At 47.2% G+C, this 70,671-nt stretch overlaps 2 protein-coding genes across 3 annotated transcripts in view; one reads left to right on the top strand and one right to left on the bottom strand.

Moving 5' to 3' along the window:
• Positions 1-9,986: 9,986 nt before the first annotated feature.
• Positions 9,987-43,166, top strand: Glb1l2 (galactosidase beta 1 like 2). Its single transcript, XM_051156098.1, has 19 exons — positions 9,987-10,123; positions 10,288-10,485; positions 12,249-12,317; positions 12,940-13,035; positions 15,023-15,131; positions 25,877-25,969; positions 28,569-28,650; positions 32,976-33,046; positions 35,908-35,992; positions 37,226-37,363; positions 37,924-38,004; positions 38,536-38,642; positions 39,218-39,358; positions 39,634-39,705; positions 39,929-40,007; positions 41,620-41,707; positions 42,023-42,134; positions 42,489-42,605; positions 42,868-43,166. The coding sequence occupies exons 1-19, from the start codon at positions 10,017-10,019 to the stop codon at positions 42,952-42,954; spliced, it is 1,932 nt and encodes a 643-aa protein (XP_051012055.1). The 5' UTR covers positions 9,987-10,016; the 3' UTR covers positions 42,955-43,166.
• A 6,320-nt stretch (positions 43,167-49,486) lies between these two features.
• The window catches only part of B3gat1 (beta-1,3-glucuronyltransferase 1), a 24,394-nt gene continuing 3,209 nt past the window's right edge, over positions 49,487-70,671 (bottom strand). The window contains exons 2-6 of one of the 2 annotated variants that reach the window (XM_051156097.1): positions 55,885-55,999; positions 55,606-55,752; positions 51,419-51,927; positions 50,274-50,570; positions 49,487-49,599 (exon numbers count right to left, since the gene is read on the bottom strand). In XM_051156097.1, coding sequence (XP_051012054.1) covers positions 49,513-49,599; positions 50,274-50,570; positions 51,419-51,927; positions 55,606-55,717 — 1,005 coding nt within the window. In that variant the 5' untranslated portion in view covers positions 55,718-55,752; positions 55,885-55,999 and the 3' untranslated portion in view covers positions 49,487-49,512. The remainder of the gene's footprint in view (positions 49,600-50,273; positions 50,571-51,418; positions 51,928-55,605; positions 55,753-55,884; positions 56,000-70,671) is intronic. The other variant, XM_051156096.1, reaches the window with a different exon arrangement.

Here is a 70,671-nt window from a genome sequence, read left to right as displayed (position 1 = left end):
CTCTTCAGACGCCCCCCTCTGCTTCATTTAGTCCCCCACACTTCCTCCCAAGCTGGAAATCTCTATTCTGCAAAGCTAGTATTCTGATGCCCCCGGTTAAGGTGGATTTAGAATCCTAAGGACACTGCCCGTGGGCCTCTCCCAGACCCTCAGTCCTGATGTACTTGCACCACGCTGCTGTTTAAAAGTATGTCTTTCCACGTTCCCTCTTCACTGTGGTAGCCCCCTTTTTATAAGCTACTGGCTTGTGGCAGGCGGCGGTGTTCTTTGAAGGAAAGATTTACCGACTGCCCATGAATAAGTTTTCTGGTGATCCACTCCAGAAGTCTCCCAAAGTATATCTATTTATAGGAGTCTACAGGCCTGCTGATCTTCCAGGTCAATGCCTGGCACTTTACATATTCAAAATCTCCAGTGTTGCTGGGAGGCGCAGCAGCAACATGTAATGTTTTGGCAGCAGAATTGAGGTTGAAGGCGCAGTCCTGGGAACTGGTGGTGGCCATCACCTTTAGTGTTGTCTTTGGTTCCTTTTTCATTCCTTCCCTCACTTACCTGAACTTCTTCTGGAAGATTAGGCCTTTTTTTTTTTTTTTAAAGTTCCGAGTGCGTTTTGCTTCCAGGAGAAAACACATTTGGAAACTTTAAATTGACACCTTTTCAAGACTTACACCTCTGTTTCTGAGAGGATGCCACTATATTGTTTGGGTGAAGAAAATGGATGTTTTCTCATTCTGGGGCCCAGGAAATTCATTTTATTTCCTTATTTTGTTCCACTTTCCCCACCTTGTCTATTCTAACCTCTTTTTCTTTGAAGTTTGGTCTTGGCTTCTGTTAAATGCTGGGCTTTCCCCAGGTGCAAGGTTGATGTAACTCAGAGGCATCCCTGGGGCTGAGGTAACAGGAGCTCTTGCATGGAGCAGGGGATCTTGGAGCTCAGACTCCAGAGATGTATTTGTTTTTGATCATCAGTACACCTGTGCTTGCAGGTTACCGAGACAGGTGACTGTGAGGGCAACTCTTGAAGGGTTGAGCCACGTCAGGTAGCATTTTTTGCCAGTCCCCAGGAAAATATGTGGGAAGGAGGCAGGGTGTTTGTCACCTGGCAGGACACTGATGAGGTGTCAGGCAAGTGACTTGGACTGTGAGGAAGCTGCCTGACTGTCTCATAGGTGACTAACCTGTTCCCCACCCAGGCAAGGTGGCCGCAGCAGCAATCAGGCTGGGGCTGTAGAGTGGCTCAGGAGGAGCAGCAGAGGACCCGTAGCTAGCTGTGACTCAAGCCTGAAAACAGGCTGAAGTGCTAATTTGCCTCACGACCCCTTCCTTTTCAGCAGGTAGGGAAGGCTAGAGAGGTTCCGACCTAATGTCTTTTGGGATCCCTCCGGAACACAAGTCTCTTTGGCGTCATTTTGACTGTGTCCCCATAGGTGACTCCTGCTCAGTTCTTTCTGTCATACTTGTGCTGGACACCAGTGACTACTTTAATAGCTATGGAGCAAAGGAAAACAAACTGGCTCTCTCTTCCTGGCTCACCCCAGCTTTGACTAGGTCATTAACTGAGTGGGTGGCAGGGGCCTGCCCCAGCTGTTGGTGGGGAATGTTGGTGTGGCTAATGGGATATAGGTCACATGGAAACTGGCTGCTCTGCTCAGAGTGCTCTGGAGCCCAGCTCTGAGGACCTGCTCTGCTCTTTTCTCAGATCCTGGCAGCAGGTATTTGGAGGTTGCTGGGGGTAAGGTGTTTGTTTGGCTTAAAAACATTGCTTTTACCCTGATAGACTTTTTCTTGGGTTGATTCACAGTCAATTATAGTTGTTTGATTATATCCTTTCTAAGAAATAGGAGGGCTAAAAATGACTTTGGGGAAAGATTTCATTCAAAATTTTTTTCTTCAAATAATATGTTTTCTTTTCTTTCTTTCTTTCTTTCTTTTTCTGGTTTTTTGAGACAGGGTTTCTCTGTGTAGCTTTGGCTACACAGCGATCTACCTGCCTCTGCCTCTGGAGTACTGGGATTAAAGGCATGTGCCACCACGCCTGACTAAAAGTTTTCTTTATATATAGAAGTGTAATTGTTATATACTATGAAGTATACATAGTCGATCAATCAGCTTTGATATAGGCAATGTGGGAAAATACCACTAAGATTAGAAGTAGTGGAAGTAGCCATCTTCTGTCTCCCTGAAAATTTTTTTGTACCCCATTAACACCCTTCCCTCCCACTTTTTCTTCCTTGTAGGACCCAGTAACCACTGGTGGGTTGTCTGTGGCCCTGTGTGTTATTTGACACGTGTGCTGTCATTTGGCTTCTTTTTACCCATCTTGAGAGTGGTGGCCTGTGCTGTCAGTGTGCCCATCCATGGCTTTGAGTTGGCTGTTCTCTTATCCCTCTGTCCTTCCACTCAACAAGCACAAGGAAGCCCATTTGATACAATCTAGGCATGGTCTTTGCGTGACCTTTTCCTCTCTATACACTTCATTGAGCAATAGTTCAGTCAGCTCTGCATTTCTTAGGCCTAGATTTTATCTGGCCAAGGGGTGGGGCGGCGGGTGTGTGTGTGTGTGTGTTGGGGGTGGGGGGGGGAGAGGGAGCCTCATGTTTGTAAAGGATGTGTTCATTTCTTTGCTCAGCTCTTTCTTACTCACTGTTCTGTCCCACCAGCATCTGGATTCTTGGCCCCGCCCCAGTGTCTTTCTCTCAAGCTATTCCTTGCTAAAAGTGGCTAGCTTACCTATGATGGTTGCATTTTTTTTTTTTTAAAGCTTAAATCCACATGCTTCCCAAAGGTGAAGTGTGGACAAATAGTGTCTCTCTTCCTGAGCATTTGTGAAGCTACTGAGTTTATGAGCTTTATGTATTTTAGGACTCCACTCTGTTTGAGGCCTGAGTCACAGGCCCTGGAGTGTCCAAACGCCTTGGGTGCTGTCCCTTTCATCTTTTGGTGGTTAAGTTTTTAGAATCTGGGGAGGGTCTCTGGGCAGGCAGTCACCTGTCTCAGACAGGTGGGAAGCAAAGCTACCTGGGAAGTGGTTCACAGTGCAGGCAAGGTAAGATAGCCGACTTACCCTGTGCTGGTAGGATGGAGTTGGCACTGGGTTTTTTATGGAGCTGTGGTAGGCAATCGCTGAAGGAGACCAACATTCTCTTAGAATTTTGACATTTTTGGTGGGAGCAAAGAACTGCATAGCACAGGCGTCAGGTGTGTCATAAGGCTGGGGAAGGGCTCTTCTCACCTTGGGTCAAATAAGTAGCAATGAAAACAGCAGCGAGTAGTCTTTGCTAAAATGGCAGTTTGACCTTTCTAAGTTGCCACTTCCAGCAGGGGCCAAGCCCTTTTGTGGATGTTTTCTACTCCACTCAGCCTCACAGTTTGCTTAAATCTATTGCTGTGAGTATTAAAGCCTATGTTGAAAAAAAAAAAAAAAGAGTTCCCATTGTGTGGGATGCTCCTGGGATGACAGGGCAGCGGTGTCTTCAAGGCTCTGGGTAAGGAAGCAAACACTTTCAGACTGCCGTTCCTTTGCTGGAAGGAGATGCCACTGCTATTCACGGCTCCTTTGGTGACAGTCAGCGTATAATACTGGGTGTTTCTCACTTTGAGAAAAAAATGTTTTTTAAATGTTTAATTCGTGAGTAGGTAGTAAAACCTTCAGAGGATAAAGGGAGAATTAGTGAGAAGAAGCTCCTGTATCCTAGCTTTCCTTTCCTTCCCGCCTCAGACAGTTAGCGGTGAGAGTTCTTTTCGGATGTATTGTATGCATACATGGAAGGATAGCTGTATTGTTTTCCCACCGGTCCATTAGATACATAATTTATTTAAGCATGCCTCAGTTGATGGGCATTGATTGTTTTTAGTCTTTTAGCTACTGAAGTAAACAGTGGCAATGAATATACAATGGGTGGATTCTAAAGGTAGAGTTGCTGACCATAACAGATATTAACTTTAAATCTTGGCAGATTCTTCCAAAACAGCATATTTAATTTCTCCTCGGTCATGTAAAGGACACTTTGACCTCAACTTCCTACGCTAAGGGAGACAGTTCTTCTTAGTTTGTGTGTAGGACAATATAGGTTCCTGAGGTTTTATAAAAATTACTGTGTCTATTATATACCTTTGTGACATAATCCCAAGAAATAGACTTTAAACACTTAGCACAGCTGTACTGCTTCCTGTATCAGAGGTAATTCTATTTATACTCCCAGAATATCCCCATAGGCTTATTATTAAAGAACAAGAATCTTCCTGTGTTATCAGAGTTTCCACTTTTCTCTAGGGTGAGATATACTAATTTATGGCTTATGAGGGGATCAATGGATTTTTTTTTTTTTTTTGTCCCAGTAAAAGTATACTATGATTGAAAACCGTCATAGTTGTAGCTTTTGTCAGGTGGTGAATTGCTGAATGAGTTTTGTTATTTCACCACTTGGTCTCAAGGTCTAGGTGTGCCACACACTTCTTCATGTATATATTTCCTATAGTACCTAGAAAATGTTGCCCTCTGTAGCATGATGCCATTTCGGGGCCAAGAGGACAGACATCTATAGCCTGGGAAACAGTCTGGTTTCTTTTCAAAGGGAAAAGTAGAGACAGTAGAATTGCAGTAGTGCCTTGTCTCTCTGTAGAAAGCACATACTGGCCTCTGGGAGTGCTTAATGGCTCTTTCAGCAAAATAAAAGTCCAGTCTGGAGCATTGGGCTTCAAGTAAGGGGCATATATGCAATAAGCTGAGCCACATGGGAGCTGATGGGAGGAAATTTCTACGTGTGTATAATGAGGTCTTTGGGCATTTAATGTATATACTATGTAAAATTGTGGTTTCTGGCTTGGCTACTGGGATGAATGAGGCAGTGGGTATTCTCTGAGGCCCTGAACTAAATTCAGCTGTGTCTCTGGTTCAGGAGGCCCCAGCTAGCTCATGGTGCATCTGGAAATGGAACCTGTAGGCTCTTATCTCAGGCAGCATATTATGTATATTACCAAAGTAATTAGCCCTTAGGATCAGCAAGTTCTTGGAACGGAAGGACTGTTATTCTAGACTGCTGCTGTAGGTGTGCGGCCTACTACAGGGAACGTATTACCTAGGCTTTGCCTCCGATCATTGAGTAGCTGTTCCTGGTGGTGTCTATGTTGTATCCACTCTTGGGAGATACTGAACCATCTATGTCTGGACAGACGGATGCTTGAAGGAGGTGACTGTGTCTGTAGTGAAGTGTCCTAGCCCCACTGAGAGCCTGGTACTGATAGTGTTTGCAGGGTTTACAGAGGCCCTGCTGGCATGGTGAGAGGTACTCTAACATTGTTTTGATTTGCATATGTCATTCAAGGAACTTGCTCAAGGAGGTGTCAGGATCTGTTCCCCCCCCCCACCCCCCCACCCCGATCCCAGCGTCCTGCAAGTTGACAGTTTTTTGGCATTGACAGTTAAAAATCTATTCATGGGCCTATGCAAAGTGAAAGAGGTAGTGACCTGTCCCCTGCTCCCACACAGTAGCTCATCTTATCATGCCTAGGGACACACTGCCTGCTAGAGTCTATCCTATGCTCTCTGGCCTCATGCTCTACTTTAGTGGTCGGTCATTAAGTATACCTGGAAGCTTCAGCCTTCACCCTGCTCCTTCACAGGGTATAGCCTGTTGAGAAGTCCTCACAGCGCTTACCTCATGGTCTGCTTTTCACTGTAGCCTGGTTCTGTGTCAGTAGCCCTCCATAGCTACAGTGAATACTGTGTTTTTTCATTTGTCACTGGTACGATGAGTTGCATCAGGCCCCCGTAGGAATACACACACACACACACACACACACACACACACACACACACACACACTCACACACACACACATCTTTGTCCAGGCTCATCAGGCCCCAGTAGGAACACACACACACACACACACACACACACACACACACACACACACATACACGTGTGTCCGGGACCTTGAGCATGACTATTCTTTCTTTTAGGTGGAAGAACAAAACACGACTGAGCAGAGCAGGCCTAAGGCTGCAGGGCAGAGCCCTTCTGCCTACATTGCTTCCTTAAAATAAAGCCAAGAAGCACACATTTGACCATGTCCCCTGGAGGGGGAGACCTGGTGGCACTCAGAGGAAGACAGCAGGTTACCAAGAAGAGACTTGATACCCTATGAGCATATACAGGGGGAGGTAATCTCCCTCAGGAACAGTCATAGGGGAGGGGAATAAGGGGAAAAGGGGAGGGAGGGAAGAATGGGAGGACACAAGGGATGGGGTAACCATTGAGATGTAACAAGAATAAATTAATAATAAAAAATTAAAAATAAAATAAAATTAAATTAAATTAAAAAAAATAAAGCCAAGATATAAAAGCCGCAGAAGTTTTAGAAGAAAGCAGTCCTATAAGCTCCCAGCTCCAGTGAAGACATCATAAATGAACTGCTTGCTAAGGAGAACAACAAAACACACTGGGTTCCCTAGGGTTTGCTTAGCTCCTTGGCAACAAGCTTGACTTAGGAGTGAAGCGCCTCTGACCTTCAAACCAGCCAGCAGAGCCCACAATTGGCATTTCCTTTATTCTAATGTTACCTGCTTAATTACTCAGGAAATTATGGGGCTATTCTTTATATGATGACCATTAATATTAATGAGCATGTTTAGTGTTGGTAACTATTTGCAGGGAGTTCTGTCTTTTGGCACATGAAGACCTCACTTGCGTCATCTCAGTTTTCTCACAGAGAATTCCCTGGAGAAACCCACCATCTACCACCCTTATCATTTTCACTGACTTCATCCCTTTTATTGGTACCCTAGTAGGCTACCAGAAAATTCCCAGAAAAAAAAAATGGAATTTTCTGGGATTCTGAATTCGATAACAATTACCTGCTTGCTTGTTTGCTTATTTCCTATTTCTTGAAAATAGGAAAATTGACTGAGAGTTTTTTTTTTTTTTTTCAAATCTAGAAAATGATAGGACATAAAAAGACAAAGAAAGAAAAAGAAAGAGGAGTGAGTCAAGGATGACTCCAGGCTCTGGTGCTGAACAATTGGAAGTTAGAGTCTGTTGGTGGGGAGAAAAAGACTTAAGGGGTTCGGGGAACACTTGATCTGTTTGCCACGTATGGTAACAAAGTTATTACATCATGACTTGGCTTATGGGTGTTTGGAGTTCAAGAATGTTTGGAATGCAACTGTATGTTTCCTTTATTGTGGTTTTGTTTTTCATCTCAAAGCGTTTTCTGATTTCTTTGTGATTTTTTTCCCCCTTGACCTATTTGTTGGTTAAGCCTGTTGTTCAGTTTCTACCTGTTTGTCAATTTTGTAGTTTTGCTTCTCTTACTGATTCCTTGTTTCATTTCAGCATAGGGAAGATGAGTGTGTGTGTGTGTGTGTGTGTGTGTGTGTGTGTGTGTGTGTGTGTGTGTGTACTGGCACTTGTCTGGAACCTTGGGAATCTGGTTGAAGTGCAGGTTTTGGTTCACTAGCTCTCAGATTCCTGTACTTCCAACAAGCTACCCATGGAAATACTCTGCTGTCTGTCCACAAAACTCAGAGAATTCGTCCTGTATTGGTCACCAACTGGGGCCCAGATAAGTAGGTTTGCTATTGGCAAGGAACAAGAGTCCCAGAGCTTGCCTCCAGCCCTGATCATCTCTCTGTACTTAGCAGGGTGAGGAGTCTCTTGCACCTATAAACAGAACTTTTAAGGTGCTCATGGAGAAAAGTAAGAAGTTAGAATCAACGATGTGAACTTCAGTCAATATTTAGAGATGATTCTTTTCAAGGTCTGCCCAGAGAACAAGGATTGCTACCCAACAGAGTGATCATAACATGTATACACATCTTTAAAAACAGAGACTGTGTATATGTATATTGTCATAAGCAGATTGCTAATGTGTCCCTTTTTAAGACTTTAAAGGACTTAAAGAAGAGTTTGTCTTACGAGTTATTACTCATAGTAGCCTGGCCAGTCTAGCAAGTGTGTGTGTGTGTGTGTGTGTGTGTGTGTGTGTGTGTGTGTGTGTGTGTGTGTTTAGATGAGCAGACAAGTGATGCAGAGTGCATTCTTCAGAGGAAGTGTCCTCAAACCAAGGGAAATGCACAAGTAGAAACCAGTCCTGCTGTCCAGAACTTACAGCCTAAGAAAGGGTCCTGCTCAGAAGAATTACTGCTGGGAGCCCAGTGGGAATCTCATTTGAATAGAGCTCATCAACCAGGGTAGAAATCTCAGGGTTTCCGGGCAAGGGGCAGATATTAATTTCTCTCAGTAGAGAGTCTCCACAGCAGCTATTTACCTGTGCCCCAAAGCAGCCATCCATAGATAGAGCTGGGTGTGGCAGTGTATCAGTAAAGTTACTTATGGACACTGAACGTGACCCTCATGCCATTCTTTTAGTGTATCTCCAAATATTATACTTTTGACTCTTTTTCAACCATTTAAAGATGTGAAAAGCCACGTTTACCTTACAGGCCTTGCTTAGGCAGGTGGTAGGCAGGGTTTGGCTCATAGCTAGAATAGATTACATGCTGTCAGAGGGGTTGGATTGGTGAGTTAGGATCTCTTTGTACAGATCTTTCAGTGCAAACATTTAGGCAGTGTCCTCAAGTAGCCTGAAACAAAGTTTAAGTATCAAAAATATTTTCTACTAAAACGGGGCAATGGCAACCTTAGGATTATTTCACATTAGTGCTATTAAATGCACCGAGGCTATCCTTTGTGCCATGCAAGCTCACTAACACGTGTTGCTTTCCAATAGCGATAAGACTCCTTCATCACACTCCACAGGGCATTTTATTTTTACCTGACCCTCTTAGTGGTCTATCTGAGCAATAGTGAGAGGCATCAGCCCCATTCCACAGAAGAAACTCAGAGCTGGAGTCATTAATTTAGGGTGAGAGTTCCCACTGGGGGAACCCCATCTAGGTCTTTTACTTCCAAATGCTATTTTTGTTTTCACTCCCCCAAGAAGGAGATGGAGTCCTCAGATGTCATTTACTAGTTACTTGCTGGAAGATGGAGCTTTCCTCCATAGAGAAAGAGGGAAAAAGTAGGTCAAGGATGCCTAAGTAGAAATGGAATGAGACTTGATAGACTTGATAGATAGCCTATGACCATATAGTGGGGGAGGAGGTCCCCCTTGGTCATAGACCTAGGGAAGGGGAATAGGGTGAAAGTGGGAGGGAGGGAGGAACGGGTGGATACAAGTAAGGGGAAAAATTGAGATGTAATATGAATAAACTAATTAAATAATAAAAAAAAAAGTAGAAATGGAGTTTTGTGTGGGTTTGGAAGCTGGGGGTTTGAGAAGCCAGAAGGAACAGATCAGAAGTTATTTTCATTGTTCATGAATGGTCCCAGAGAATCCACAAGTAGATAGCGATGCCCATGCAGTGTCCACACTCTCAGTTAAGTGCCCATTCTGAGGACATCGGGACCATAGTTTGTGGTACTCAGAGGACTGTTTTATGAAAGAAGGCAGCAACTAAACATTGCTTTTACATCAAATATTCTTGTGCTCGTATTTTCTGTCTCTGACTTTCCTAAACCTGCTCTTGTTGACTGTTTCTCTTGACCTTCAAGAGTATAGATAAAGAGAGAGACTTGTATTTGTGTAAGTCAGGAGGAACAAGGGCTCCCCTTGGCCAGTCAACCACTGGGACATAAACAGAAACTTTTTCACGGACTGCAGCTGCCCCATAGCCTTCCTGGGCAGGCCCTGGCCATGCTGTGTTAACCCTTGGTTGATGCTAGATTATCAGAAGATAATTGAGACTTTCATATGTGGTCAGTGAATGAATGCTATTTAACCTAGGTGCCTTTTTCTAGGTATCTGACTCTCAAGGTGGGCGGCTGCGACCATGAGGGGGCTCTGAGGTACTGCTTTAGTAGCTCTTGCTTTAATGTCTCGTCTGATGGCTTAGAAGAACTGGCAATAGTAGGAGCCTTTGAGCTGCAGCTGCTCCTGTGTCCATGACACTAGACAGCAATTCCCCATGTAGCATGACCCTGCCTCATCCTCTCTCCTTTTAGCCCACGTGTCCACATGTTGAACGTTGTGTCTGTCTTGTTCCTGGGTGCAGCGTCAGTTTGCTCTTCCCCTGCAGTGGGGTCCAGTCCAGGAAGTGGTGCTGAAGAAAGTCACCTTCCAAGGTTTGGCTAAGTGGGAAGGTGGGAGCTTTGCCTGGCCACCCTGGGAGCAAGTGAAAGAGAGAAAACAGGATTTGTGAAGGAGAGAAGGACGCAGTGTGTATCTCGCTACTGGTGCTCCCTGCTAAGGGGACGCCAAGGCTGCAGGAGGGCCTTTGCTTTTCCAGGTTGAACTTGAGCACTCTGGTTCCCCTATGGCTCCAACGTCAGCGCCTGGGACTTCGAACAGAAGGCCCAAACTTCATGCTGGAGGACTCCACCTTTCAGATTTTTGGGGGATCCATACACTATTTCCGTGTGCCCAAGGAATACTGGAGGGACCGCCTGCTCAAAATGAAAGCCTGTGGCTTGAATACCCTTACCACGTAAGTGCTGTCTCCTCATCCTACTACCTAACTTGGGTACCAAATGGGACCCCTGGTGTTTGCAGGAAGAAAGCTATTAGAGGAAGTCAGCCTAAGCTACTTGCTAAGATTTGTAAGCTGTACAGAACTGCCTACGGATGAGGTAGGGGAAATGTAACCAAGTAGTGGTGGTGGGAGGAGAGAGAGAGAGAGAGAGAGAGAGAGAGAGAGAGAGAGAGAGAGAGAGAGAGAGAGAGAGAGAAGGAAGAAGAAGAGAAGAGAGAGAAAGGAGGAAGAGGAGGACAGAGAAGAGGAGGAGAAAGAGGAGTGTTGAGCATAGATATGGGAGATGAGTTGTTTTATTCATTTTCTGTCTTGAATAAACCAACTTGCTTTTTCACAGTTCTGAAAGCTAACCACTCATCGTCAAGCTGTCTCCAAGTCTGGTTTCTCCTGGAGCCTCCATGGCTTGTGGAGAGCTGTCATCTCCTCTGTATCTTCCAATGACTTTTCCGGTGTAGTTGTGAACCACTAGTGTCTCTTCCTTTTTGTTGTTGTTATAAAGAAATACTACAACAACTTTTTTTTGAGACAGTTTGACTGCAGCCCAGGGTAGCTTCAGGCTCCCTGTCTTCCCCAAGTAAAGGCTTGAATGTTGGGGTTTCAGGTGTGCACCATGTTGTCTAGATTGACCAGTGACTTTTCACAAGCAGCGTCTACTTCCCAAATTTGTACCCTGGATGAGTATAGTCCTCTTCAAGGGCAGTGGCCTGTCAGCAGTTCAGCACTTATTTTCTGGAAAGATCTTTGGAGGGTTGTGACCATCATCCCTGCATCTAGCCTGATGGCTGCTCCTTGGCAGACACAAGATGAATGTAGGCTATGCAAGTCAATTAAAAAGAAAAGGAGTCAGGAGCTGGGCGTGGTGGCACAAGGCTTTAGTCTCAGTCCTCAGGAGACAGAGGCAAGTGGATCTCTGTGAGTTTGAGGCCTGCCTGGTCTACAAAGTAAGTTCAGGATAGCCAAGGCTACACAGGAAAACCTTGTCTCAAAAAACAAAACAAAACAAAAATAAAAATAGGTCCAGGGGTTGGAGAAGGTGGCTCATCAGTTAAGAGTGACCCCAAGTTTGGTTCTCAGCATTCATGTCACCCTCACAACCTGCTTGTAACTCCAGCTCCAGAGGCACCTTTGATCTCCATGGGAGCCTGTGCTCACATGCACACCCCCTCCCAACTCGTGACACATGTGCACATAATGAACATTGGTAAAAATAAATAAAAACCAGGCTTGGTTAAGAATAATCTTCATCTTTGACTTTGTTTTCAAAATTGCTATTGCATATTTGCTGCTATCTCCATGAAATAAAAAGGGCTAACAGGTTGAAATGCTCCATTAGAGGCAAAAAAGAGTGGACGACCCTGCGTGGTCTTTGAACTGGCTTTGCGGACAGTTATTAAAAAGACAACCACAGCACTGTTACAACTTCTTAGAGGGCTCCTAAAGGCCTTAAGAACACTGCAATGTGTGCTTAGCTGGGGTTGCAGAGCCTGACCTTTTTCTCCACGTGTCTCATACTTCATCTGAGTCTAGTTGACTTTCTGTCATCCTAAGGAGATGTGCTAATCTTCCTAGGGCTTGCCTCGAATTCTCTATGGTCCCCACATCTGGTCCTGAAGTCTGAAGTTATTGAAAACTGTTTCTTTAGACATCATAATGGATGTGAGAAGTAAAAATGCTCATGCGGATGAACAAGCTTATCTGTAATTATCTTTCTCTTACAGCTATGTGCCATGGAACCTCCATGAGCCAGAAAGAGGCAAATTCGACTTCTCTGGGAATCTGGATCTGGAGTATGTGGTTTTGGTGTTTCTTTACCGGGTCTGGGAGTGGAAGTTACTCTGGGGTTGATGAAGAGCGCTCAGGATGTCATGCCTTGACTCTGCTTTGAGAAACTGAGGCCTGGGTCTGGAGCCTTGTTAGATGGCTGGAAAGTCTCTGAACTGAGGGCCTGGATGCTCCCCAACTGTAACTTACTACTCAGGGAGCTCAACCGACAGTCTCCAATCCCCCCACCTTTCACTATCATCCAGAGGGCCAAGATCCTAGATCACACCAGATTCTGTGTTGGGGTTCATATACCTGGGATGGAATTGGGGGCTGCCTCTGGGTTAACAAGTCTATTGTTGGGTATAAAGTCCCTGGAGCCTGTCTGACAATTCTCAGTGGGCCTGTGTAGATGGTCCTGATGCAAGGAGTCAGTATATACCCAGCTCCCAGGCTTTTGGTCCCCTATATTGTGCAGGAGTCCCCTTCTGAGTTGAGCTTGGGCCAAACCCCGCTTACCCACCCCAGGGTTGAGAGAAGAAGGAGCAGGGAAGAGCAGGAAAGCTTTGGTACCCGAGGCGCCTGTGGCTCTGCCCATACCCAGCCTTTGTTCTGCATCCTCGGTGCTGACTTTCTTCCCCTCCCTAGGGCCTTTCTCCAGCTGGCTGCGAAGATCGGGTTGTGGGTGATTCTGCGACCAGGGCCCTACATCTGTAGTGAGATTGACCTCGGTGGCCTGCCCAGGTGAGAAAGGGCAGTGAGGATCTCCAGCGTGGCTAGAGGCATCTGGATGCCAGTTCATGAGGCTTACAGATGTTTAGTTTTGTTTCTAAGACAGTTTTCATTCTGTGCGGACTTTCCTTTTTGGAACAGGTGCCACTGACATGGGGCCGTTTGGCATGATGCTGCTGCCTGTGGTCATTGTCCTTGTCGGGTACCCTTGGGTCCTCTGTGTCAGGTGGCAGCAGTACGAGGGTTATCTGTCTGGAGGCGTTTTGTTCTTCTGGCCACACTGGAGAGGCACCCAGGCAGGTTGCTTATCTGGCCTGGCCGTTACTGCAGATGAGATAAATCAAACCCGCCCTGGCCCTGTCTGTTTCTTAAAGATTCTGCTGGCAGTTTATTAAAACCCCAAGTGTTGCTGTAGAGTAAAGGAGTTGGTGTTGCAGTTCTGTCCTCAATTCCCCTGGGTCTGTCCTTCCTAAGTGCAGTTTCCGCTAAGGTGGGTGTGCTGAGCGTTACCATCTGGGAATGATGTCTGGATGGGCATCGCCACATCTGTTCCTCCTCTTCAGCAAGATTGCCTTCATTTTCCAGCCCCCACCCCCACCCCCAATTTTTTTCCATCTTTACAGCTGTTATCATCTCTGTCCTCACAGCATCAATCACAGGTGGCTAGCCACAGACTCTGCCCATCTGTGCTTTCCCCAGAAACTGTTAAGAAGGCTGAGCCTCTTGGTTCTGGAAGAGGCATGGGGAGCTCTCTCCTCACAGCCCAAGTACTATGCCCAGGCCTTGTATGCTGTTTCCAGCATGGTCTGCCCTTCTGTGAGGGGCACAGCTTATCTCCTGTCTAGCAGCCAGTATGATCTGACACAGTGTCTCAGGCAGAGCTGTGAGCAGAGGCAAGCTGCTTGCCCCTCTGCAGATTAGACACCTGTGCCACTGTCAGCAGTTTTCTTGGGCTCAGCTGGAGCTGGGCAGGGGAGGACAACAGGATTTAACAGTCTTAAATTAGAAACATTGGGGACTCTCACTCTCAGATTGGCCCTGCCCTGGCTTGGAGGAAGGCACCTGCTATTCATGGGGGGGAAGGAGGGGGGTACCTCGGAGGGTAGAGTATCAGTGCAGTGAGAAACTAGGCAGGGGAGACATACTTTTGAGCCTTTCATTATCATCTGACATTCCCTGATATGTTTCTGTCCCTTTTCAGAGTTTCTGAGTTAGGGGAAGGGAGAGCTCAGAGCCTCTTGTTAGAAAATATTTTTCTTAGGATTTCATTTGAATGTGAATCCCTTTCCTTTAGCTTTGGCCCTGGCCACTGGTGTCGAGTTTCCTCTGTTGGAATCTGTGACCACAGCAGATGAAGCGAAGGAAGACTTTGTCTTGCCCTCTGGCCGCTGCCATAGTGGCAGACTGAAGGGCCCAGGCTCATGAGTCTCTCTGTTACCATCTCACAGCTCTGTCAGGGTCATTCTCTGTGGCATCCTGGAAGGTGAACTCTGGGCTTCTCAAGTCCCAATGATTTGTAATCCTTTTGACATTGCATTTCCCCCTGCCTCGGGGTAGGGTCTTACCGCACAGGCCAGCTGACTGACTGTTCAGCTCAGTATGATTTTCAGATGTGATTTCCCCCACTTCAGCTGAGTGCTGGCATCCCAGGAGTGCTCCACCGTGCCCGTTTTGGTCCGTTAGTGTAGGACTTCCTCTTTTCATTCCAGCGGACAGCTGAGAGCGCCTGTAGCTGTGAAATTGAACCTAAACTTCCTAAGGCATTCAGTGTGGAGGCTGGCACTGCGGTGTGCCTGCCTCTGGACTGTGTGCATGCATAGCTTCCTGACTTCCTAGCTAATTGGAGGTGGTGGGGTGGTGATCAGCCCTGGCCTGGCCTGCTCTCCAGACTCATCCTTGAGCTGCGTGAAGCTCTTGCTTCTGCGTGCTCAGCAGCCTGCCCAGGGCAAACCCATAGGCTCTGACACTAACCCTCCTTTTCCTCACGTCTGTCTCGAAGCTGGCTCCTCCAAGACCCTGACATGAAGCTGAGAACAACTTACCGTGGCTTTACTAAAGCAGTGGACCGTTACTTTGACCACCTGATGTCCAGGGTGGTGCCACTTCAGGTAAAAGAAAAAAGGCTTAAAAAAAAAAAAAAAATCTCCGCCTGTCTTCTAAATAGTAGTTGATCCCTGGTAAGCTCAGGCTGAGGCGCCTGCAGTTCTTCCCCACACGACGGTGACGTTGTTTACCACCGTGAAACCTGGGTTAGAACACAAGTGGCTACAATGCTTGTGTTTTCAAATAGTGTGCCTATTAGTGTGGTCTCAGCCAGTGCTGAAACGGAAAGTGGGCACATTAGGCTGTGCAGCCAGAGCTAAAACTGGGCTTGGGTAGATAGGGCGTCTTGGGAATTGAAGCAGGCATCTGCCAGAGTCTCAGCAACACAGTGACTCAGGCTACAGAGCACAACATGCAAGGTAGGGCCAGCATAGGACTGAAGAGTTTTGTGTAAAAATAAAGCTCTAGTGGATGCCTTTTTAAAGTACTGCCACTGAAAGGTGCTGTATAATTCACAGTGACTGTTCACTGTTCAAAACAATATATTGAGATGATACTTAGGGAGGAAGGATCTCAATATTTAATATACCAATCACAAGCAGTAACAAACAGGAATGGGATTAATTAGCCCCATTGCTACGTAAAACCACAAGGAATGATGTTGAGAAATTAGTATAGCTATAAAAACTAGTGCACTGACAAAAAAAATCATTCTTGGTTAACAGTTTGGAACATTCATAGCAACATTAGTTAAAATAAAGAGCCAGATGAAACAGTTTATCAAAGTTGGCCTGAAAACCAGATAAGCAAGGAAAAACATTTATATAAATCTATCTCAATATCACTTGTGCCACGTTTATATTTACAGACTATTGCCTATTTATAGAAAAATCTTCATTGTAAACCAGAGGTAACCGAGTGTTCCACCTTTTTATTTACTGAACCAGTTATTACTAGATATGAAATAAGCAGGAAGTGTGGAAGTTTTTTTTGAAGTTCTTAATAAGCAGGAAGTGTGGAAGTTCTTAATAAGCAGGAAGTGTGGAAGTTCTTAATAAGCAGGAAGTGTGGAAGTTCTTAATAAGCAGGAAGTGTGGAAGTTCTTAGCGTAGGTTTCTCCAGGGAAGATGGATTCCTCAGATGCTCTAGTACATAGTATGCAGGGGGCAGCAGTGACGATTGTGCCGGGAACACATTCTGAGGCGTGTGACTAGTGTCACCGAGTTTGTCCATGGGCACAGCACGATTGTTTCCCTTGCTTTTTTATTGTAACAAAATTTACGATTTGTATGTGGAATTTCCCATTTCCTATCTTCATAATGTGATTTGTCATGGGTAATTGAAACCTGCAACACAAGCCACTGCTGTATAATGGCTTAAAAATGAAGCCAAGGGGGAAACTATCCTATGAGGGAAACATCAGCTAAGGGGAACTGCAGCTTAGAACATCAGGAAAGCTGGAAAAGCCAATCAATCAACACCCCCACCCCATCCTGTTGTCTTTTCTGATGTCTCTCTTCCACCAAGATGGGTCCCTATACTAGGTGAGCACTTTGTCTCTAAAGTACCTCTCTGGCCCGTGGTATTTTTCATAGAGACACTAATCCATTCATGAACGCGCTGTCCTCATGATCCAATCACTTTTCAGAGTCAGTCTCTGTCTCTCTGTCTCTCTGTCTCTCTCTCTTTCACCCTGTTTTTTGAGACAGGGTCTCTCTGTGTCACAGAGCCCTGGCTGTCTTGGACTATCTTTGTAGACCAGGCTGGGCTCAAACTCACAGAGATCCACTTGCCTCTGCCTCCTGGGTACTAGGGTTCAAGGTGTGCACCAGCACACCTGCTGGTTCTGAATCACTGGAAGTGGGAAGTGATCCAGAGCATCTACAGAAGTGCCACCCAAAACTTCAGGGACACCTGACATTTCCTAGGAGGGAAATGCGGGCCGTGGGAGAAAGCAGGCATAGAGCAAGAACAGGAATCCTATCAGCTACCAAAAATGAGAACAAGGAGGGATACAAGGAAGGCGTCTTAACATAATTTACAGCAAGCTCACGGCCAACATTATCCTAAGTAGAGAACAACTCAATGCATTTCTACTAAAATCAGGGAAAAGACAAGGATGCATAGTTGAACATACCACCTCAGCGTAGTATTTGAAGTCTTAGCTAAAGCAACAAGAAAGACAGTTGAAGGAGATCAAGGGGATACAAATAGGAAAGGAAGAAGTCAAAGTATCCATATTTGCAGACACTATGATTGTATATGTAAAAGACACTAAGAACTGCGCCAGGAAACTTCTACAGCTGAAAAACACTTTCAGCAAAGTAGCTAGATTACAAGGTTAAGACAAAAATCAGCAACTTTCCTATATACAAATGGCAAACACCCTGACAAAGAAATCAGGGAAAGAGTACCTTTCACAATAGCCTTAAGACTTGTGCAACAAAAACTTTAAAGACACTGGAGAAAATATCAGAAGATGGTTCTTATGGATTGGTAGGATTAACATAGTAAAAATGGCCATCTTACCAAAAGCGCTTTACAGATTTAGGATAATCTCCTCAAAATTCCAACACAATGCTTTACTGAAAAATAAAATCTTAAACTTCATATAGAAACACACACACACACACACACACACACACACACACACACACACACACACACACACACACACCCCAGAGCTAAAACATCCTGAATAATAAAAGAAATGTTGGAGGTATCACCATGCCAGGTTTCAAGTTGTATTATAGAGCTATCCTAATAAAAAAACAGCATTAAATTGCCATAAAATAGACATATTGATCAATGGAATAGAATTGAAGACTCATACATAACTCTACACACCTATGGACACCTGCTTTTTGGCAAAGAAGCAAAAAAAAAAAAAAACATGCTTGGAAAAAGACAGCATCTTTAACAGTGGTGCTGGTCAAATTGGATGGCTGCAGATAGAAGAATGAAAATAGACTCATATCGATCACTCTACACAAAACTCAGCTCCGAATGGACCAGAGACCTCAGTGTAAAACCTGATGCCCTGAATCTGATAGAAGACAATGTAGAGCATTCACTTGAACTCATTGGCACAGGAAAGGACTTTCTTAGTGGGACCCCTATGCTATGGGGTCCCACAAGACCAGCAATTATTAAATGGGACCTCATGAAGCCAAACAGGTTCTGTATGGCAAAGGACACCATTATTTGACCACAATGGCAGCCTACCAAATGGGGAAAATGTCCGTATAAATTATACATCTGATAGAGGTGGCCAATGACCACACACACAAGAAGACTGATGCACATAGGACCTCCGAAACTTCTAAAGCTGATAAATACAAGCTCATGCCAGACAAAATCCCAGAATGAGGAGGGGAAGTGGGCACAGAATTCACCTCTAACCAAGAAGCTCTTTGCAATTGCTTGGAGAGGGAAAATCAGTTTTCTCCAATTGAGTGATACTGGGTATATCAACCACACTCCAGGTCAGGCACCATCCTTAGGAATAGTTGGACAACATAAAGTGGACTGTATATTTTTTCTTTTCTGTTTGTTTGTCTTGCTTTGGTATTTTTTTCTTTTTTCTTTTTTTTTTTGTGGAGTGATAAAAAGAACATGGAATTGGGAGGGTAGGGAGGTAGGAAAGAGCTATGGGGAGTTGGGAGAGGGGAGAGAATATGATCAAAATATATTGAATGAAGAACACTTTAAAAGTCAATAAATATTAAAAAGTAATTTCAGTAGACAATGCCATCGTGCCAGTATCCCATCGCTTTGATCACTACTTTTGTAGTAAGTTGTGAAGTCAGAAGTGTGAGGTCTCTATTTATTACCTTTGTGCATTGTCTGGCTCTTAGGTCCGTTTGGAGTTCAGATGAATTTTAGAATATCTGTTTTTATTTCAGCAACAACTCTGGGTTGTGATAGGGACTGCATGGCATCTGTAAATCACTGGACAGCACTGACTTAACAGCGGTAGCTCTTCCAACCCACGGACGCAGAGTCTCTTTCTTTATTGGTATCTTCTTTACTTTCTTTAAGTATCAATTTGCAGTTTTTCACTTCCTTAGTTATATTTATTCTTATTTTATTCTCTTTGATGCCATTTGGAATTGCTCATTGGTTGTATATAGGAATAGAACTGACTTTATTTTTGATTGTTGATTTTGCACCACATAAGCTCTCTGAGTCGGCTCATAAACTGTAGCTGACTGTTGTGTGTCTATGCAGTTGTTGATGATTTTCTGCATTAAGTTCATGTGTGTACAAGAAGCAATGATTTAATGTTTAACATCTGTGCGAGCTTTCGTTCTCTTGACTAATGTTTAGCTAGGGCTGGAGCTGTGTTGAGCAGGATCAGTGAGTGAGTCTTTGTCTTGGGCTGAGGAAAAGGTTCCAGCCTTTCACCGCTGAGTGTGGTGTTGCCATGGGCTTCTCATATGTAGCTTGATTATGCCGAGGTGGTTTTCTTATGTTCTTAGTTTGTTCAATGTTTTTATTCTTCAAGTCTATTGAATTATGTCAAGTGCTTTTTCTGTATAAAATGGAAATTGTGTGAATTTTTCCTTAATTTTCAGAATATAGCTTACATTGTTTTTTGTATATAGACTCACCCTCACACCCCAGACTTTAATCCAATTAAATCTTGGTGTGTAATCCCTTAGAATCAAAATTAGTTTGCAGCGTGTTTGCTTGTTTGTTTTTGGACAGTGTCTCACTTTGTAGCCCTGGCTTACCTTGCACGTACTGTGTAGACCAGGTGGGCCTTAAACTCACAGAATCTGCTTATTGGCCCTTTGGGTGCTGCTGGCTAGGCTTTTCTTTGGTTGTTTATAGTGTTCTCTGGCGCAGTAGTGCTGGCCCACAGGATAACATAGGAAGTATTTCTGAACTTCAGTTGGTGCTAATTCTTCTTTCAGTTAATAGAGACACTAAGTATAATCTTAATGCTAGGGAAACAGAAAAAGGAAGATTGAGAGTTCGAGACCACCCTGAGCTACAGAGTAAGTTGAAGGTCAGTTTGGACTATAGCTAGGTCCTGGACAGCCTGTGTTATACAGCCAGAATTTGTTAAAAAAAAAAAAAAAACAAAAAACTAAAAGAAAAGCAAAAATAAAGTTCATCAGTGAAGCCCATGGTTCTGGACTTTTCTTGATTGGGAGGTTCTTGATTACTGATCCAAACTCCTTGCCAGTACAGCTGTGTTTGCATCTTCCTTTCCCATATTTCTATAGAAGTATAGATTTACTATAGTTCTAGGAATTCATGGATTTCATCTAGGTTACTTAATTTGTGTAGTGTTCTTTAAATTTCTCTTTAAAAATACAATACTTGTATTTCATATGTATGCTGTTTAATTTTGATGCTATGCAGTTGTATTCCCTATTTCAACTTCTTCTGTACCTTGCGTGTGGCCATACCCCATGCCCTATCCCGCTCTCAATTGCTTCTCCTCCCCTCTCTTTTTTATTTAAGTAATTTATTCAGATTACAGCTCAATTGTTATCCTCTCACTTGTATCTTCCCATTCTCCCTCCCTCCCTCTTTCAGCCTATTCCCCTCTCCTAGGTCTGTGACAGAAGGGGACCTCCCCCCCCCCCCCCACTATAAGAGCACAGCCTGTCAGGGCTCTTCCTGGTAGCCTGCTTACTCTTCCTGTGAGTGTCACCTGGTCTCCCCACCAAGGGGAAGTGGTCAAATAGGGGCCACCAGAGTTCATGTCTGAGTCAGTCCCTGCTCTCCACACAGTTGTGGAGACTGTGCTGTCCATTGGCTAGACCTGGAGAGGCGTTCTGGGTTTACTGAATGCGTTGTCCTTGTTTGCTATAGCAGTTTGAGCTGACCCGCCAGGGTCCCAATCCTCCAGCCTTAATGGTCTTCTTGTAGGTTTCTAGGACCTTCTGGATCCTTCTATTTCCCCATTCTCCCTTATCTCTCTCACGTGGAGTCCCACTAGGAAGTCCCAGTATCTATCCCAATCTCTGGCTAAGTGAAGACTTTCAGGGGGCAGCTCAGTTGCACTAGTGTCTAATTATAAGTGAGTATATACCATATGCATCTTTCTGGGTCTGGGTGAACTCAGTCAGGATGATCATTTCTAGTTCCATCCATTTGCCTGCAAATTTCGGGATTTCCTTGTTTTTATTGGCTGAGTAGTATTCCATAGTGTAAATGTACCACAGTTCCTTTATCCATTCTTCAACTGAGGGACACTTAGGCTGTTTCTTGGTTCTGGATATTACAAACAAGGCTGCTATGAACATGGCTGCTATGAACATGGTTGAGCAAATGTCCTTGTTGTGTGGTGGAGCATCTTTTGGGTATATTCCAAGGAGTGGAATAGCTGGGTCTTGAGGAAGCCCTATTCCCAGTTTTCTGAGACAGTACCAGATTTATTTCAAAAGTGGTTGTACAAGTTTGCACTCCCCCTAGCAATGAAGAAGTGTTCCCCTTTCTCCACATCTTCGCCAGCATAAGCTATCACTTGAGTTTGTGATCTTATCCATTCTGACGGGTATAAGATGGACTAACACAATTCAATTAATACTGCCTGTATATGTATGGGCTTGGGGCCATCCAGTAGTGCGTGGGCAGCCAGCTGGGATGGGGCATGCTGTACACCTGAAGAGAGCCGACTCTTCCTTCTCCATTAGATAGCAACTTCCCCAACCTCTGGCTCTCACTATCTTCCTGCTTTCTGTTTTGGGATTTCTCTGAGCCATGGGGGGATGATGACAATTCTCACTTATAGCTGAGAATCTGTAACTTCCTGTGTGTTGACCACTGCTGCCCATTGCAAAAATATGCTTCTTTGTTGAGGGCTGAGAACTGTGGTTGTAAAGATAAGAATGCAGGAGGCGTCAAACTCCTCTTTTATAACTGCTATAAAACTAGTAGTCACGTACCGTTTAGTTTCTGATTTTAGTTGAGTCTTCCATTTTTCTTGGCTTAGCTAAAGTTTTTTTTCTCTCAGTTTGTAGTTTAGTTGTTTTAAAAATCAGGTCTTTGGTCTGTAATTTATCTTTCTTTTTCTCATCTCTTAAGAAATGTATGGCTTACCTTCTGTTATTTTATTCCATCTGAAACCTTTGTTTCTCCTTTTCTTTTCTTTTCTTTTTTTTTTTTAGTGACTTGATTAAATTTGCTTTTAGGCAATTCCATGTGTGTATGTGGTATGTTGTCTTTGCTCTCCTTCCTCGCTGTCTCTTGTCTCACACCCACACCTCCTCCCGGCCCCCTTCCTACACTTAGGCCTTTTCACTTTGTCTTGTTTTGTTATACACTGATTTTAACCAGGATTGTCTGTGTAACCCTGTGTTTGGGACTGTGCATAGGAACCTGGCGATCAACTGAAAACAATGATTGTCTCTCTCTAGAATCTGTCAGTTGCTTATAGTTAGGCAGGGAGGGGTGGCCCCTGAGATCCCTTCTTTACCAATGATTGCCTGTGATGGCACGTCTTGGGCATCTCCAGTGTAGGCCGCTGTAACTGTTATAGGATTAGCTTTGCAATGGTTGTCCCATGCCCTAAAGATAGCATTTCAAAGTCTTTCTCCCTGTCTCCCTGTCTTCTGGCTCTTCTAAGCTTTCTGCCCTCTCCTCTATGATGTGTGCCTCACCCCCCAACCCCCCCACCCCTACCCCTACCCTTAGAGGAAGTGCTGTAATGTCCCATTGAGGGCTGAGCACTCACTTACCCTAAGCACCTTGGGCAGCCAGGAGCCTCTGTCTTCACTTTTGTCATGCCCCATGCTGGAAGTATACAATGGAATGTTCCCTAATTTCTTAAGACATGAAATTAGATGGTTAATTTGAGATGTTTCATCTTTTAAATGTGCACAGCTGTAAATTTCCTGTATTTAATCAGTTTTTTTGCTTTGAGCTTTCATTTTCATTTATCTGAAGTGTTTTGCTATTATCCATGGTGATTTCTTCATTATCCATTGGTTTTTAAGAGTTTATTGTTAAATTATTATATAGTTGTGAACTTTCCAGTTTTCTTTGACTGTTAATTTCTATTTCATTCTATTGTAATTAGAATAAATGCTTTGTTTGACTTCAGTATTTTAAAATTAATTAAAACTTGCTTTGTGGTCTAACATATGGTCTGTTCTGGAAAATGGTCTATCTTGCCCAAGAGAAAAGTATGTGCTGAGCTATTTCAGGGTACAGAGTTGGTTGGTTGTTTATATTACGTTTGCCTTTTCTGGGGAACACTACTTTATTATGTAGCCTCAGGTTACTGTCTAACAGCCTTCATTTCAGCTTGAGGAACTAACTGCACACTAAGTGCGATGGAATCAACTCCTTCCTCTTTCCTGTCTTCATTTATTTTCGGAAAATTCTTTCTTTTTTTTAGATAGAGAGTTCCCAGTTAACAACTTTTTTCTTTCAGTGTATTGAATGTGCACTGTCTTTTGACCTGGAGATTTTTGCTGGATTCTACCTCATAGTTTCACTGACAGCTTTTTGTAAAATGATAGGTCACCTCTCACCTCCCCCCCCCTCTCGTTTTCAACCATTTGCTTTGGTGAAACGCTACTATGTGGCTCTCTGGAATAGTCTAGTAGGAAGTTTTGAAGTTTTGCAACATATATATGTATGTATGTGTATGTATATATATACATATATGTACACACACACACACACACACACACACACACACACACACACACACACACACACCTCCATGGCTTTCCCCAAATTTGAGGGATTTTTCAACCATTCTTTCTTTTTACACCTCTCCCTTTCCTTTTCATTTCTCTTCTCCCCCTGCCCCTCCCTCCTTCTTCTCCCTCCCTCCCTCCCTTGTTTCTTTGCCTTCCCTCTTCTGGCCTTCCCTTTCTCCTTCCTTCCTTCAATTTTTTTTTTTTTTTTGGCTTTTGCCGTTTGACGAGGTTTTGCTGTGTATGCAGTCCAAACTAACCTCAATTCACTATTTATGCAGGCTGGTCTTGAACTCATAGGTCTCCACCTCAGCCTCCCAAAGTGCTGGGATTACAGGTACCTGCCACCACGACTAGTCAGCCATTATTTCTTCAAATACTCTTTCTATATATTTCCTTTTTTAATTTAAATGTTCGTTTTTGAGAATTTTATACATAATTATTATAATTATATGATTTCTATCCCCTCCCCCTCCAACTCCTTCCATGTTTCTCCTACCGGAATTATTGACCATATATATATATATATGCATATATATACATACATATACACACATACATGCATATATACATACACATACACACATATATACACATATAAACACACATGTGCATATATACATATATACGTACACACATATACATATATAAACACACATGTGCATATATATACATATATACATACACACATATATACACATATAAACACACACACACACACATACACTCTCCTCCTCTCAATAGCCATTAATTGCTTGTAGCTCTTCATCTACAGATCGGGCATCTCCTCCTCCCTTCCCTCCTCCTTTCCTCTGCCTCCTCCTCCATTTCAAAGAATAAACACATTGGTCTGATTAATTGTGTCATCTAAGTTCATTAGACCCTATTCACATTTTTCATTCATTTTTCTTTTTTTTTTCCCTTAAGGTAGATAACTTCAAATGATCATTTTCAACTTTTGCTGTCCACTTTGTCTAGTAAATCTGCAGGTGTGTGTGTGTGTGTGTGTGTGTGTGTGCGCGTGCGCGCGGGCACGTGTGCGTGTGCATGCTTGCTCTTTTTAGATTTCTCTGAAGATGTTTTTATTTATCTATCTTTTACAGTTTCATATATGAAATATATGCTGCGCATACATGTATATATGTGCTCTTTGACCAGAGCCCTCCTAAAACTCTCTCATCCTCCTCCCCTTTCCATCAAATCAAACCCCACCCTTTCCCCTCCATTTTGGTTTATAGTCCTAAGGGCCCAACCCAGGGCCTGGCACATGCTAGGAAAGCTAGCATCTTCCACTGGATTATGTTCCCAACTCCCATGTTTCCTTATTTGCATGCCTCATGGCTTTTGGTTGAGCAATAGGCATTTAAAAACAGTCATCTTTCCCTGTTTCTGCAGATGGCCAGGGAAGACCTTCACTAATTGATAGGGGTTTGAAGTTGGGAAATGTGCCCAGGAGAAAGATATATAATCCCTTATACTTTCTGGAAATATGTCCTGTCCATGCCTCCCATCTTACCCCCAAACCCCGATTTCCTTTACAAGTCACCATGACCAAAGTGTCTTATTCCAGTTTCTTCTTAGATGCTTGTCATATTCTTTGGCCCATAATTCTATTGCCCCAGTCAATCACACATTTGTAGTCTTCTCCAGGGTTGGCATTGTGCTGTATCTATCACTGCCTTCTCCAGCTTCTAGCCTGGGTCCGAACTGGGCTGATACTTCCTGTCTGAGTCCCATGCCATCTAGGATAGAAGCCATTCTACTAAGCAGTGTACAGACAGACCAGACATTGTAAATGAATTTCATTTTATCCTTCCATGCTGGGAGTGGCACACCATAGAAGGGCTGAGGCCAAGGTTGAGTACAGACATGACAGGTTTTCTCGCTATCACATGCAGTGGTTTCTTGATTGGTTGTTAGGTCCTAGGCTGCTTTCCAGAACTGCTCTAGTCAGTCTCTGGTTGTTTGATGTTTCCACGGGAGCACATGGGCTAATGTTCCTCGCTTCAGTGTCTGATGACGTCACTCCTAGTCACATCCAAAGCCTACTGAGACTCTTGTTCTCTGTGTACTGCGTACTAGTAAATTGTGATGGGTGTTAACTTAGCACTACTCACTTAGCTTCTGCTTTTCTCTTTCCTCAGTATAAGCATGGCGGACCCATCATTGCTGTTCAAGTGGAGAATGAATATGGCTCCTATAACAAAGACAGGGCGTACATGCCTTACATCAAGAAGGTAAGATCATCTAGTTAATTTCTTCACAGTCCTTCCTCTGAAGCATGTTACAGGCTGTGACACATTGCTCTAATACATTTCTCTAATTAATACACCATGCCTCCCAACACCATTTATTAATTAGTGAAATTTTCTCCATGATTCATTTCAACAGAGTTGTTCCTTTTTTTTTTTTAAATTTTATCATTTATTGATTGAGTTTAGCTTTCTAGATACGGTGAACATATAGTGTCACAGGGCCTAAGAATAAAGGGATTGCCTTAATGAAGTGGAGCCGATGAAAGCTTTGTGGGTGGTCTGCCTCACCCTAGCATAAAGCCAGATTGGTGGTTGTACATAGATTTTATTGAGGAAATATAACAAAACCAAAACCAAAACCAAACCAAAACAAAAAAACCCTCTGGCCAGCTACATATTGCACTCATTACAGCGATCTTGGGTGGTGTTAGATGACAGTGGGTTGTAGAGTGAGGGGGCTGTTGAGAGCTGCTGGTTCACATAGCATGGCAGAGAGGGACAATCAAAGAGGCCCGGCATCCAGAGCTGGTTTCTTCCACTTGGGAGTTAAGGCTTTGAGCAAATGCCTCAGTTTTTCTACGGCTCCTTTTTTCTCTTCTACAAAGTGGGGTAAAAGGAGTGCCTGCCTCATTTGTATTCTGTGACATCAGGTGGCCTGGTACTGCTCTAGGTATACAGTAAGTTGTCAACAGATGACTTGGATAGAGTCATTGGCATTTGTTTCAGTGACCTGTGGAGAGCTGGCTGTGGTGTGAGCTGAGGATGTAGGAGACAGACTCTCTGGATTGGCCTGACTAAAGGTCAATGTCTTTGGCTCAGCTGCTCTGGGCAGCTTATCTATTATCGTCACGCTCAGCTTAAGTTTTCCCATGTAGGAATGACTTTTGTCCTCACAGACTGGAGAGTGAAGCCCAAGTGCTCCAGTTTAGTCTCTTTCTTCTTGTCCCCTCATTATGACTGGAGGAGAGCTCTCAGTAGGGTACCAGCTATCGAGGAAGGGTGGCACTCCTCAAGCTGGAAAAGGGAAGGTCAGTCCTTGTCCGCATCCTGGACAGAGCATGCATCTAGCTTCCTTGTCTTGGGTTACCTAGAAAAGGCCTATGCTGGGCACAGACTCCAGAGCTTCTCTTGCTACAGTCCTCACGAGACTCCCTTGAGCATTGGGGCATCTCCGGCACTTGTTTATCAGGGATGCAGCTGCAGAGGAGGACCCTGAGGAGCATCAGGAGTAGAGAGTAGCTCCTTAGGGGACCGTGTCTACACAGCCATGCTTCCCTGGTGCCCAGAGCTCAGCGTGCCAGCAGAGTTTGGGAGGATCCTTTCCTATGCAGCTTCTCTTGGGGGGTATTGGAGAGATGTGCATCCTATGTCATCGAATGACCTTGGCATGACCTCTTCAGCTTTCTGAACCCTACTCTTATCATATGCAAAGTGGACACCAAATACCCTTTCCTAAGGCTTCTGTGAGGGGGTGTGAGCTCTGTGCTTGGCAGGTGGCTAGAACTTAGGAAATAGTGATTGGCCTTTAAAGGGCAATGTAAAAAATTAATGCCTTTGAAGTTTAAGGGGAGAGAAAATTAAGTGGTCTGTAGTTGAAGAAATTAAGGTCCAGGATCTCACCAATATTCCTCATAGATTCAATGCTCCAGCTCTTGTCATCCCTAAGAGTTGGAGCTCCTTCTCTGCCCTCACATGGGATCAAACCCTTGGATCTGGCATTAATGTTAGATGTCATCCCTCTGTTTCCAGAAGAATCCAGTTGAAATAAAAAGTCCTGTCATTGTAAAATCACCTTGGAAGGATTGTTTGAGTCAAAGAGTCTCAGAGTGGAGCCTGTGTATGTGCATGTGTTCTGAGTTCAGCCCCACCTCTTGCATGACCTCTGTAACTGATCATACTTCATCCAGCCTCCCTGATGCTCTCTCTGTGCTCTTCAGAGGTTGGCTATCAAGAGTGAAGGAGCCAGTCAAAGTGCTTAGCATCTTGGCCAAGGTCCTGATGTTAGCAGTTGTTATGAGTGGCAGCAATCCCATTGCTCCTCAAGCAATGGGTTTTATTTATGCCAACCAAGAATTGCTTTCAGCCCTTCTGGGCATGGCCAGTATTCCATGGACATGGCATTGAGGCATGGCCGGGCCATCATTGCCCCTGACACTGATGAAGTTCACACTGGCTCTGAGAGGCAGGCTGCTTGTCCAGGGTGTGGACGAAGGGGACGGCATAGTGTCCCACTGTCAACCCTGCCTTCTCACTAGAGCTGTGCAGGCAGTTGCCATGTGATAGCCTGACATGTAGTCCCCATGAGCCAGCCTCTGAGTAAGCTTCTGTGCATCCTCAAGCTGATGAGACCTACAGAAGCAACCACGGCCTGTCAGACTCAGCAGCCATGTCCCCTGCCACACTTGGAAACCAAGCACTTCCTGGAACTTTGTTGAATGTTGTGGACATAAATAACACACAGAGAAGTGCTTTGGCTACACTTTTCTCTCATGCTCTGTAGATAACCTCAGCTTCGGCAGTGCCCTTGCAGGATCTCTGAGCAATATGAACAGTCTTTAATTTCCCTTTATCCCCCAAACAGGCCTTGGAAGACCGTGGCATCATAGAGATGCTCATGACCTCAGACAACAAAGATGGCCTGCAAAATGGAGTGGTCGAAGGAGGTACTTGAAGGAGGCTGCCTGCCTGGCCCTTCGGCACAGTTCCCTGGGCATGGTCTGAGATAGGAGCAGGAGTTCCTCTGGTGCCAGTGGTGCATAGCACAGGCTTGGCACTCTGGGCTGCACGGGTGATAGGGTTCACAGTACCTCCCATGGCCCATTTCTCTTCTTTTCAGCAAATGCCTCCCAAACACCCCAGTACCCGGCCAGCTGTGTCTGGTCATTGCTCTTGCTAACCACATAGAGCCCTCATGCTGCTGCAGGTGGCTGTCCCATCAGCAGCTCCATTTCTTCTCAAGTACGCCAGACCTTGGCAATTATTTTCAGCCCACTTCTGCCCAATATGGCAGCCACTGGCACATCCTTTTGTCTTTACTTTTCTCTTCAAAATATATCCGGAACGCAAACGTGGCCCACCATCTCAGCTCTTGCCACCCTTCGCACCTGCAATGCCACAGCACTGTTTTCACCAACTCCTCTTACTTCACCAGTCCCTCCAGCAACCTTTTCTTAGCACAGCAATTGGGGCCCACCTTTTAGAACATAACCAGGCAGTCAGGCCTGAGGCACACGCCTGTAATTCCAGCACGAGGGACACTGAGACAGGAGGGTCATGAGTTCGAGGCCAGCCTGGTCTACATAGTTCCAGGCCAGCCAAGACCACATAGCAAGACCCTGCCTTTAACACCTCAGCAAACAGTTCAGGTCACATGCTGCTTGGGCGCCACATGCTCCACAGAAAAAAGAGAAGCACACACTTTGAGAATGGTCATGTGGGCTCCTAACAGAGCAACCCCTGGGTGCTCCTCCTCAGTCTTCCCTCCCACAGCCCCCATCCACTGCCTGCTCCCACAGCCCCACACATAGCCCTGAACACACCCTGGCAGCATGCCTCAGTCTCCACACACATGGCCCTGAACACACTCTGGCAGCATGCCTCAGTCTCCACACATAGAACCCTGAACACACCCTGTCAGCATGCCTCAGTCTCCACACACATGACTGACTGAGTTTACCTCCGGGTGTCTCTCCTTTCCCACTCTTGGCTCCCTTTCTGATCCTCAACAACACAGAGTACCTCAGATTCAGTGACTCTGCACGGCTTTAGGGAGTCTGCATGGCTTGCCTCCCAGGTCGTCTTTGCAGTGAGGCTTTCAGCACCCTGTTGGACCATGTACCCTTCCCAAGGCTCAGCCTACTCTCCTGGCACCATCTTCCCTTTTAGCCTTTGGGATAGCTAGTGTAACTTAGTCCTCGATCTCACAGCAGCAGTGATCTCTGTGGACCTTCTGCGGTATCATATGACCTGTGTATAAACCTGTGCGCATGCTCTGTTTATGCACAGGGAAGCGGAAGAGCCCTCCTGTCAGTTACAGTGGCGCCTTCTGTGGGCCATGCTTCTCTGACATAGCACCTCCTTGTGTCTGTTTTGTTGTTTATATTGCCCTCTCTAGGCTGATCTGTTTGTAGAAGGGGACTTTTGTCTTGATAGCCTTCTCAGAGAAGCTGGCTTGGTTGCTTCTGGGAATGAACTCTGGGTGGAGGGAGAGGAAAGGGCTCTTTATCTACAGCAAACAAGCAGAGTGAATGTGACAGAGATCAATAGTGATTCCTGTTACTTCCACGAGGTGGCAGTGTCTACCCATGTTTGCTACCAAGGTACAGGTGAAGGGGCAATTGGGCAGGAGACAGGTCTGAAAAGGCCTTAGAAGATGCTCTATCCATTCCTACCCACCTTCTCCTTCAGGCTCCAACCCATGGGCCCCCGAGGCCACTATTGGCCTGAATGATGATTTTTAATTTAAATAGTTAAAGCATTCATTCACATGGCCTATCGGTAAAATACTAAAATACATATCAAGAAATCTACCTTCCTCCTTGCCCAGTTTCCTAGACACAGCCATCTGGAACCGTAACCTTTTTTCCAACTTTCACCTTCCTGTTTCTACTGGACTCTGTATCTATTGGTTTAGGATGCTGAGACCGTCCTCCTGTTTTAGTGGATGGCTGGGGTTCCCCTGGTCTCCTGCCTCCTCTTTCCTGCTGGTGCAATTCAGTGTGACTGTGCATTTGGCAGCAGGTCCACGGGCGGGGTGTGAGTCAGGTGGCCAGTCAGAGTGCTCAGTTCTCACCCTCAGTGGACTCACTATCCCATTTGCTTTTCTTGTCATCTTAGATCCTTCTCTCTCCTCCCCATCCCCGCCTTCCCCTTTCATGCTGTGTAATTCAGGCTGTTCTCAAATTCATGATGCTTCTGCCCCGCTGTCCTGAGTGGTGAGATGACTGGACTACAAGCATGTGCCACACATGCAGCCCATCCTCACTTCTGTCCCTAGCCTTGTCTCCCTCTCTCTTTCTCTTAGCCGATGTCTTAATGGAGGTCTCAGTGAAGGTCTCCCAAGTGCCAGTCCTAATGCCTCCTTTGTTTTTAAGCATTTTATTTGTTCCCTTTAATAGTTCTGCTTGCCATATTCTGTTTATATTCTTTGTGGGGAGAGGAAGCTCTGAAGATGGGTAGAGGAGGTGAACAGGAGTCCTTCTGTGGGGGTAATGGGACCATGGGGACTGGTCACATTAGGCAATCAGTGTCTAGATACCGTTTTCAAACACCTATAGAAGAGCTGCTCGCTTCTTTTGAGGAACAGATGTGAGGATGGTGCAGGAAACTCCTTGCTCAGGAGCCCTTCAGTTTTCCCTTCTTTTCACCTCCATGTTCCCAGGGAATTGTTTTCTAAGAGCATGTGAGCCCCACTGAGGGGATGGACTCAGGTGCAAAGGAGGCTTGACAGCAAGGCAGGAGGGTGTATGCAGACGGAGGCAGGGCCCCTTCCTGGCACTCACAGTGAAGGACTTGTGCGGTCTGGTAGAAAGAAACAAATCTGCCACCTGCCCTGGGCCCCTGCTGTGCCCCCTGTGTTTTTCACTTTCCCAGCATTCCCTTGGCATCTTGCTTCTGCTCACATCCCTTCTGCATTCTTCCTCATCTCTTTCTTGAATTTGACGTAGTGTTAGGATTACAAGAGGATGTAGCGGCATATGTTCAGCTAGCCCCGAGGAGCACTGGTTCACTCTGTTCAGCTAGCCCCGAGGAGCACTGGTTCACTCTGTTCAGCTAGCCCCGAGCACTGGTTCACTCTGTTCAGCTAGCCCCGAGCACTGGTTCACTCTGTTCAGCTAGCCCCGAGCACTGGTTCACTCTGTTCAGCTAGCCCCGAGCACTGGTTCACTCTGTTCAGCTAGCCCCGAGCACTGGTTCACTCTGTTCAGCTAGCCCCGAGCACTGGTTCACTCTGTTCAGCTAGCCCCGAGCACTGGTTCACTCTGTTCAGCTAGCCCCGAGCACTGGTTCACTCTGAGATTTAATGGTTACTTTCAAGCAGGCTTCCTGAAAGGAGTGGCTAACCCACTCAGAGAAAGCGTAAGCAGGCTACCAGGATGAGACTTGATAGGCTGTGAACATATGGTGAGGGAGGAGGTCCCCTTCTGTCACAGACCTAGGGGAGGGAATAGGGTGAAAGAAGGCGGGAGGGAGGAACGGGAGGAGACAAGTGAAGGGATAACAATTGAGATGTAATCTGAATAAATTAATTAAAAAAAGAATGAAAAAAAGAAAGGGGAGGTTCTAGGTACAAGGTCTTCCCGCGTGGGTTGCTGGAGGACAGTGACATCGCAGGATGGTGGCTTGGGGTGGGTAGGGGCCTGAGTCTGCTGCTCACAGATTGTGGACCATGAGGGAAGTTTTTGTACCTTCTGAGCCTCAGCTTTGTTTTCTTTAGGGTTATCATGGCCAGAGATCCTGGACAGTGGCTGGGGCTGGCCATCCTATCTTAGTTAACTCCTAAGCTCATTGGTCTAAAAGTGACCCTTCAAGTGGACAGTAACAGGCAAGGATCCCTCGAGTCAGTTCTGCAGCTGCCTGTGGCTGTGGCAGAGTCATAGCCGCTAACCAGAAGTAACATTATTCTTGAGCGTGCATTTTGCTTATGGAAAACTGTATACAATACTGGTTAAACTTTTAAAATAAACACACCATGGAATAGAGTAGCCAGTGAGTCCTTGTCAAGAAACGAGGCATGAGTTCACTAAGATCATTGCCCTTGGTATACAAAGGCATTTGCCATTGCATTTGGGGTACAGTGTAGAGCTCTGGTGTATTGAATGGTAGAGTTTCTAGGAATAACAATATAGGCAGCTCTTTTGGCATCACAGGCACCGGTGTATAATGGGAGGCGGGAAGCAGTGTCTGCACTAGCTTTTTAAGCAGGTGATTCAGAGAGCCTTTGTGCCTTCAAGACTGTGCTTTGTTTCCTTCTCCGCTGTCGTCCCAGTGCTGGCTACCATCAACTTACAGTCACAAGAGGAGCTGAAGACACTAAACAGTATTCTCCTATCTATTCAGGTAGGTCCAGCCCAAGGGACACCGTGGATCTTCTAGCTTGAGGGCAGGGATTGCAGAGTTCTGTGATGGGGCAGAAGGGCTCTTAGCTCTCCCAGCCTCTTGCCCCATGGCCAGGAGGGAAGCAGCTTAGAAATCCTGCTCTAGAGTTTGGTGTGTAGACGGGCACCATCCAAGTGTGCCATGGTCTCATGAGAAGGGCACCTTTTAAAGATTTGGCTTTTATGGACTCCACAAACCCCAGAATTACTTTGAGAGCTTGAGAGAGAAAAGAAACCTCTCCATCCTGCACTATAGAAGGCACCCAACCTTAACCTTTATGGCTTCATTGGCACTGGAAATGTTCCTGTTAACCACAAGACAGGTGGCCTGGCTTATTGCAGGTCAGGAAAAGAGAGCAGTCTCTGGGTATATTTCAGCTTCCTTAGACTGATGCTCATACACAGCCCTATTCCAGCTGATGTCTCTAGTTTGTGTGTCTTTCCTAAACAGACAGATGTGACTGAGGCCGAGACACTATATCCCATGTGTAGGACAGGTAGCTTGTCTTAGCCTGGCTCACTGGAAGGCGTGAATGCCCCGGGTTGTCCCCACCAATTGCATATCTGCCACGGCCCTCAGCCTGAAGGGGAACTGAAAGAGTGTATTGACAATGGGTAGATGCCTATGGGGATACTGGGCCTATATGGTGGCCATACTTGTGGTCCACTGAGTAGATTGTTCCAGCTGTTGGCCTTTCAAAGTAGAGATGGTCCCCTCAGGTATACCCATGAAGCCACCATGACAGGCAGTACCCTGTAAGGCGAGTATGTATGTATTATATGGCAACTCCTGCGGTGTAGGTGGGGGCCAGAGTGGGTGGGAAGGCTCCTGGGTGGAGAGCAGGCCTGATCTTGGGTAGAATTCTCAGAGGGAAGGGCTTATACATGTCCATGTGTGGGCTCAGGTGGAGCCCATTCTTCTCATCTTCTTTCTCCTAGTATGTCTTAGGTTTCTTTTCTGTCCGTAGCTGTACATGGCCTGCCTTACCTCATGCTGATCACTGGGCTTCTGCCCCTGTGGAGTCTGTTATCTACTCGGGAAGGGATATAGTCTCAAAGTGGCTAAGCAGAGTTGCAGTTGAGTGCTGCCAAGGGATGTACAGGTAGATACTGGGAGCTGCTTAAGACCTACTTGGTCACTCTGTTGTGGGACTTTGGAGCCACTGTTGGGCTCTGCTTTGTTTCTGTTTTTCCTTTAGTTGACCAGGTATAATAAGAACCTAGATTTGAATAGGGTAAGATTTGAAAAGCACCGCATAGCACTGGTGATGGAAGGAGGGTCTGCTGCTGGCCCATAGACAACTTACATCCAGTGTTGTTGGGCTGGCTGGCCTACCAGCAGAATGGCGCTCTGAACTACTCTCTTGTATGGCCTATAGCATCTGCCCTTTCTTAAAGAAGTGGTTTTGTCTAAAGGGCTTCATTGATTGGACACTATAGACCCCAGCACTGGTTAACTTTGGGGTACCTATTAGTCCTTAAATATGTGCTCAGTGAGGAAGAAAGCTCATTAGAGCTAGAGATTCTGGAGTATTTCTGTATATGTGAATTTATATGCATCATTTCATCTAGTTCTCCTAGCGAGCATGTGTGGTCGCTACTGTTAACTGCTGTCTGTGGTCAAGGAGATACACAGAAAATGGATGAAGTACTCAGAAGATGGTCAGTTTGGTTGCATCACATTCTGGAGGAAGACAACGTGGTCCAGGGTGGACATTCACCCTCTCCCCAAACCACAGACCCCTTATGCAAATACACCCACTGTTGGCCCTGGAGATTTTGGGATTTAGTAATTAGACTCTGCCTCTCCCTTTGGGTGACTAAATGTGTGTGTAGTATGCTGTATTTTGGAATGTGGATGGTTTATAAAGAATAACAAAGCTGCCAGCTTGCTAATAAGAAAATCTTGTGGCTATGTTGGGCTTTTATCTAGGGACAATTGCTACCTTCTATGTCATGAACCATTAACTATGCCCATCTCTCTGGAATATGTTCTGTTGACTTTTATGCGGTTTCGAATGTCAGGCCAGCCCAGAGAGAGGACACTTAATCAGCTGTCACTGAACAAATGAGAATGCTTCCTGGCTCAGAGCCTAAGATCTTAGCAGATGAGTCTTTTACACATGCCCAGGTGTTTACAGCTTTTGCAAACGTGGTGGAGCCAAGCACAGTCCCAGAATGATCTTTGTAGGCTTGGAGAGAGCAGATGTCACCTCAGTATTCGGAGGTAATAATTAAGACTAGCCAAGGTATGACTCCAGAGTGCAGCTGTAGAGCTTGCACCGTGAGTAGCTGCTCTGCCAGGATTTGACTCTCTGGGGTAGTTTTGTGAGCTACTGTTTAAGTCAGAACTTAAAGAAAACCCACTCTGAAGCCTGCTGACTCCCAGATTCAGGGAAGCACTAACTGGTGTGTCTGCATCCATGGTGTGGCTCTCAGACGTGCTCATCCAGGATAGGACATTCTTCTTCCCTGGTTGGTGAAGGTTGTCTTGAGCCACAGTGCAACTCAACCTGTAGGAAAGGGCATCCTAATTATGTGATAGATTCTGATGAAAGCTTAGTTTGTGCAGATACTTGTGTGTCCTTGCTAGTATCGGCCATATGCAACATCAAAAGCCCATTAAACACCGACTCTGGTCACCTCTCCTATGTTATACCAGCTGGCGGTGAGGCCACAAGTGGTGGGTGAATGATCTTTCTCTATGCTGTGCACCTACAAGCCTCTCAGGGAAGAAGTAGATGGCCATGTAGGCCAAAGGAACGTGCCCCTCTTTCCCTTTTGATCAGTCGGCCTGCCTAATTCTCATTTTATGGTACCCAGGGGATTCAACCCAAGATGGTGATGGAGTACTGGACAGGGTGGTTTGACTCATGGGGTGGCTCCCACAATATCTTGGATTCCTCTGGTAAGTACTTTACTTTGTCTAAGTCTAATACATATGTTGATCCTAGGTAAGAGTCTGTCTTGTATTCCCTGGCATTGTGTATGGAGTTGTAGGATGCTAGGCTTCTAGGATCATTTGAGTTCATACTCAGCTCTTGGTATTTCAGAAACTTGACATGTAATAACAATAGGGCCATCACCATTGCTTTTCTGTGATTTTTGTAATTGGGAAGGCAACACATGCTTATTATAAACATCTAGGAAATACAGTAAAGTTTAAAGAAGGAATAAAAGTCCCTGAGTCCAGACCAAACATTCTGTTGTGTTGAACAGTACAGGAAGCTCTTAGTGTATCTTCATCGATGTAATACAATTAGAGCTAGAGACAGATTGATCTCTCTCTCTCTCTCTCTCTCTCTCTCTCTCTCTCTCTCTCTCTCTCTCTCTCTCTCTCTCACACACACACACACACACACACACACACACATACACACACATACACCCATTCTATACTAGTGAACATAGGAATACTTCGTGTAATCAGACATCATTGTCTTAAAGAATTTGAAGAGCTCCATTGTATTGATGACTAAACCATCGTTTAGTGACCCAGTTTCTTACTGATTACTTAGAGTTGGCTTTTGTTAATTGAATACCACTTAAGCAAACATCCTTGAAGTTTTGTACACTTGGCATATATTTCATTATGATAAAGAATAAATTGCTACATCAATACAGTTTTAATATATGTATTTACCACTCTTCTTCAGAAAAGACTATATCAGCCTATGGCCATTATGAAATGAGAATATTCATTTCCTGTAGATTCATCAGCACTGAGTATTAAAATAATTTTTAAAATTTGCCAGTTCTCTAAGACAGTAGTAAGTTCATATTTATTGGATGTGTCACACAAATATATATTAACTGATCTTTTATTTTGTTGTCTGATACTCTCCTTGAGTATTATTGGTCTGTTTCCTAGTTAAGGAAGAAATTAGGGACATGGGCAGGACTACTGTGTAATGGGACCCAAGCTTTTTGCATTTCCTAGGGACAGAATAGCCACTAGAAAACATGCTATCTGGTAGGATGGAAACAGCCTACTGGCTTCAGGTTGTCTAGGGAAAGCTGAATGACCTAATGATGAAGTGACCTGGTGGGGATTGGGATACGAAGGAACAGGAGGCCTCTTTGGGGCTTTCCTTGAGCTCTGACTAACGTTAAACATCATTCCTCCTTGCTCTCTTTGAAGAGGTCTTCAAAACAGTGTCTGCCATTATCAAATCTGGTTCCTCTATCAACTTGTACATGTTCCATGGAGGCACCAATTTTGGCTTCATAAATGGAGCCATGCATTTTAATGACTACAAGGCTGATGTCACCAGCTATGGCAAGTATCCTCAACAGATCTCCCTGTCCCTCTCCAGTGTTTGTAGGACTGGCGCTTTTGATGGAGAACCCTTTAGAGACAATTTCTGGGTCCTTTCATGCCTTTGGCTGTGAAATGTCCAGGGAAGATGAAGGCTTTATCTGACTGTCTCCCCTAAGCTTCTCCAGCAGAAGGTCCCTGTGACCTGCTTGCTCTGCTGAGAAAGCTGTTTTCAGGACCAAGGGAGGGGAGGCATATCTAGAGTGAGAGGGGTGGGGATAGCCTTTCTCCCTCTCAGACCCTTGAGAAGGTATGATCTTGGCCCTCCCTCTTAGAGTTCACAGGGAGTAGGAGAGATGCACCATTTTATCTACTTGCAGTCAAAAATTTAGTATCATGCCATGCTCATGGGTACTTTTGTAGTATTTAGTTCCTACCATAATTTGGTGTTTCTTTTCAAAATTGCTGGTCTGAGGACTCTCTTCCCCATCCCAATTCTTCCTCCTCCTTCTTTGTTTTCTTCTTTCCTTCGTACTGTTCTGGGGTCAGGAGAGACTGAAAGGTCCATGGGTGTCTTGCAGATTATGATGCTGTATTGACAGAGGCTGGAGATTATACTGCCAAATACACCAAGCTTCGAGAACTCTTTGGAGCCTTCTCAGGTACAAATAAAGAGCAGATTCAAACAAACACTGGGGCCCTTGCTTTTGTTATGAGCCCTTGAGTTTGTGCTATGTTTGTATCCTCCCTCAACTCCAGCTGATCCATATTCAAGAAGGTCCTAGACTACTAAGAAAGGCATCTCAGTGGTAGAAGTCTTTCTCAGCATAAGGCCCTGTGTTCAATTCTGACCACTGCTCCAAATAAATAAGCAAATACACAAATAAATAAATAAATAAGTAAAAAGTAAATGATAAAACCAACATTCTAGACAAAGAAGGTTTGAGAGACTCTTTTCGTCATACTGTGCCCCTTGTGTTTGACTCCTACTAAGCCTATTTATGCCATATAGAAGACATGAAGAAGCCCTGCCCTTGCCAGAGTCTCATGTTTTAGAGCAGTTTGAGCACTGAGTTGGTCCTGTGGTTGATATTGGTGCCAAGATGAGGAGTACATTTGGCTGTGGGTACGAGGCTGGAGGATGCAGTCAGTCATGATTGACAATTTAAGGGAGGACCATGTTCCTGTTGCAGATGTCCCTCTGCCTCCTCCACCTGAGCTTATGCCTAAGATGGCCTATGAGCCAATGAGACCATCTTTCTACATATCACTGTGGGATGCTCTCCCATTCATTGATGAGGTAAGTGCTGCAGGCTGGGCATCAGGGATAGTTACCAAGCAGACAGAATGCAGGAACTTTCAAATGGAATTCTGGGGTGAGCAAAGCTACTCAGTGGCATTGAGGTCTCTACCCCACCAGAGAACTGAGTGAAGAGAATACAGTGGTGCTGGAGTGGGAAATGGGAGGGAACAGAAGAGCTTGAGCTTGGGGTCTCCCCTCTAGCCTCAGGGGTGGGCCTTTATTTGGGCCATGAATAGGGTAAGGAAGAGAGGAAGGGATGGTTCTTCCCTTGTGGCGAGGAAAGGGGGCACCTGTATCAGTTTATTTTGTTGTGATGCTGGCCTCAGGATTCCATGACATGATGGTGGCTTAAGGATTCCAGTAAGTTTGTAGGACTCTAGTGAAATCTATTTTCCTGTTGTCCTTATTTATGTGTCTCAATAGGAGCCATTAGTTTAAGCTAGTAAGAAGGTAGAATAGAAAAAAAAGAGGCCGGAGAACCCTTGCATCTTGTCCCTGATGTCCTTGCTGCTCGTGTAAAAACTTAGAATTAGAAGCCGCTTGACTCCTGTGCCTTCTTTTGTCTTATGTAGCCAATCAAGTCTGAGCTACCCATCAACATGGAGAACTTACCAATAAACAATGGTAACGGGCAGGCCTTTGGGTATGTCCTGTATGAGACCACCATCTTTTCATCTGGCGTCCTCAGTGGCCTTGTGCGTGACAGAGGACAGGTAGGAGCATCTCTGAACTCCCTGGACTTTGTAGCGACCAGGTATGGCAGTGCATACCTTATTTTCTGCCTTCAGGATTAGCTGTTGCCAGCGTGTAAACTTTGCTATCTCCGATAACTAGAGTTCTCCTGATCTTTCCCTCATAACTGTGGTGTTCACTTTCCTCCATGCCCTGCCTTCTTCAGTACCCACAGTGAGACTTGTTTTCTTCTTTAGCAGTGGCTCTTCTTACCTTCCTCCTATTGACCATGGTTTTCATCTGCTCCCCTTGGCAGGTCTTTTTGAATAGAGTATCCATAGGATTCTTGGACTACAAAACAACGAAGATTACCATCCCCTTGACCCAGGTTTGTTATCCTACAGAACATGGTAGGAGTCAAAGAGGAAGATCTGGAAGCCAGGAGGCAACTTAGTTAGAATCTGGAAAGAAGAATGGCACACCTAGCTTTCTGGCCATTTGGGGGTTCTCACTCCCATTGTCAGAGCATAGGGAATGCCTGGGCAACACAGAGATCCCCAAGTATTGCTGAGTTCTCCGGTGGTGATAACTGCCCACTGTGCTCCTGGCAGGGTTACACCATGCTGAGGATCTTGGTGGAGAACCGTGGGCGAGCCAACTACGGAAATAACATTGACAGTCAGCGCAAAGGTGGGTCCTAGTACAGACCAGGAGAAAAGCTGTCGCCACCCCCCCAGACTCGTCTGTCTGCTCATCACCGAGCTTATCAATAGGCCACTGGGGCCCCTTTCATGGAGGTGGATCTGGGGACCCCTTTCAGGAAGGTGGGGTTCATGGAGGTTTATTGAAGGGAGATAGTGCCTGGTTTATCTGCCTGTACTGGCTAATGGGTCAGGAGGGTTTGGCCATTTCCCCTTGAGTGCTTCCTAACTCTATGGTCCTTGTGTCCCGGGAGGAACCTCCGTAAGAGCTGAGTTGGCCTCTTAGTCTTTCTTTATGCTGAATCACTTTGGTGGGGATGGGCCTCTCTGTTTGCAGGGTTGTGGGTAAAGAGCAAGGAGTGGGAAGGTGCTGGAGCCCATGGAATAATACAGGAGCCCCTGCCTTCTCGGGTCTTCAAACTGAATTCTGTCTTCATCTCTCTCAGAAAAACTCAAAGGCAGTGTTTCTTGGCTCAGGGGGAAGGCAGACAGGCAATGGGCAGACTGCACTTTGTTGTCAGGCCCTCTAGGACCATCCCTCCACCACGCTTGCCCCTGCCCCTGGCTTTTGCACTCATCATGTTTTTAGTCCCTTTCTTTTCCATAGTTACATGTGGTTGGTTTCCAGGGCAGTTTCAGAAGGGGACTAAGAGAAAATAAACTCTTCCTATGGTGAGAAGGTTGATGGCATTCCATTTCTCTCTCCTCCGTCTGCGTTTGCGGTAGAGGAAACTTTCACCTCTCCCCTCATCGGGATGTCAGCTGAAAGCCTCTGGTACCCACTCAGAAAGCGATGTGGCCTCAACCCCTTGAGATTCCTCTACAGAAGATCCATTTATGCCACCACGCTAGACCCTCCGCACTTCTCCAGTATTTCTCCACAGGCCCTACAGCTTCCCTTAAGTGTCCTTCTCTGGACCCATCTGACCTTTTCATTGTTCTGGAGTTAGAAAAACCCATCAGACTGTCCAGTCTTTATTTTCCTGGGTTCTGAACTGAGCATACCCTGACCATCTGCAGAATCTTGCTCTCTGGGCCAGTTGAGTGTTTGCAGCTCATATGCTCATGTGCTTGTCCGTACCATGGAGGCTGCTCCAGGCCTGACCGTCTCCACCCCTAAGGTGCTGGGCAGCTGAGGAGGACCATCGTGATGCTCTTAGCTGCTTGCCATCTGGATGTTTTTGCAGCCATCTTTAATCTTAGGCTGAATGGAGGGTCTCTCTCTGGTTGAGTCACCAGGTCTCTTAGTTGAAGACCCTCATAGTACCACAAGGTTAGGCTCTCTGTCACCACTAGCAAACACAGCTTTCCTTGGAAAGAAGCCAGAAGCCAGATGTTACATACCATGACATCTCAGTTCTGTCACTGTCCTTGGATGAACTGCTGTTTATGACAAATCCTGGGGCTTGTCAAACAGTGGTCTTGTCTACGGCCACACTTTTGCTATCTCCGGGGAGGTTTTAGGGCACCTTAGGCTGCATATGCGTTAGAAAAACCATTGCTTCATTTTCCCTGAAATGTCCATACATGTCCTGCCTGCGGCTATGTTACCTGTCTCCTGATTTGAGGCTTGCTTACCTTTCTTTTCCCACTTTCTCCAGGTTTAATTGGAAATCTCTATCTGAATAATAACCCTCTGAAAGACTTCAGAATCTACAGCCTGAATATGACAAAGCAGTTCTTTCAGAGGTGGGTCCCTGTGAGTCTGGTATATGAGATCATAGCTAATATGTAGCAAGAGCCAGGATCTCTCAGAGTTGTAAACAGACCCAGAGGCCAAAGGCACCTACTAAGGTGAGGGGTAGGAGCAGCACTGGAACCCATGGCTCCAGGTTGGGAAATATCCATCCTGATCTCCTGATGCCATCCTATGACCTGGCTGGGGGTGGGTGGGGCTTGGGGCCTTGCTGGGGGGGGAGGGATGTATGTAGGAACTAGACACAGGTCTGGAAGCAGATGTGAGATGGTCCTTCCCCCCCTTTCCTGCTTACATCCTGTCCTCAGGTTTGACATGAACAAGTGGAGTGCCATTCCCAAAGAACCTACCTTTCCTGCTTTCTTCCTGGGTGCCTTGTCAGTTGGCATTTACCCTTCTGACACGTTCCTGAAGTTAGAGGTTTGTGGGACCCATTTCCTTCCCTCTTCTCCCAGTTTCTTAGGGATCTGAGGCAAGTTGGCTTGAATGGAGTTCTCTGTAACACGTGGGCCCTGTATTGCCCCCATATGACAGGGACCCTGTGTCAGAGGGCATGTCAGAGGAATGAGCTCAGAGCTGAGCTACTTCTCACCGTGTGGGCTCTATGGACAATCTGAGGTTGACAGGGAAACTGTCTGGGAGGCTCAGCAGAGGGGTGGGTTGGCCTCCATGGATGTCTAATGTTGGTTCCCTTCAGGCTCTCAGGAACATAGTCTGCACTTCACTGTGGGTGTCTCCCATGGTAAGGCACGGCCTTCCCTGTTTTGTTTGAAGGGCTGGGTGAAGGGGGTTGTACTCGTCAACGATCACAACCTTGGGCGCTACTGGAACATAGGACCTCAGGAGACTCTCTACCTCCCAGGCGTCTGGCTGGACAAAGGACTCAACAAGGTGAGACTACGTCTAGACTACTTCCTTTTTCCTTGCATCTCTCTTCCCATCCCTGCTGTCAAGCTGCTTCTCTGCCCCTGCAATGCTCAGCCAGCGAGTAGGAGAGGGTGGGTGTTTTAGCCTCCCCATCCTTCCCTTTTCCTTGGCCAGTGATGAGTCTGCATTGACCCCAGCACCCCCTTCCTGCCTCAATCCTACTCCTTCTGATCCTGCTATCTCAGAGCTCTCTCACCCATCACAGCTCAGCCCTTTTCTCCCTCAGGTCATCATTTTCGAGGAGACAATGGCAGGCTCCATTGTACAGTCTACTGATATCCCCCACCTGGGCAGGAACCAGTATGTCCACTGACCAGCAGTCCCAGCAGATCCTGCTGTGGCTGGCAGCTTCCTTCCTTCCTCTCCTACAGGGGAAGTCTTCAGAACTAGCAACCTCAGGGAGTGAAGGGCTATAGTCAACTCAGTCCAAAACCCTAACCCTGTCGGAACTGAAGAGAAGATGGGGTAGCACTGTCTGGGACACACTCATAAAGAGATGGCTTCTCTCCAGGCTTTGTGGATGGGGCCCTAGAGCTGTCTCTGAGGGTGGAGAATGTATTTTCTATCACCTTCAAAGAGGGTGCTGAAGCTCTGTGGGTACCGTCCTCCTCTGGAAGTGAAAGCCTCACTGGCAGGCCTTCCGAGCATCCCCAGTGTGGCGTGGCTGCATCCTACACAGCTTGTTTGTGCTCCTGAGTTTGTGGGTTTGTCACTGTAGAACAAAGAGAGAGGGGGTCTTATTTGAGTCAGCTTTGTTTTAGTTTTTGACTTTCCTCTTGTGAGTTCTAGACATGTGGAAGAAACACACATCTTTTCCTTTTCACTCTGTCTCTTACTACATTCACTCAGTTGATAAACTGAGCCTAAGGAAAAACAGGCATGCTCTATACTCATCTTCCTAAATGGAGAGAGCATTTGCTGTTGTCCTCAGTGAGGAGGAGTGTCACTGAGGGAGGGACAGTCTTCCCAGGGGAGGAGCTGGGTGTTTTAGCAGAAACGACCTCGCATCCATGTTCTCAGGAAGGGAGTGGCAGAAGGCTTAGCCAAGTGGCACTGCACAGCTGCCCCCACCACAGTAGAATCTGGAGACAGCTGCAGCCCTCAGGTCTAGCACTGGCCTTGTTTCCAGCTCAGCTGATTCTTTCAACATTCTGCTTCTCCTTCCTGACCAACAGCAGGGAGGAGGAAAGGCAGCCTTCTGCCATGATGTCTCAGTCCAGAAGAAAGGCTCTTGTTCTCAAGATCAAGTGCAATGGCTTGGCTTGAGTTTGCCATTCTAAATTTCAATGAAACAATAGATTTGAAGAAACCCTTCTTTGTGGGTATCCCAGCTTGTCTGTGTCACTCTGAACCATGGGAGAAGGTGACCCTTAAGGATCCAGATACTGATGGTACCTTTCAATTTCCTTGAAATGTCATTGCACAAAGAGCGGTCCATGTTGGTGGTTAAGAGTAAAGAACTTTCTAGAAAGCCAAACCACAATATACAAGCTAGCTATAGGAGATAGTTTTTCTTCATAAATTATATTTGACATGTACTACTCCAAGCTGATTGTCTTCAGAAATAGTGAAAAAGCAAACAATACACATTCATGATCACAGTGCCTGCACAGAAGCCCAGTGAAGATGGGTTCATGGAGGCTTCTAGACCAACAGGCTGCCCTGAGTGTGACCGAGGACAGGGTTTGCACTGCAGCCAGGGCTACTGCTGGTGTACAGCCACTGAGCGAAGTAAGCTATGTAAGCCCAGCTAACTTACGTGTGGGTAGTTGTGGGGTCACAACCCATGTCCCCCTGGGCCTGAGAAATTGAGGTTGTGTTCTCTCTCTCAGTGAGGTCATATTATGTAGCCCAGACTGGCCTTGAACTTTTACTTCTCCTGCCTTAGCTTCTAAGTTTTGAGATTATAGGCTTGTACCAACTCCCTTTATTTGTCTTAAAGTTTTAAAATAAAATCACATGATAATTATTTGTTTATCATGTCTGGGGAAGTTAGATGTGTGTGTGCCATGTGTGACTATGCTGGGGCCACCTATGGGTGTTGGTTCTCTCCTCCCAGGTCCTGGGAACAAACTCAGATTGTCAGGGCTTCTGGCAAGTGCCTTTACCCACTGAACTATCCCAGTCGACCTCAAGGGAAGCTTTTCCAAGTGCACGGTGTAGAAGATACCCGAAGAACAAGACAGAGACAGACAAAGCCCCCAATTTTACCCACCCCTGCCAGTACTCTCTGAGCTGTCTTGGAATATCAAGCATCCGGCTAAGATGCAGATGAGCGCAGGGCTACTTGAACAGAGCCAGAGAGCAGTGTCATATTGTCACTTTGTCTTGCATTACATAGGAGCGGGCTTCTGCAAAGCTGTATTAAGCAGGGCTGTGCTGGGAAAGTGTGACAGGCAAATGGAATATAAAGGAATCTGACATAGCATCCTTCTGTAAGGGTGTAAAGAAGTCCCGGAGTTAGTGTCATGCATACAAGATCGAGTATGTATTGAGATAAGGTCTCTCTGTAGCACATTTTCTGTGTTTCCCTAGCACATGCCAGCCGACCTTAGCTCTCCAGAATTGACCAGGATCCTGTGGACCAGAGAGCCTCATCTCTGCCCCTCCAGACCCATCTCAGGCCCTCTAGAGCCGCTCTTGTCTACCCATATCAAATGCTCTGAGCATCGGCTCACTCATTCTTTCTTTTGTCTGTTCACTGTGTGGGGGTCACACTCTGCAGTGTCTGTTCCCATCCTTGTGGCAGGTACACAGACAGCTGACCTTCACTGTCTGCTGCATGTGCATAACAAGGTGAGAAGCAGAACTCCACTTACCCTCATGTGACCTCTCCTGGTTTGGCCCCTGTCTCTTCATTCCATACCCAACCCCTTCTTCAGCATGCCTGGGATGCAGCCATTTCTCTCTGCTCCAGAACTTGTGTCCTCATCCCGTCCGCCATCATCTTGTACCTGGTTTATGGCAGGGGCTGCCTCCCCAGTCCCTGGCTTGGCCCATTTATCCTCAGCACAGGAAGCAAAGTGGCTCTTCCTGAAGGTTACTTCCATCAGTGGCTCCTAATTTCACTTAGAGTAGAAAGCAAAAGCTTTATTCTGGTTTCGGAGGCCAGATGATTCTAGGTTTTCTTTCTCCCACCCCAGCCCACACCCTTCCCTGGCCCAATCAGTTGCAGCCTCATTGCTTTTTATTTTGCTGAGCTGGAGGTATGGGAAACACTCTGCAGTTGGGGACATTTCTCTTTTGTCAGGAGTGTCTGCCTCAGCTGCACAGTGGCAAGCTGTTGTTCTGTTCCGAGTTCCTATATGAGGGAGGCCTTTCTTGCTGTACCTTATAGAGCCCCAGGCCCTTTTGCTGCTACTCGGCCCCCAACCCCCATCTTCACCAACAGCTCTGCTGTTTTCCTTATAGCACATCACACCTGAAATGCTGCATCATATCATTGTTTGTCTCCTGTATTTGGTGGGTAAATGCCATGAAGACTGCTATGTGCAGGTTCCTAGAAGAACGCCTATTCATAGCAGGCATCTGGTGAATATTTGTTGGATGGTTCAATTAATAAATGTGAATAAAATAAGGCAGGGCTGAGGAGGATTACAACTGTTAAAAACCATATTTGACTTTTAATTTTGAAAACAAATTAAATACAGTTAAATTAAAACAGACCAGATGGTGCAGCAGCTTGGGTTCCACCCTCACACCAGCCTCTGCCCATGGAGCTCCTAAACCCCTGGCTTGTCTCCTCTGTCATGGGACTTTCCAGTGAGGGAGCAAGGGAACAGCCTGGGCTTGGAGAACAAGTTGTCAGACCCAGTTCTGATTCGCAACGAACTCATTCCCAGCAAGATGAAGGCTGCAGTCCACCAGGGTTGTAATTATAAATAGATGCACATGCAGCTAAGAGAGGATAATAGGTGAAAACAACTGAATTAGCATCTGCCAAAAAAAAAAAAACCATAAAAAATTCCCCATTTTGTTATTTCCATTTTCAGTGTCCTAAAAAGGAACACTGGGTTTTGGCTAAGGCAGCCTCAGCAGCCGATTTGACCGTGGCATTTGCTGACAGTTTCTATGAATGGGCAGTAGAGTGCCCAGACGTAAATTCACTCATCAGATGGATGCCCTGTGCCCTTCTCCTATGCCACCCATTTGATGCCAAGGGGTAAATATTCAAAGCGATACCCAAAGTATAAATGGTTGAGGGAAATGTCCTGCAAGGTGGCTGTGGGGGCCGACTCCACCAGGTGGTTTCCTGAAGGCTGCGGGAAGTTAAATCCATTTCAAAATAGGCAGCAGATGCTATTCTCTGAATGTTAGAGATGTGGACTGAGTCTCACCCAACCCAGAGTGGGTTCTGAATGACTCTAGGGCCTGTCCTATGAGTTTTAATGGAGTGTGTGTGTGTGTGTGTGTGTGTGTGTGTGTGTGTGTGTGTGTGTGTATGTGTGTGTGTGTAGGGGATCTGTTAGCAGTTAAAAAATAAACGCCTCTTCGGTGGGCTTGCGCCCTTTCCTTTTTCCCCACTTGGGAGGAAAATTGTGCTTCCAACTGGTAGGAGCTGGAGTGAGATTACCACCAGAGGGCCCCATGCATCCAGGACCAGCGGCCTCTCAGATGCTGGACACCCATGCAGATGCTTTTCTTGGGTGGATGGGTGCAACAGCACAGGCATACTGTTCTGTCTGGGGTGGTGGGGGAGGGGGCAGCAGTGGGCACAAGGCAGGCTGGCTTTGTAGGCTTTCCCATTGTGTGTGAGATCGAGTGATTCCCAAAGCAGTAATGTGCTCTGGTCTTTCTGGGTTCAGACATTTCCTGCTCTTGCCCCTAAATTCCCTGCTAAAACATCCCTCACAGGAACTGGAGTAGGAGAGGGCTGGGGTGGCTGCGCCTCACATTCTCTCAGGAAGAGCTCTGCCTGTCTATGACTGTTAAATCCAGCCCACTCCTGTGTTTCTCAGCAGTTCCAGGAGGAGGGCGATTGCCTCCCTAGTCCAAGCCTGGCAAGGGGCATTGCAGCCTAGGGGTACTGGGGAGGCAGTACAGACATTGGGGTGACTCGGTTCTTAATCCAGGTCAATCAATGACCTGTGCTGGCTCTAGGCCCACCACCGTGCTGATTCTGGCACAGGAGGCTTGAGGGACATAGGACAAGGGGCTTTGTTCTCCCACAGCCTGAGGTACAGGGGGAGCTGTAGGTAGGCCCAGGCTCCCCCAATGCAGGGCTGGGTGCCAGGTGGGATCCAAGACAGCCTTATGCCCTGTAAACATGAACCAGAGGAGAGCCAGAGGTATTTCTGATTTGGGAGCAGCTCTGAGGAAGAGCGGGTGTGAAAGAGGAGTGTTGGGGCATCCTCATGCCCCAGGCTGCTCTCTGGTCTTCAGAATGCCCTGGCTGGGCACATGCTGTGTAGTCATGCTGGGCCCAAGAGCAGGGAACCATTGAGCCATGCTGCACTTGACAGTGGGGTTTCTCTGACCTCCCTCGCCCCAGCATCACTCCAAGGCAGGGCCACCTGCTCACACAGCCCCATCAATACAGGAAGCTTCTGAGGGGGGTGCGCTGAGCGTAGGCTTTGCTGGCAGCTGGAATCCCCAGCCCTCGGGTCTTTTGAGCCCCCTGGCTGTGCTGATGGAGAGAACAACAGGTCTGGGATTCTGTGCTTAAGTTCTGTCTCTTATCCTGGCATCGAGCCAGGCTCTCTCGGAAGCCCTCAGGATAGACAAGAGGTGATGCCGTTCCTCGGGAGTCTGCCTCAGAGCAACTGTCAGCCATGGGAGAGGATGGAAGGCCGAGATCAGGGTCTGAGAAGGAGATTCCTGTGTGGGGAAAGTAGGAACAACATGGGCTTCAGCTTGGGGTAAGATAGAGCTGGAACTGCAAGCAGGACAGAATGCTTGACCTTGAGACCCTAGTGGCCTCCACAGAGCCTCTCTGAGTTCCCCTCGGAGACCTTTTGGAAAGCAAATGATGGAAATTCTCCTAGTGACCCATGAAAGCAGAAGGTGGGGTGCATCTCTGTACTGACACATTCTAAGAGGCACTGGTCGAGGATTTTAAGTTCATGGATGACATCCTGTGGTCCCACAGCCATGGTGTTTGCAGATGTACTGAAGAGAAAATCAAGCTCTTTGTCTGGTGTAAGCTCCCAGACCTGTGGTAGGGTCTGGAGTAGTGAATCCTGAAGGTGGTGCTTTCAAGAGGCAAGAGGACAAAAAGCCCCTCAAAAATACTTGGCCTCCTCAGTCACGTAGCATAAATCTCTTGTACTATTGTGTCACTTTGGGCAAGTCATTTGGCTTTTCCGACAGCACTGTCGCCTCTAAAGTGTAGGTGGATACAGTGGCCTAGCCCAATGGGATGTAAACAATCAAAAATATTTCATAGGACATGTGTGCCACAGCTTGATTTCAGTGCACCGGCAGCCCATTCTGTGAATGAAAAAGCCAGGAACAGAGAAAATGACACTAGACCAAAACAGAAAAGTTTGGCATGGGAGTGGGTTCCAGGGCTTTTGCTTAGTGAGCCCTTTGACCTGCTAATGAAAGGTACAGGTTCCCTGATCTGGTGCGGTGTGTCTGAAGTCACGCCCAGAGCCACACGAACAGGTCTATCCCACACTCCCTCACCGTGGGCCACACCCATGGCCAGCACGCCAATAGCAACGGAGGAAAGCGATGCCAGCAGAAGGGTTCAGCTATGCTGATGGAAGTGCCAGCTGCTGTTGGGGCCATAGCATTTCCTGCTTCGGCTGCCCTCTTTGGTCCTGACATCCCATAATTAAAAATCAAAAGGAAAACTCTTTAGAGATGGAGAGTGTATCCCAACCTGGCCCCGGCCACTCTGGCCTTCTCTCTTACCTGCGCCTTAGTTTCAAATCTCCACCGAGGGGTCGGTGAAGCCCTGCTTCCCCTCGTTTACCAGCACTGGCTTCTCGGTCCGAGTGTGCCAGACCAGGATCTGCATATCCAGAGACACGAAATCAAGCAGCGCAGGCGCTCAGCTCATTCTGTCACCCTCTGTCCCCTCCCACACCCGGCAAGTACTTCTTCTGCCCCTTCCCTTCCCACCTTTGCTCCATTTTGTAACTGTTCTTTATTTCCATCCACCACCCCACCAACTCATTCTTTCTGTTTGTAAATGTGACACATTCAAAATACCTTCTGGAAGCAAGACACCTAGTAAATAGACACAGATCAAGATTTCCCAAGTGTGCCTGTGTGTACACATATGTGTATATGTGCATGTACATGTATGCAGGCATGCATGCGCCGTGTATATGTGCATGTATGCAAGTGTGCACTTGCATTATCGTGTGCATGTATGTGCTCAGCAGCAGTCATGGAGCACAGATAACCCTATGGAGAGTCAGCGATCCTTGGAACTCCTCAGTGGGAACCCGTCCCCATTTCCCTGCCAACCTATCATGGTGCCCACCTTACACAGAGTAAGCTACATCCTGAGTGGAGACTGTAGACAAGCAAAGCTATTTTGAGGCCTCGTCTTCCCCACTGATCAACAGAAGGTCTGGAGGTGTGTGTGTGCGTGTGCAAGTGTGTGCGCGCACGCACGTGCTTGAGTGCGTGCATGTGTGTGTTTCTATTACTAGCTGTCAGTTTGGAAGAGAGTCTTACCTTGGTGCAGTTTGCTGCCTTGGGCTCCAGGTCATTGAGAGTGACAAGTTCCCGAAGGAGGCTGCTTTCCTGGTAGCCTCCCTTCACTCCGCGCAGCTTGAAGTAAGCCTGGCTTCGCTGCAAGATGAGCCGTAGGTTGACGGCAAATCCAGCCATGTCTATTGCAAATGGCCGGTGGGGGTCGAACACTGTCTTCCAGCCAACTACCTTCCCTGCCCCATTCACCCGTGGGGCCTCATACCGCAGGCCACCAACGAAGGCCACAGGCCACACGGACACCCTCCGTGTGCTGCGCATCTACAAGGTGAGAACCTGAGTCAGGACACTTGGGTCTAGGATGACAATGCTACGTATTCCCACAGGAGGTGTATCATTTAATGAGTGTATGAGGGTTACCTGTGTGGGTCCCTCCCAGTCTGGCCTCCAGACCATCTGCTACTGATTTTTAGGGGAACCCCTAGAGGAATCTTACCCAGGCTGCATGCAAGGCATCTCTCAGCCAAGATGTTGGTCACCTTCTCTATGTGGCCCAATGCTGTTTTTCATCCTTGTACAAAATCTCCCAGTATTGTCATTTTAAAATTTGAAATGAGCTTTCTTCCTCAAAACTTAACAGGGATGTTCAAATTGTCCTTCTAAGAGGTTTCCGGTGGCCATGTTAAGTGGACCCATAAAAAAGTCTCTTTCAGAGAACAAACCTCTAAGGCCCAAAACAACAAGCCTCAACAGCCCTTTTAACGGGCTGGGTTCCTTTAACCTGTTTTGTTTTTGCTGTTGTTGTTTATTTTTTTGGTTTTGTTTTGTGTTCTTGTTGTTTTGAGACAGGGTTTCTCTGTGTAGCCTTGGCTGTCCTAGACTTTTATAGACCAGCCTGGCCTCGAACTCACAGGGATCTGTCTGCCTCTGCCTCCCTGAGTGCTGGGGTTACAGGTGTGGGCACCTGGCAGATTTTAACCTGTGTTGAGGTTTTCCCATTTCTTTCTCTAGTTCTCTGTAGTGTGCCCGACACTCCCTGTATGTGCCTAGACGTGCCATATTGTCCCCCCATGGGGCCAGTCCTCTGCTCCTATCTTTGTATGGCCCCCAAATCCTTCAGTCTGCTGAAGCCCCACCTGCTACTTTCCCTCCTCTGGTCCCCAGCGCACCTCTTCAAAGAGCTCCAGGCTGTAGGTGTTGTCATCATCTGCGAAGTATACTACACCCGGCTGAGTAGAGTTCCGTGGAAAGGTCTCGCGCAGCCAGCGCAGGGCCAAGTTACGCTGCATGGTGCCTCGTGGGATGCGAGGGTCTCGGGCATCACCTCTCAGCTTGTAGTTGCGTGGTGTCTCCACATGCAGGTGTGTGTAGTTGAGGCCAGTGTCGCGCAGCAGGCGCGATGTCAGTGGCGTCCTGCGTGGAGCGTCCTCCACCACCAGCCAGTGCAGGTTGGGCACATGCAATAGTGTGTTGGCCATACGCGTCAGCTCTGCTTTTTGCACCGGTCTACTGTAGGTGGGCGTCACCACATGGATGGTGGGCAGTGTGTCGGACCATGGTGGCGGCCTTGTGTACACGTATTCTGTGCGCACCACCTCCACGATGTCTCGGTCAGACATGCAGTACTCCCTAGGGTCCGCACCGGGTGGTGCCTCATGCCGGGGGTCACTGCCCTCATCTGCAGAGGTGGGAGAAGGCGGTGCGGGGAGGGAGGGGACGAGGGTGCTGGCCTGGCTCTGATATAGGGCTTTCAAAGTCACCCACCCTTCCAAGACAGTCCTGTCCTCTGCCCCTCTGAGGAACCAATATCAGCACCTGCCTCCTCACTTCTATCTTTAGACCTGAGGTTCCAACCTGTGGTCCTGGAACTCTCATGAGAAATTTTCCTAGTTTGGATTCCTGGGATGACATAAAACGACCCTTTCATTATATTTTGGCACGTGTGTAGCTATGTGAAGGCAGCTGGCCACCTGTAGTCATCTATCTTCAGTTCCTCAATGCCTTGGTCTTAAATGGCAAAGTGTCCTGACTCTTCCTCATATGGCAAAGTTGATCACATGGCAGAGAGAAACAGCCATGTTCTGTGGTGTGGTGAGAAAGGGTGTCTATAGCACAGTTTGGATCGCAAAGAAACTTACGTTTTCCCACAAACCCTCTAGTCAAGTGAACTGCTCTGCCTAGGCTAGCAATTGTCTGGACTTGGGTGCATGGCATAGCATTTCACTCCTGCATTTGGTTCCACTGGGTTTTACTCACAGGTGTCAATACAGTTTCAAGTCCTGAATAGCATTGAGCTTCTACATTCTTCCATTTAGTAGGTGTTTGTTTAGTTTGATGTCAATCTCCCAATTAGTTCTTTCTAGACACGTTCATGTATCTCCTTGCACCTATAAACAGCTCTCTTGTCCTAGCGTCTAGTAAGGGTTTCACATCTACACCCCGAGGAGGCCACAAAGGGACAGTGATACCTGCAGAAGTCTGTCCTCTGGGCGCATGCTCACAGACACCGGGTGGGGGTGCAGCGGGATTACTTTCTTCTTATTATTATTTTAAAGTAATGAGTTCCAAGTTGGGCAGCTCTGAAGATTCTGTCCGCCTGGGACTGTTTCCTGCTTGGGGAACCTGGCAGGGCTACTAGGAGGAGCAATTGGGGTTCTTGGCCTTCTTGTTTTCATCAAGTCCCTGATCTCCGAGTTACACGTTTAGGTTTGAGTGATTCATGAGTCAAATACAGTGTAGTGCTCATTGCTCACACATATCTCAGTAGGCTATTAATGGCCAGAGGGCAGACTTGGAAACCTAGGCTCAGACTCCGCTGCCTGCCGTGACAAATTGTGTGACCTAGAATAAGTTTCTTAGTTTCTGGTGCTTTGATTTCAGTGGCCAAAAAATGGAGCTAGTAATATTAACTAGTAGCATCTGTTGGCTGGAGTTATTGTATAAGTAACAACACACATCAAGGGCTTGGACCGTGACTAGGAACAGCTACTATCAACTCCTGGGCAGGACACTGGCTAACCTGCTTCCTTGTGGCTCCGCGTATTTATGGTGAGGATGATATGACCAAGCCGCATGAAAGGGCTGGGCCACATCTCCCCCTGCTCTCTCCGACCGTCCTGCCATCGCCGTTAATAGCAGGTGGTTTCGCAAGGTGGAGTCCAGTGCAGGTGAGACCAAGTGATCCACTTTTGTCTCCGAGGGAGTGCTTACGAGCTAATGTCACAGAGACATGGAGTATGTTACCCAGGCCATAGATCAAATGTTGCGTGTCTTGGGGGCGGGGGGACCAAGGACACAGGCAGAGATATAGCTCATCAAAGGGGAGCTTTTGGGTTAAATTGAAAAGAAACAATGTTGAGGAAAAAAGGGACAATGTCCAGGATATAAGAATTCATTTATCTGGTAGCTGATAATATTTTGGAAACTGGGGTTTAGGGTGAAGATTCAGAGCCACCTGCTATCCAGATCGTCCTAAACAGGCGGAAGCCTGTGTCCTGAGGAGTTCTCCACGTGTTAGGGCTGGCAGCAACCTGCCCTCCATCCTTCACCCTGCCTTCAGGGATTTTGCAACTCTGAATCCTAAAAGGCTCTTGGTGTGATGTCTCTGACCCTCACTCTGCCCAGAGGACAAGAGACATTATGTCATTTTATATATGGCAGTTTCAACTCCTCTGGAATGATGTAGTCACAGAAAAACCATGATTCTAATCTGACAAGCCCCAAAGAGTGGCCCTGGGCTTGTGAGCAAGGGGATGACGTCATGGAGAGGACCCGAGTGCCCAGCAAGGGCAGTGGGACCACAGCTGGAAGACTGGGAAACTGCAGGGGGGTTGAAGGACTGACTGCCTTCCATTGTGGAGGGCACAGCATGGGCTGTGAATTGCAAACTGTTGTAACTGAATCAGCTGAGGTCTCTGACCATAGCAGCCTCCCGGGCACTGATCTGTTATGGGAACCGCTTGGGCACCTTCCTCTCTCCTTGCTCCTAGGAAAGACGGTGCACACTGCAATGCGAGAACCGCTGCTGTGGCAGAAGGTAGCTTTAGTTAAGACTGACTGAAAGGTAGCTAGAGGTGGAAGGCAAGGAAGGCCTGAGGGTGGAGATTTGAGTATGAATAAAAGATACCTCAAGACTCATAGCTAGAAGAACACTAGTCTAAGACCAGCTTTCCTCCTTGCTCTTGGGAAGACTTTTCCTCTCTTCAGGGCTTTGCCCAGTTAGCATCCTAAACATGAAATTGGGGGCAAAGGGCACACTGTCCTTGAGAGGTTTTGTAGCACAATACAAGCTAGGGTGTAGTCCTGCAGTACAGCAGTAAGCCTTGGGTTGCCTCTCAACAGTTCAAAATTAAAGCAAACCCAAAACTCCCTCAAACCACAGTATCCCCAGGACTCTGTGCCTTCCTTGCTGTCCCTGCTGAGTGGCCCATCCTTGCCCACTGTGGAATTGGGGATCATGTTTGTGTGCACACTGATTCTGTTTGTTTTCAGTGTTGAACATTTGATACATTTGGTACTGCTTTGCGACTTCAGAAGGGACTGCCCTCCCTAGGGTACCTCTGTCCTAGGGGCAGTAAACAATTGACCATATTCCTGCATCTCCATCAGGATACCCACACGCCAGTCTTCCTCTGGCCTAAATCACCTGAGGCTCAAATGTAGGGCAAGTGAAACCACCCCATCATCCAAAAGCCCACAGAAACCATCCACTTTATCCACTTTAGAGCCTGACATGGTAGAGCATGGCTGGTAATTGCAACACCAGAGAGGCTGAGGCTGGAGGATTGCCACAAGTCTGAAGCCAGTCTGGACTATGTATTGAGTACTAGGCCAATCAGAGCTGTAATATCAGTAATCTCAAAAAAGGAAAATCTGACTAAACCAAACCATCTGCCTCACAGCCCACCTGGCTGCTTCTGTGGTCTTTTCTATGTGAAATGATCACAGTGTAGGCTCTGTCCGAGCTTGCTTCACCTCTGCTGCCTCCTGACCAAGAGCCCCAGTCCGTCCTCATGTTGCCTCATGTATCATGGCATACCCACTCCTCTTAAGAACTGAGAGCAACAAGTTGTTTTTTTCAAGCCACTTGACTTGGTGTCTGTCTGCATTGTGTCATACTTGATTATAATAAATCCCAGGTGCTTAAAACAATGTGTGTGTGGGAGATGGGGGTGGGGCAGGAAGAGGAAGAAGGATGGGGGAAAAGGAGGATGGTTTCAGTGGAGTCTTAGAGGGCCCCAGATTCCCCCAAGGTAAGGTGGGGGCGGGCAGGTGTAGAAAGAATGACCGCAAGGTAGCTTTTATTACCAAAGCCAGGCCAGGGTGTGGGTGTGGGTGGGGGTAGGGGTGGGCTCACCCTTGTGCACAGCAAGCAGAGGCGCGAGGCTGCTCTGGTGCCAGACGGTGATGAGCAGTGTCCAGGGAAGCACGATGAGGACAATGGCAAGGACGTCCCGTCTCTTCGGCATCTCCAAGGCTGGCTGCACCCACAGCTCCTCATTCCCTGAGCGGTGGCAAGGTCAGGGGAGCGTGGCCACGGAACGCCGCCGGCAGCACAAGGGAGAAATAGAACAGGCATGGGCCGGCCGGCCAGGCACAGGGATGCAGAAGCCGAACACTGGCCTGCAACTCTCACCAGCGCTCACACCCACCCATTGTGGAAGCGAGTTCGCAGAATCCAGCCTGATGGAAGCCTGCGAAGGGGGCAGTAGTAGTCCAGGGCAGGGTCAGGAACCTTCAGAGGCTGATACCTGTAAGAGAGAGCAGCGATAGGTGGGCCAGAGATGTGGACATGGATCTCAGAGGCTAGCCTACTCCAGAGGTTATCCCTCAACAGAGCTTTTTTTTTTTTTTTTTTTTTTTTTTTTTTTTTTTTTGTATAGCTGTCTGGGTGACCGAGCCCATGAACTTCCCTTGACATGCAGACCTGTACAAGAGCAGTAGGGATGCAGTGTCTAAGGACACAGAGGTTAGAGACATCTGCTGTGGCTTTTGGCCAGTTTCATCAACTTTGCACTAGTTTCTCAACTACTGACCTGCTTTCCAAAGCTGTTCTCGCAATTAGATGAGTTAATTCTCAGAAAGCACTCAGGGTCGTCCCTCATAGATATGTACCAGAAACTCTGGCTGCTATGATGTTCATAGTGGCATTGGTGGTCTCTTCATAGCTTTGGCCCAGTGTCATATTTAAGAGGCCCCCTTCAAGGATAAGCAGAGGTGGATAAGGTTGGACACCATGAGGAAAGGTCCCAAGTGCCCTCCTGTTTATGTCTGAGGAGGATTCTTGTAGGGCACTTCCTTCTCACAGGATGAGCCTCAGGTGAGGGCTGAGCATCAGCACAGGGAGGGAGAAGGGCTGTTCTCTAAGGAGCTGCCAGCTAGTAGGGAGACAGTTGTCAGAAACGGCAGCTGTGAGAGCCCCAAGAAAGACCCATGCTACAGAACCGCCCATGGAATTCTCTCCTGGTTCGGCAGAGGGTCTGCTGTAGACACTTCTTTGGGAACTGGCTTTCCCTTGTGACAGGACAGAAAGTGTAAGCTGCTCATAGCCCCACTGGGAACGATCACCCCCTTTCCTTCTCTTCCTCCCCTCCCTTCCTATGCAGGTGCTGCTGGGCCCATGGCTGGTAGGAGCACTTAACACTCTGGCTGGCCCTCAGTATGTTCAACACGCCAGAGCCTAGGCGGTAGACAGTTACCCTGAGAGTCACCCCAGAGGCCATGTTTTCTGCCCCACCCACTCCACATGTGTTCTTGGTCTCTGCCAACATTGACAGTTATGGTCAACCAGAACTTTTTGTGACCCAGTTTTGGAACTAGAATGCAATTTTCTTCTTCTCACGCCTTCTTTCTGCTAGTCCTGGTGTCTTCTGGGAGACCAAGTTTTATTTTCTACTTAAGAGCATCGCCCTGGGTAAGCCAGCATCCTACACCCAGCCCTTCTCGTAAAAGGCTCACAGCTTCTAGAATCAGTGTCATCTGCCCCCATCTCATTCCTTAGGAAATGAGAGCAGCAGGTTAAATGTCATGTTATGGGCCAACAGTGGGGCACTCAGGAGGGAGCAAATGCTGAGCTATGGCGCAGCATCCTCTACAGCTCCCCACGTGTGTACTCTCTCCCCTCTGAAACACAGGTTGAGATTTGTCTTGTGTCAGTGTTGGGAGGTGAGGCCTGTAAGACCTGATTAAGTCATTAAGAAGAACTAATGAACCTGGCACAGGGGTACACGCCTGTGTTCCCAGCACTCGGATGGCAAAGGCAGGTGGATCTCTGTGAGTTCCAGGTCAGCCTGTTCTACAAAGTGAGTCCAGGACAGCCAAGGCAACAGAGAGAAACCCTGTCTCAATAACCAACCAACCAACAAAAACACCTGCCCCCAAATGAGAGATTAATGCTTTTTCTCAACCCTCCGAAAGCATGTTGCAGTAAAGCAGGGTCACCCCTCATGTCCCCTCTCTTCCATGGCTGTCCACTTGCTCTTCTGCTTTCTTCTGTGAAGAGAAACAGCACACACTCCTCACCAGCCTGTATGCTGCACGTCATACCCCCCGAAAAACCCCCCAAAACCTAAAACCCTCCTTTCATTTATAAGCAACTCGGCCTCAGGTATTTTCTTACAGGAACAAACAACAGACCAGCACAGGGAGGCCACATCTAGCTGGGGCTTCAGAAATGTCTGGTTCTCAAATTCGGTGAAGGGTTTGAGTCTAGGTTGGGAAAGCAGAAGAAGGGAGGTGAGCACCGAATGGGCTCAGCCTATTGCTTTCCTGCTTCTATGCCTCTTCTTCTGGACATCTGTTTAGACCTGTGGCTCACTCAGCCTTCCTCTTGTCTGACTACTGCCCTGTGTATGGTGACTGGCTTTCCTACAGTGTTCATGGTATCCAACGACAAAGATGGCTGGCAGTGTTCCTACATCTACTCTGTGCTATCCTCACAGCTACCCTGAGAGGCATGCACTGTGGCTCTCAGTATCTTCTGGGTGCTAGAACAGGAAGAAGGAACAGGAAGGGACAATGTGAGGGATGTGGGCATGATGTAGCGGGCCATTAGGAATGTCTGATTTTATTACTTTTTATCTTTTTTTTTTTTTTTTGGTCAAAAAAAATCTATGAAAGAAAAGAGAGAGGAGGCAGAGAGACAAGCTCTAAAAATAAATTTAGCAATAAACCCAGTTGTGCATTAATTACTCTGGAAGCCATTACAGCTCGAAAAACCCCATAACTTTAATGGAGGCTATTATAAGCATAGCGGCAAGCTCGTGGAGCTAATTACCAGGCAGTTATTAAGTAGAGCAGAGAGCACCCCCAGACTTGGAGAACACCATCTGGTCAGCAGGGGACGGGTCCAATGGCAATGGTGCCTGGCTGTGGGCAGGAGGCCAGAGGTGCCGGCTGCCCCTACAATGGGCTCAGAGACCAAAGTGGCTTGCCACACATAGACTATGGTTTTGGCCTAGGCTAGGAGGAATGTGGTGGTTGCCTGTGGCATCGGCATGGACCGCAGTATGGTTTTAGGGCCTTGGCTGAGGTGGGCAGAAGAACTGATAGAAAGCTGGGAGAAAGCAGGACTCAAGGTGAAGAGAACGGGGTGTTTGAGAAATGAACAGCTTTTGAAAGGGGCTTTGTGGTGAGGAGGGACGTGTTTGTGTGGAGAAGCGTGGGTGCTGCGAGGCTGCTGTGTTCATGATTTCCCATGCCATTGCTCCAGGCATGCTCCTTATCACCCAGTGACCTCTGACCTCTCTTCCGGGAAAGTAGGGACATGAGGGGCCCCCGCTCCCCTGAGCATCCCATGAGCAGGGACAAAGGCTATATTGTGGGTGCATTAGAAAAGGCATAAGTAAGGAGCATCTATTGGATTGGGAGCAAGAGCTAGGACAGTAGCAAGCCATGTCACCCAAGGTGGGGGAGACTGTGTTCACACTGTTCACCTCTCTGCTCTCCGCTCTTAGCTTTAAAGCATGGAAGTTGACTGGAATAATTTTAATAACAAGCCGAAGCTATGATGACTTGGCCCTATGAGGATGAACACATGTCCTACACAAGGCAAGGGTGCCATTCTAGAGTCGGTTTCCGAGGGCCACCATTATTGCTCCCTATGGAACTGGGTCACGCTAAAACCCCAAAAACTCTTGGAGATAGGCTTAGTTGGGGAGAACTAGTCACAGGATTTTTGCTACAGGCTTCAAAGTGCTGCAGGTTACAGATGAAAACTAGGGGTGTCTGGGGATCAAAACAGAGAGCTCTATCAAGGCTGGAGGGACAGTTAAGCTGAATGGACCAGAAGCTGCTGGCCCAAGAGGACCACAGTGGTGTGTGAGGTGGGCTCAATGCTAGTTGTACAGAGACAGAAGGCTTTCTTCAGAGCCCACAGGTGTTTAAACAATGCCCTTGGTACCTGAAGATTGGCTTATTGATCTCCACTTGAAAAATATTAATTGTGCATCAAGCCTTTATGCCCAGCAATTCTGTATACTTAACTTCTCTCATTTAACTTCTCAATTAGAAAACCCATGAAGAGAAGATGTGTCTTCCAGACTGTGCGATGTGATGTTATTCTCAGTGAGATAATTCTTGCATAGTGTGTGTGAGTTCTTAGAATCAATCTTCAGCATCATAAAGCAAGCAAGCAAGCAAGCAAACAAACAAAACACCCAATAAAACACTTCCCATCCGCATGTAGAAGAATATGGAACCTTTCTGGGGAGCCTGTGAACTGACAGAGGCAACTGAACCTCTTTTTATACAAAACATCACAGTCATCGTCTCAGGAGGAGCTGGAGCTGGTGACCCTGGTGACTGGGGGAGGTTCTTGGCCTTCCATGGGAGAGAAGTGAAAGCAGAAGGACCAGGGGAAGTTGTAAAGAATATAAGTGTGATGAGGTGTTGGCCCCAATCAGGCATCTCTCTTCCCTACACAGGGCCTCTCCACAGAAGTAGAGGCATGGGCTCTGTCCCAGAGATCTACAGGAGCCCCTAATGGGATCAAGGGATTAGTATTGATTCTGCAGGCTCTGCTCAGGAAAAGCCCGATGCCAGAGCTAATCAGCTTGCAGCCTAGTCAATCCATACTTCATTAACCCAGCCCCAGCCCTTGAGCCACAGCACTGCTGCCTTGGGCCCAGATAGTCTCTCCGGTGGGGCAGGACACAGACATTGGCTGCCCCCAGTGTGAAGACCCCTCGAACACATAGGGGCCTGTAGTGCCTCCTGTTCTTCGTTCATAGGGAGAAAGGGAGGGAAAAGAAAGGGGAGGGGCCTTCTAAAAGTCCCACTCTGAATCCTCCCTTAACACATGGCACTTTTGTACAGCCCAGCTCTTTGATAGTCACAACAGCTCTGCATGGTAGGTAAGAAGCCTTGCCCCCACCTTGGATAAGAGGGCATGGAGCTTAGAGAAGCTCCCTGATAGGGCCAGCGTCCCAGTGTTAAATGTAGGTGAGGCTGTGGACCATGGCTTCCTCTCCCTTCAATATCTACTCTACCTCCTTTATATGGATTCTTCTGGATCTCCTTGGGCCCACTCACTGGAGAGTTCTGCCTCGGGAAGGAACTATAAAGCTCTTGAGGCTATAGGGCTTCTTCATCCTACTTTGTTTTTATTTGTTTTGTTTTGTGTTTGTTTGTTTTTTTTTTTTTTTTTTTTTTTGAGACAGGGTTTCTCTGTGTAGCCTTGACTGTCCTGGACTCGCTTTGTAGACCTGGCTGGCCTTGAACTCACAGAGATCCACCTACCCCTGCCTCCCTGAGTGCTGGGATTAAGGGGTGTTCCACCACACCTGGCTGCCTTTGCCCTACTTCTATGCTGCTGGAAGAGAGGAAGACTAGGGCAGGAAATGGCATCCCCCCTTTGCGTCCTGGCTCCTGATGCCTGGCACTTCTGGTACTTTGACAGGAAGGGCAGCATGAGGTTCTGATCTCCTGTCATCTTGTCTCCTTTCTGCTTGGAAACCAAGCTGAAGACTCAGGGAGAAGGGGACATTATGTCACCCCAGATTTGGTGTGTAAAGTATGGTTTTCTTTTCTTCCAGCCCAACACTGTGAAAACTGGCATGGTGTGTTGATTTTTTTTTTTAAAGGTAATTCCTTTGTTTTTTCTTTTCTGGAAATAGCCTTGAATTAGATTAAGATTATGATTATGTTAAAAAAGAAAATTGGGTTTTACCTTAGGATGATTCTCTGCAAGGCTAATAAGCCCTCTCTAGTCCATGGCAGAAATTTAAACAGAATAAATAATGGGTTTCCTGAAGCTACCTGGGTCATGCTAGCGGTTCATAGACCAAAATAGGTGAAACATTCACTTTCCCCAGATCTAATGCACAGGGGGACCTGGATCAAGCACCTGTACTTTGTCCTGAGGAGCCATCAAATACCCATGGGTATGAACAGGTAGGGCATTAGCAGACGATTCATTGTTTGGCTCTTGAGGATGGGCAGAGCCAAACGGGTCACAGCAACTGGAAAGCTATTGAAGAACTAAGGGCAGCTGGAAATGGCCAGGCAGTCCAGGGAGGAGCACCATTTTGGAGGTGCCACTCAGTAGACATGTGGCTGCTGACTGCTGACTGCTTCGGTTCAGGGACAGTAGTCAGTGGTCAGTGAGGGAAGGTGTGTAATGGCCAGTTATGGGACATCAGCTGGCTAGCATAGGGCCATTCAGCCCTTGCCTCTGCGATGTGGGAGGAGGTCCCTGCCTGCAAAGAACCTCATGGGAGTGGTTCAGTTTCTCCTACCTCTGTGGCCCTTCATTCTGTTATCTCTTCTTCCTTGTGTCTTCTGAAAGACATGCCAACTTTAGGGAGGGCATGTCACCACGCACAAGGGAATCAGATCCATTAGCTATTGCTGGCTAATGTATTACCATGTGCCAAGGAACTTAAAATAGCAATTATTTGCCATCTTCAGAGTCTGAGATCAGGCCTCCAGGCCTAGGTCACTGAAGTCTCATTTAAGGATTGGCTGGGCTGCATTTCTATCTGTGGGCTTGACAGGGGAAGAACCTACTTCCAAGATTTCTCAGGTTGTTGGCAAGATGCACTGGGTGCACAGGCCCTTACCTCCTATGGCCTGTCTATGCCATGACACCTTGTCATACAGGCTCCCTTTTGTTTGACCTCTTATTGTGTAAACTCAGCAAGGAGAGACTCCAGAGCTGATTAAAGTCCTATATGATGGACTTAACTGTGGCAGTGACAGATTAATTTTTTCCATGTTCTATTGGTTAGAGGCTAGTGACAGAGACAGGAGGATATTGACATATGAACACATGGAGTGACAAATCATGAGGGCTATCTTAGAGGCTGTCTGCCCACCCCAAACTGCCAGGTCGTCCTCTCATTCTTTGAGCTCCTTAGCTCTTGTCCATTTATCACAGATCCTGCCGCTAACATCAAGGACCAGCCAAGCCATGGGTTCTGTGATCCTCCAGCACCTCTCTGCCTGCTCCCTTTGCTTTCCTTTTCTTGGAGTGATCCATGGAGGAATGGCACAATAGTGCAAGAGTCCTAGGCATCTTGTGGACCTCTCCTCTCCTTTGAGCCCCCATGTCTCATGGGAATAAGATAGCATTTCCCTACATATGTTATTAGACAGTTAGGGAAATGTTAGCATCAACAATCTAGCATGTATTTGGTACCAATAAACAGACACTTTTGTAACCGTGATCTGCCCAGCCTATGAAGGGTCTGGCATGGGATTCCTAGCTTGCCCTTTGATTACTCCCAGTGAAACCCACTGCTCCTCTAGGGATCCCTTAAAAGAAGAGGTGCAGGAAAAGAGGGTCTGGGATAGTAAGAGACTATCTTCTTCTCAAGGGCTAACCTTGGCTTTGTCACATGCCATGAACCTATGGATCAGAGTCACTGCAAAGGCCAGCCCCAGGGAGAGGGCTGACAAATGCTCTGGGAGCAAGCCCAGCAGGGCATCTTCCACCCCAGGGCCCTTCAGATGTTAACCGGCCTCCCTGCTGTGGCCTCCACACTCCTTGCTTCTCTTTGCCAGGCTCCTGTCACTGTTTGATTGCCTGAGGGTGAGCACCCGAGTCCAGTGGCTGTCACAGACCCTAGGAGGAGGAAGTGTGGTATCAGATCAGCCACAATACTCCTACCTACTGCCCTCATAACGCTGATAGGGTAGAAAGAGTTTATCTGATGAGAGTGTTTCAGGTCCCTGCCCTTCATCTTCTTAGGTGTGATGCTTATAGTTTAAATCAGGAAAGGGTTGGCTCTAAATTTTCCATCCTGACAGCACATCAGGGCTGACAGCAAACCACAGAGCATGTCCTGAGTGGCTTCAGGAAAGGGGTTCTCTTCTTGACACATGTATGTATGCACATGTGTGCAGGGGCCTAGTATGCCACCTGCGATGAGTTTGCGGCTTAGCTTTGGTTACTGCTTCTAAGACCTCTCAGAGACTCTTGTGATTGAGTCTCAGTTGGAAGGAAAGGGTGTCTCCTGTGCCCTTGGCTTCTAACACTCAGGCCTGGGATTATCACAAAAGGGATGAGGTCAACATGCCAGCTTGCTCTCTCTGCAGTGCTGGAGCAGAAGGCAGCACTCTAAAACTTTCATGAGGGTGGTTTCCAAGTTCACTTGTGCTGTCTGTCTCCTTTAATCACTGAACCCTTATAATCGCAAAGCCCCCCCCCCCTTTCTCTCTATTTCTTTTTGTAATAGATGAAGAAGCTGAGGCCTGCCTGGGCCTAGGGGTGGGGGTTGTATTTCCTCAAATGTCCCAGGTAGCAGGTAGTGTGACTGTACCACAGCTTTTTTTTAGCTAAAGTCAGTTGTTAACTTCCTGCTGGGACAGTCTTCTTCCCTAGAGTGGCAATTCCTTCCTCTTAGCCCTGTAACAGAGGGCTCTTCTCTGCTGGCTACTGTAACCCTATGCCCAAATGGCAGCTGAGAAACTGAGTTTCCTTTGCCTCTGGCTCATCAGGGCAGGTGTGACTTTACACTTCAAAAAAAAAAAAAATCCAAAATAGGACTGGTTTGAAGGTGTGACAAGGTGGTAAGATTAACTCACAGGATTTAACAGATCAGCCGCATGTAGACTGTGGGACAGCTGGGTATCACCAGTGGTCCAGGACCCACTGCTTAATCCTAATGCAGGTGTGGGACTGAGTGCCGAGTGGAGTGTGAGTGCTGAGCACAGATGGGCACGTTTCTTTTTTCCTCATCCCTGAGTGAGTGCCCAGCCTTGTCCCAGGCTTCATGATCAATCTTCAGGAGCTAGCAGATCCAAATGCTGTCTTTCCCTCCTGTGAGATGAGCTCTGAGAGCTAGGGAGTGTGAGCTGCTGCAAACAGGGGCAGTCTCATATCCTCCCCCTCACCTTGCTCCCTGGAGACCAGCACTGGACCAGCAGTGCACTTCATTCCATGCCACAAAGAGACCACACGAGGGCGTTGTCTTGCCTTTAGACTCTACACGGTAAGGCAAATGTCTGCTTTTGGAGAATCTCTCCACCCAGCCTACTGCAATGCTTAGTGCTCCGTGAGAGGCCTCTGGGCTGCTCAGGACATCTGTGGTTCTGGCTCCACAGTTACCGAATACCCACTGGGCTAGTACTGCCAATGGATGCCTGCTTTGCAGGGGAGGAACTCAGCCTATTTTGCTACTAGGCAGGCAACGGGGGACTAGTAGAGCTACAGCTGCTCCAAAACAGCAGCAGCAGAAGCCATGTGGGCAACTGGCCAGGAGGCCACATCTCTCCCTGTGCCAGGCTGCCGTGCACCAACAGTTGGCAGAGAATGGTCATAAACCGAGAGGCACCGCAATGCCTTTAGCATCCTTGGCTCGGAGGCAGGGAGAGATACCACATTTGCCCTCCGAGACCCTCAAGACAGAGGATAGCCCATGGCTCTGGTGCCTGAATGAAGTGTCCATATACAAGGTGGAGCTTGGTACGGAGACTTGCTCCATCCTTACTAGACCTGGGTACCAGGACCAGGCAGGCTAAGGAACACGGGATGCGTCTCTCCCTGGGGCCAAGTGTCTGAACCCTGAGTATGTTGAAAGAGCATGCAGAGCCTTTCATGTTATTGTAGGGCTTTTTGTTCTAGGGGAGGGCGGGTCAGCTGACACCACTTTATTCCCCTAGCACTGTCCTTCTCACGCTGATGCGGTTACAGGCCGCTTTCTGCCTCACCCCCCCCAACCCCCTTGCTGCTGTGGTCTGTGCTGTATCTATGAGAGAAGGGTGCTGGCAAAGCGAGATGCCCCTGAGCTCTGTGCCTTCCCTAGCCTCACCCTCCCCAAGCCCAAGCATCTGTGATGTGCGGTCATCACACTCAAAGCATCCTGGGTTTGATGTTTGTCCTCCAGGTCAAACCTGTGCATTCCCACCTGGGGCCCAGGGCCCAACACAAAGTGGAACTGTCCCCAATATCTCTTGCAGCTCAGCTTCCTTAACTGTAACCCTCACAGGGCTATTTGTAGTCCTTTGAGGGAATCCATTGGAAACATCTGGTTCGCAATTAGCACTGAAATTACTTAGATCATGAAAAATATAATAGCACTGGCAGCCGGCACTATCACCTTGTTTCAAAAACAGAGCTCCCGGAGTGGGAGATGGGACATGAGAGGGAAACAGTGTCATCAAATACATTTTATATATGCATGAAAATCATAATGAAATATTATTACATAAAATTAATATATGCTAACAAAAACTTTAAAAAGTCAGTTGGAAGCCACCACCACGAAGGGAAGGGGGACACTTCAGTTATTTCCCAGGGGTCAGTACAAAGTACTTGCTGGGTAGTTTTTTCTAGCATTTTCTTCTCTCCATACAGCTAGGCAGTGCAGAGACACCAGGTCCTGGGAATATATGTGGTTGGCATGCAATAGAATGTTAAATGGGGGTGGCCCAGGGCAGGTAGGCTTCCCCTGTGTGGAAAGGTAGCATTACCTGGAACCTGGCACTCTGGCCCTGGTTCACCCTGCTTTTGTTCAAGGCAGGCTTCCTTAACAATACCCTGAAACCCCATTCTATGCACTCTCCCTATGGCACTGCTTTTTCAGGCTGAGTAAGGGAAGCGTGGGACTAAATGCCAGAGGAGATGAGAGTCAGACACTGTGGCTGCCCTGGTGCTCTGACCCCTGCTAAAGACTGCTTCTTCCTTCCCCTCTTCTTGCACAGGGTAACCCTGGATGCCTTTCTAGCCTAAAGAAGGACTATGGCCAAAGCTGTTAGGGTACTGGGGGGTACATCATTGGGGATATAGGGCTGGGTACTCCTGGATGCAATAACTTTGCTGTCCTTTTATCTCAGGTCGTAGGTTCCTGGGAATCTTCATTCTTGTTACCTCCCAACTCCAAGCTCTCCCTTCTAGAATGCCTGCTCCGTCCCTAAGGTCCATGCTGTGTGGCATCAGCTATCCCTACCGACAGGATAAGAAACAGTTAATATGATGTGCTGAAGCTGGCTGGGCGAGCATGCATGTGAGGGTATTATTAGCCAGAGCGGCCAGCTTGTGTGTGCCGTTCATTGCAAGCATGTGGTTCATTGCAAGGTGTGGAAGTGATGAATGGAGGGCACCCTAAATCTAACTCCTGCATGTGGAGAATATGCTGACACTATCTATGTGCGTCTTGAACTATATATTACATGGCAAGCTGCAGGCACGGATGTGCATCACTGATTGCCTCTCTGCAAAGAAGCCTGAATATCACAAAGGCACATGTGTAAGGCCAATTTGCCTGCTACGCCCTGCAGAGGGCTTTCTAGGGCCTCATGGACTCTGGTCCCAAACAAGGATCCTGAAAGGGCAGATAGATTTCACCTTCAGGGCTCCAGAAAGACAGCAGGAGTGCTGGTGGCACAGGACGTTGACATCCCTCTGTGGCCTGTACACGTTTGTGTAGACGACTCTGGAGGGAACAGAGGCCAGAGGCCCAAACAGACACCAGATAAAATGGGGGCTCTCCTGCCTGCTTTGTACTCCCATGGCATTCGACATATAACTTCAACCTGAGTACCAATATATCTTCTGGGTCTTTCCTGTATCAGGAAGGGCAATTGGGGCCAACTGCCATTGATCTAGCACTTTGTTCTCCAAGACTTGGCAGAAAAGAACCAGTCCACTGAATGAACATTTAAATGAAATGTTATATGTGTCTATGGGGGGAATATCACTCAGCCTTACAAAGGGAGGCGATTCTGATGCGTGCTACCACATGCATGAACCTTGAGGACATTATAAGAGAAGCAAACGGGCCACACAAGGACACATGTTGTAAGCTCTACCCATATGACGTACCCAGAGCAAGATGGAAGCACAGAGCAGCGGTGGTGGTGTCCAATAGACGTAAAGGTTCCAATTTGCAAGATGGAGTTTGGTTTTATGAAACAGCCATTATATTTGACTACTGAACTGTATACTTAAAATTGTTAAGATGGTTAAGTTTTGTGTTACATATTTTTTTGACACAATAAATTAAAAGGAGCTTGTTGTACCCACGGTCCATTTAGACTTGGCCAACAAGGACAAGAAGCAGGTCCAGCAAGCTTCCCTTGAAGCTGGGTTAGGCTTGGCTCCCTATGAGGTTACAGGTGAGTTCTCCGAACCTTTCTGGTTCGTCTCTTGGAAATGTCACCAAGAAGAAATCAGTTCAGAGCACAAGCGCACCTATGAGTGTACCCCTTACAATAATGGGTATTTGTAGGTGGCAGCCTGCAGCCTGGCAGGGGAGGAGGCGAGAATAGTGGCCGCTTGCTCCTAGACGCAGAGGGAGATTTATGACGGGGAGAAGAAGTTAATATCGACAAGTGATGAGTTAGGAGAGTCATAAGTCAGCTTAAGTTCAGAAACTCTGACGGAGAAAGAAAATCACACGCCTACAGGCTGTTCATCATCCTAAGCAGGCCGCGGAGCCAGGGTCCTGGGCCTGTGGCTGAGCAGTGCGTATGCCAGCTGGGCAGTCCCTCAGCCTCTGAAGACAGCGTCATTTCTACCGTGAGGCCTTTGGGCAAAGGCCATTGGGCAAGGAGAGAGAGAGAGAGAGAACTGATGAGGCACATAGGAAGGGTTTGAAGGATTCTGAGGGGGAGAGCTGTCTACTAGCACCACCATAGAAATGTCTCCGAAGCACAGCATAGCATCTTCCCTGATGTATGGATGACCCCATGCACCGTGCATCCCAGGGGACCACCTGAGAACAGCTCCTGAACGCAGCTCTGCTCTGACTGGGTCCCAGGGCAACAATGGGGGGGGGGGGGCTGGTGAGGAAGACCCCGATCAGAAGGCTGCAGATTTGGGCTATGAGTAGTTAGAAGCTGCAGAACCAGATGTTAAGCCGTGGAGGACCCCAACCCCTCACACCCCTGTTTCACAAAAGGCAGGCCATCAGAGTGTTAGGAAAGTTAGCGTGCACTGTGGGAGGAGACACTTAGGTACGAGTGGCTCTTACACAAGGGTGGAGCCTCAGTGGCATCTGTTCCCTCATCTTCAAGTGCAGGAAGCAGTCTGGAGTCACAGAGCCCAGTGCTGGGAGAAGACTGGTGGCCCAGGGAGCCCAAGCATCCATACACAGGCACCTCATGGGCTCCCTGCTGGCTCTCCTCATCTGCCACCTCCATCTCTGGGACACCACTTTCCAGGTGTGTGCGGCAGAGGAGCTAGCTATGTGATGTGATTTTTTTGCTGAGTGGGCAGATGCCACTTGGCTCCTGCCTTTCAGACTTTGGAAGAGGAAACAGGCACCTCCCAGGTTTTAGCATCGGGGTGAGTTAGTGACAGAGCTGGGGCAATAACTTAGGGCTAAGCCGGCTCTTTCACTCACTCAGTTGCGGGGTAGGTGGAGGCTGATTCTTGTTTGGCAGCAAGCCTTCCTGGCCTCCAGCCTTCATAGATTTCAGGGACACAGCCTCCTGGTGTTGTTACCCTTAAGACCAGGCATGGAATAGGCCTAGGAAGAGCCCTCTCAAATCCCTTTATCCCACTCAGCAAGATGTCACAGTGGCTGACTTTGTGGATGAACCTAGACGCTACAGTAAAAGCAGCCTCCTTTTTTTTTTTTTTTAAATCTGGCAGCAGTCATTTAAAGTAAGGACACAATCCCAGTCATATTTTATGTCCAGGGCTGAATTCTATCTCAGGTCAGGAGACAGAGGCCCCGGAGGGATTGGTGTTGCATGCAAGGCCATGTGCTGATGGCAGACAGCCTGGCACAGAGTGGGTTGCTCTGCAAGCACTTCTGTGAGTTGCTAAATAAATGAAAACTACAAATTGCTTTCTATTTTCAAATAAAAAAACAAAAAAGCACCCGCTCCTGTGCGTTCTGAGCGATTAGCATGATGAACTATAGTGACTCATCCCTCTTCTTACCATCTTAATATTACTCTCATTTTAGAGGTGAGGAATCAGAGGCACAGGCATGGTAAGCAGCACCCCAAGGCCGTACAACTAAGAGGAGGCAGAGGCGGGATCAGAGTCTGTCCTCTGTGGCTCCTGTGACCACACTGTGCCAAACCCTTTGTGCGGAGGTATGGTCAAAGAGCAGTTTAAGAGCTTTCTGGGCTGCAGGCAAGCATTCTGAATGTATTGTCCAAGACAGTAGCCATGGGCTACAGGTGGCTCTTGAGCCCTTGAAGTATGGCTGGAGTAGTGAGGGACTGCTTGGTGTGCAAAGGAAGTGGTCCACTCTACACCCGGCATTGGTCATCCCGGAGCTCCAAAGCACAGCCAAGTAACGAGCAGCAATCCTGAGCCCAGAGAGTTGGATCTGGCCCCAGCGGTCAGATCCTTCCTCTACCCTGGAAATAAGGACGGCAAACAAGATACAGAAGACAGAGCCTCACCCCTAGATCCAGGCCACACTGTGAAAATGGGGAGCTGGTCTCTCCTGAGCACGAAGACCTTTGTCTCTGTCCTCTCTGCCCTCCATTACTGTCCCCTTTCCTTCACAGGGGCACATGACTGGACTAGACAGTTTATGCACACAGGGAGAAAGAAATCTTGCCCATGGCTCTGCACATTGAGCAGAAGACCTCCTACCCCTTGGGCACGGTAAGTTCTCCAACCCACCTAGCTCTTGATCTAGACTTAGACTCGCCACCTTGGGGCTTATTGGTGATGGAAAAGCCTTAATTCCTGTCAGGAACTTGGCACAGAGCCTGCCTCCTGTGCTGCTGTCAGCTGGTGTGTGTGTGTGTGTGTGTGTGTGTGTGTGTGTGTGTGTGTGTGTGTGTGTGTGTGTGTGTGTGTGTGTACAGGGGGCGCAGACTCATTTTAATATTGGCCAGAGCTAAACCTCATTAGAAAAGTAAATTTGCTGTAGCTGCAGGGGGAAAAAATGCAAGCAAACCACCCAACCTTCCCAAAGCTAAACAGAAAACACAGGGTTTAGACTGTTTGATGCAGTGTGTCCTCATCGCCAGGTGCAGTGCCTGGGACACAGTAGGCACTTAGAGTGAACGC

This window comes from Acomys russatus, chromosome 14 (genome assembly GCF_903995435.1).
Source record: "Acomys russatus chromosome 14, mAcoRus1.1, whole genome shotgun sequence".
NCBI lineage: Eukaryota > Metazoa > Chordata > Mammalia > Rodentia > Muridae > Acomys > Acomys russatus.
The sequence above is the reverse complement of the archived record's forward strand: the minus strand, read 5'-3'. Positions and strand labels throughout refer to the sequence as shown.

What these genes read in the sequence shown, in the direction of transcription:
- Glb1l2 (XM_051156098.1), top strand. Translation starts at nt 10,017, where the DNA reads ATGTTGAACGTTGTGTCTGTCTTGTTCCTGGGTGCAGCGTCAGTTTGC. An exon ending in GAAGAAAGTCACCTTCCAAG is followed by an intron (nt 10,124 to 10,287) that starts GTTTGGCTAAGT and finishes TTGCTTTTCCAG; the next exon opens with GTTGAACTTGAGCACTCTGG. An exon ending in ACACGTTCCTGAAGTTAGAG is followed by an intron (nt 42,135 to 42,488) that starts GTTTGTGGGACC and finishes TTTTGTTTGAAG; the next exon opens with GGCTGGGTGAAGGGGGTTGT.